Genomic DNA, 72,089 nt, shown 5'->3' on the forward strand with positions numbered 1-72,089 from the left:
ACTTATGGTCCTATAGCTTAGGGAAATTAAAATCAAAAAGACACAGCCACCCCAAAGTTTGGGACGCCTCTGTTTACAAGAACCTCGTTTACCGTACAAGTTCAGTATCACAGAAAGTGAAAAATGGATAAAGAACTTGTGGTACTTATGTACAATGCAGTATCACTCAGCAATGAAATCTATGTCATCAGGCCCGTAGCAGCATAATGAGTGGATTCAGGTACGATGATTCTAACTGAAATAAGTCACACAGAAAAAGAAACATCATAAGATATCAGTAATACACAGAATGTAAACTTGGCTACACAGGAACTGAATTCCAAAACAGAAGAGGGTCTCAAATTTAGAAAACCAACTTATGCTTGCTTAAGGGGAAAGGTGAGTTGGGGTGCTGCATAAAACCAGAGATTGAAATGAGCACAGATAAAGTTCCTTAAGCCAAATATGGAATAGACAAGAGCTACTCCTTGCTCAACGAAATGGACTCAACACCCCATATTAAACGCCTAAGAATGTACCTGACTAGTAAGTATCTTAAAACCTATGGATTGCTATGTCTCTGAAAGAGAATCAAGCATGTGTACAGGGGCATAAACGCAGCAGTGATAGGATTGGAGAGGTTCGGTGAGCAAATGAAGACCCTTTGAAGTCATATTGCATGGTACCCATTCCACGGGTTTCAACTCTCCAGGTTTAAGGTATTCTTCCTTCAGCTAAAACATGCATGTGGAACCTAGAGTATGATCAACCGTGTGATCGGGAGACATGTTCAAATATGTCTCAGTTTTCGTACGCTGATACTCGGGTGCAACATTCCAGACGCTTTACTAACACTCTCCCGACTTGGAGAGTCAGTCCCTTTAACCTCCTGTTTGGCCCAGTTTGCAATTTCTGCGGAAGATGAACAGGAATAGCGAGAACCAATGAGAGACTAGCTGGAGGTGTCTGGACGGGAAAATTTAACTCTCATTTCCCACCAGGAAGAGGAATTAACCAAAGGCTCAGCGTGCCGTGCCAGAACGAGATTAGGGCCGGAAGCCATCCTGCGGTGTTGCGGCCAGGTCACAAGAAAGCGAGTTGAAGAAAGGAGCTCAGGGGCACTGTAATTCACAAACCTGCAGAGTTATAAATGACAGCTATCGTCCAAAAATATACTGAAGTAAGGCTGCCAAGAGGACTTGAAAGCGGGGCAGAATTGCAGGAAACCGATTTCAGGAGGTAGACTGGAATTGCATTGAAAGCATAGGAAAAGAGGCAGAACGTCCACAATGATGCACTTGGCCAAAAAGGGCGTATGCGTTTTTTCCTGAATATATTCAGGAAAAAACGCATACGCCCTTTTTGGCCAACCAAGCAAGCTTGCAAAGGAAATCTGCACTACAATGAAGTCTCACTTCCCCCCGGTCAAAAGGGCCATCTGAAAAAAGTGTAAAATCCAGAAAGGCAGGACAGGCCATGGAGAACTGGGAGCCTTGTTATGCTGATGGGCGGGATGTAAATTGCCAACAGACACTCGGGAGAAGTGTATGGTGTTTCCTGAAACATCTAAAAAACAAAGCAACAGAGCCTAGGGCACTTCCACTTATGGTCCTATAGCTTACGGAAATTAAAATCAAAAAGACACAGCCACCCCAAAGTTTGGGACGCCTCTGTTTACAAGAACCTCCTTTACCGTACAAGTTCAACATCACAGAAAGTGAAAAATGGATAAAGAACTTGTGGTACTTACGTACAATGCAGTATCACTCAGCAATGAAATCTATGTCATCAGGCCCGTAGCAGCATAATGAGTGGATTCAGGTACGATGATTCTAACTGAAATAAGTCACACAGAAAAAGAAACATCATAAGATATCAGTAATACACGGAATGTAAACTTGGCTACACAGGAACTGAATTCCAAAACAGAACAGGGTCTCAAATTTAGAAAACCAACTTATGCTTGCTTAAGGGGAAAGGTGAGTTGGGGTGCTGCATAAAACCAGAGATTGAAATGAGCACAGATAAAGTTCCTTAAGCCAAATATGGAATAGACAAGAGCTACTCCTTTATCAAAGAAATGGACTCAACACCCCATATTAAAAGCCTAAGAATGTACCTGACTAGTAAGTATCTCAAAACCTATGGATTGCTATGTCTCCAAAAGAGAATCAAGCGTGTGTACAGGGGCATAAACGCAGCAGTGATAGGATTGGAGAGGTTCGGTGAGAAAATGAAGACCCTTTGAAGTCATATTGCATGGTACCCATTCCACGGGTCTCAACTCTCCAGGTTTAAGGTATTCTTCCTTCAGCTAAAACATGCATGTGGAACCCAGAGTATGATCAACCGTGTGAACGGGAGATGTGTTCAAATATGTCTCAGTTTTCCTCCCCTGGTACTCGGGTGCAACATTCCAGACGCTTTACTAACACTCTCCCCACTTGGAGAGTCAGAGCCTTTAACCTCCTGTTTGGCCCAGTTTGCAATTTCTGCGGAAGATGAACAGGAATAGGGAGAAACAATGAGAGACTAGCTGGAGGTGTCTGGACGGGCAAATTTAACTCTCATTTCCCACCAGGAAGAGGAAATAACCAAAGGCTCAGCGTGCCGTGCCGGAACCAGATTAGGGCCTGAAGCCATCCTGCGGTGTTGCGGCCAGCTCACAAGAAAGCGAGTTGAAGAAAGGAGCTCAGGGGCACTGTAATTCACAAACCTGCAGAGTTATAAATGACAGCTATCGTCCAAAAATATACTGGAGTAAGGCTGCCAAGAGGACTTGAAAGCGGGGCAGAATTGCAGGAAACCGATTTCAGGAGGTAGACTGGAATTGCATTGAAAGCATAGGAAAAGAGGCAGAACGTCCACAATGATGCACTTGGCCAAAAAGTGCGTATGCGTTTTTTCCTGAATATATTCAGGAAAAAACGCATACGCCCTTTTTGGCCAACCAAGCAAGCTTGCAAAGGAAATCTGCACTACAATGAAGTCTCACTTCCCCCCGGTCAAAAGGGCCATCTGAAAAAAGTGTAAAATCCAGAAAGGCAGGACAGGCCATGGAGAACTGGGAGCCTTGTTATGCTGATGGGCGGGATGTAAATTGCCAACAGACACTCGGGAGATGTGTATGGTGTTTCCTGAAACATCTAAAAAACAAAGCAACAGAGCCTAGGGCACTTCCACTTATGGTCCTATAGCTTACGGAAATTAAAAACAAAAAGACACAGCCACCCCAAAGTTTGGGACGCCTCTGTTTACAAGAACCTCGTTTACCGTACAAGTTCAGTATCACAGAAAGTGAAAAATGGATAAAGAACTTGTGGTACTTACGTACAATGCAGTATCACTCAGCAATGAAATCTATGTCATCAGGCTCGTAGCAGCATAATGAGTGGATTCAGGTACGATGATTCTAACTGAAATAAGTCACACAGAAAAAGAAACATCATAAGATATCACTAATACACGGAATGTAAACTTGGCTACACAGGAACTGAATTGCAAAACAAAACAGGGTCTCAAATTTAGAAAACCAACTTATGCTTGCTTAAGGGGAAAGGTGAGTTGGGGTGCTGCATAAAACCAGAGATTGAAATGAGCACAGATAAAGTTCCTTAAGCCAAATATGGAATAGACAAGAGCTACTCCTTGCTCAACGAAATGGACTCAACACCCCATATTAAATGCCTAAGAATGTACCTGACTAGTAAGTATCTTAAAACCTATGGATTGCTATGTCTCTGAAAGAGAATCAAGCATGTGTACAGGGGCATAAACGCAGCAGTGATAGGATTGGAGAGGTTCGGTGAGCAAATGAAGACCCTTTGAAGTCATATTGCATGGTACCCATTCCACGGGTTTCAACTCTCCAGGTTTAAGGTATTCTTCCTTCAGCTAAAACATGCATGTGGAACCTAGAGTATGATCAACCGTGTGATCGGGAGACGTGTTCAAATATGTCTCAGTTTTCGTACCCTGGTACTCGGGTGCAACATTCCAGACGCTTTACTAACACTCTCCCGACTTGGAGAGTCAGTCCCTTTAACCTCCTGTTTGGCCCAGTTTGCAATTTCTGCGGAAGATGAACAGGAATAGAGAGAACCAATGAGAGACTAGCTGGAGGTGTCTGGACGGGCAAATTTAACTCTCATTTCCCACCAGGAAGAGGAATTAACCAAAGGCTCAGCGTGCCGTGCCGGAACCAGATTAGGGCCTGAAGCCATCCTGCGGTGTTGCGGCCAGCTCACAAGAAAGCGAGTTGAAGAAAGGAGCTCAGGGGCACTGTAATTCACAAACCTGCAGAGTTATAAATGACAGCTATCGTCCAAAAATATACTGAAGTAAGGCTGCCAAGAGGACTTGAAAGCGGGGCAGAATTGCAGGAAACCGATTTCAGGAGGTAGACTGGAATTGCATTGAAAGCATAGGAAAAGAGGCAGAACGTCCACAATGATGCACTTGGCCAAAAAGGGCGTATGCGTTTTTTCCTGAATATATTCAGGAAAAAACGCATACGCCCTTTTTGGCCAACCAAGCAAGCTTGCAAAGGAAATCTGCACTACAATGAAGTCTCACTTCCCCCCGGTCAAAAGGGCCATCTGAAAAAAGTGTAAAATCCAGAAAGGCAGGACAGGCCATGGAGAACTGGGAGCCTTGTTATGCTGATGGGCGGGATGTAAATTGCCAACAGACACTCGGGAGAAGTGTATGGTGTTTCCTGAAACATCTAAAAAACAAAGCAACAGAGCCTAGGGCACTTCCACTTATGGTCCTATAGCTTAGGGAAATTAAAATCAAAAAGACACAGCAACCCCAAAATTTGGGATGCCTCTGTTTACAAGAACCTCGTTTACCATAGAAGTTCAGTATCACAGAAAGTGAAAAATGGATAAAGAAGTTGTGGTATTTACTTACAAAGCAATATCACTCAGCAATGAAATCTATGTCATCAGGCCCTTAGCAGCACAATGAGTGGATTCAGGTATGATGATTCTAACTGAAATAAGTCACACAGAAAAAGAAACATCATAAGATATCAGTAATACACGGAATGTAAACTTGGCTACACAGGAACTGAATTACAGAACAGAACAGGGTCTCAAATTTAGAAAACCAACTTATGCTTGCTTAAGGGTAAAGGTGAGTTGGGGTGCTGCATAAAACCAGAGATTGAAATGAGCACAGATAAAGTTCCTTAAGCCAAATATGGAATAGACAAGAGCTACTCCTTGCTCAACGAAATGGACTCAACACCGCATATTAAACGCCTAAGAATGTACCTGACTAGTAAGTATCTTAAAACCTATGGAATGCTATGTCTCCAAAAGAGAATCAAGCATGTGTACAGGGGCATAAACGCAGCAGTGATAGGATTGGAGAGGTTCGGTGAGCAAATGAAGACCCTTTGAAGTCATATTGCATGGTACCCATTCCACGGGTCTCAACTCTCCAGGTTTAAGGTATTCTTCCTTCAGCTAAAACATGCATGTGGAACCCAGAGTATGATCAACCGTGTGATCGGGAGACGTGTTCAAATATGTCTCAGTTTTTGTACCCTGGTACTCGGGTGCAACATTGCAGACGCTTTACTAACACTCTCCCGACTTGGAGAGTCAGTCCCTTTAACCTCCTGTTTGGCCCAGTTTGCAATTTCTGCGGAAGATGAACAGGAATAGTGAGAACCAATGAGAGACTAGCTGGAGGTGTCTGGACGGGAAAATTTAACTCTCATTTCCCACCAGGAAGAGGAAATAACCAAAGGCTCAGCGTGCCGTGCCGGAACCAGATTAGGGCCTGAAGCCATCCTGCGGTGTTGCGGCCAGCTCAAAAGAAAGCGAGTTGAAGAAAGGAGCTCAGGGGCACTGTAATTCACAAACCTGCAGAGTTATAAATGACAGCTATCGTCCAAAAATATACTGAAGTAAGGCTGCCAAGAGGACTTGAAAGCGGGGCAGAATTGCAGGAAACCGATTTCAGGAGGTAGACTGGAATTGCATTGAAAGCATAGGAAAAGAGGCAGAACGTCCACAATGATGCACTTGGCCAAAAAGGGCGTATGCGTTTTTTCCTGAATATATTCAGGAAAAAACGCATACGCCCTTTTTGGCCAACCAAGCAAGCTTGCAAACGAAATCTGCACTACAATGAAGTCTCACTTCCCCCCGGTCAAAAGGGCCATCTGAAAAAAGTGTAAAATCCAGAAAGGCAGAACAGGCCATGGAGAACTGGGAGCCTTGTTATGCTGATGGGCGGGATGTAAATTGCCAACAGACACTCAGGAGAAGTGTATGGTGTTTCCTGAAACATCTAAGAAACAAAGCAACAGAGCCTAGGGCACTTCCACTTATGGTCCTATAGCTTAGGGAAATTAAAATAAAAAAGACACAGCCACCCCAAAGTTTGGGACGCCTCTGTTTACAAGAACCTCCTTTACCGTACAAGTTCAGTATCACAGAAAGTGAAAAATGGATAAAGAACTTGTGGTACTTACGTACAATGCAGTATCACTCAGCAATGAAATCTATGTCATCAGGCTCGTAGCAGCATAATGAGTGGATTCAGGTACGATGATTCTAACTGAAATAAGTCACACAGAAAAAGAAACATCATAAGATATCACTAATACACGGAATGTAAACTTGGCTACACAGGAACTGAATTGCAAAACAAAACAGGGTCTCAAATTTAGAAAACCAACTTATGCTTGCTTAAGGGGAAAGGTGAGTTGGGGTGCTGCATAAAACCAGAGATTGAAATGAGCACAGATAAAGTTCCTTAAGCCAAATATGGAATAGACAAGAGCTACTCCTTGCTCAACGAAATGGACTCAACACCCCATATTAAACGCCTAAGAATGTACCTGACTAGTAAGTATCTTAAAACCTATGGATTGCTATGTCTCTGAAAGAGAATCAAGCATGTGTACAGGGGCATAAACGCAGCAGTGATAGGATTGGAGAGGTTCGGTGAGCAAATGAAGACCCTTTGAAGTCATATTGCATGGTACCCATTCCACGGGTTTCAACTCTCCAGGTTTAAGGTATTCTTCCTTCAGCTAAAACATGCATGTGGAACCTAGAGTATGATCAACCGTGTGATCGGGAGACATGTTCAAATATGTCTCAGTTTTCGTATGCTGATACTCGGGTGCAACATTCCAGACGCTTTACTAACACTCTCCCGACTTGGAGAGTCAGTCCCTTTAACCTCCTGTTTGGCCCAGTTTGCAATTTCTGCGGAAGATGAACAGGAATAGCGAGAACCAATGAGAGACTAGCTGGAGGTGTCTGGACGGGAAAATTTAACTCTCATTTCCCACCAGGAAGAGGAATTAACCAAAGGCTCAGCGTGCCGTGCCGGAACGAGATTAGGGCCGGAAGCCATCCTGCGGTGTTGCGGCCAGGTCACAAGAAAGCGAGTTGAAGAAAGGAGCTCAGGGGCACTGTAATTCACAAACCTGCAGAGTTATAAATGACAGCTATCGTCCAAAAATATACTGAAGTAAGGCTGCCAAGAGGACTTGAAAGCGGGGCAGAATTGCAGGAAACCGATTTCAGGAGGTAGACTGGAATTGCATTGAAAGCATAGGAAAAGAGGCAGAACGTCCACAATGATGCACTTGGCCAAAAAGGGCGTATGCGTTTTTTCCTGAATATATTCAGGAAAAAACGCATACGCCCTTTTTGGCCAACCAAGCAAGCTTGCAAAGGAAATCTGCACTACAATGAAGTCTCACTTCCCCCCGGTCAAAAGGGCCATCTGAAAAAAGTGTAAAATCCAGAAAGGCAGGACAGGCCATGGAGAACTGGGAGCCTTGTTATGCTGATGGGCGGGATGTAAATTGCCAACAGACACTCGGGAGAAGTGTATGGTGTTTCCTGAAACATCTAAAAAACAAAGCAACAGAGCCTAGGGCACTTCCACTTATGGTCCTATAGCTTACGGAAATTAAAATCAAAAAGACACAGCCACCCCAAAGTTTGGGACGCCTCTGTTTACAAGAACCTCCTTTACCGTACAAGTTCAACATCACAGAAAGTGAAAAATGGATAAAGAACTTGTGGTACTTACGTACAATGCAGTATCACTCAGCAATGAAATCTATGTCATCAGGCTCGTAGCAGCATAATGAGTGGATTCAGGTACGATGATTCTAACTGAAATAAGTCACACAGAAAAAGAAACATCATAAGATATCAGTAATACACGGAATGTAAACTTGGCTACACAGGAACTGAATTCCAAAACAGAACAGGGTCTCAAATTTAGAAAACCAACTTATGCTTGCTTAAGGGGAAAGGTGAGTTGGGGTGCTGCATAAAACCACAGATTGAAATGAGCACAGATAAAGTTCCTTAAGCCAAATATGGAATAGACAAGAGCTACTCCTTTATCAAAGAAATGGACTCAACACCCCATATTAAAAGCCTAAGAATGTACCTGACTAGTAAGTATCTCAAAACCTATGGATTGCTATGTCTCTGAAAGAGAATCAAGCATGTGTACAGGGGCATAAACGCAGCAGTGATAGGATTGGAGAGGTTCGGTGAGCAAATGAAGACCCTTTGAAGTCATATTGCATGGTACCCATTCCACGGGTTTCAACTACCCAGGTTTAAGGTATTCTTCCTTCAGCTAAAACATGCATGTGGAACCTAGAGTATGATCAACCGTGTGATCGGGAGACGTGTTCAAATATGTCTCAGTTTTCGTACCCTGGTACTCGGGTGCAACATTCCAGACGCTTTACTAACACTCTCCCGACTTGGAGAGTCAGTCCCTTTAACCTCCTGTTTGGCCCAGTTTGCAATTTCTGCGGAAGATGAACAGGAATAGAGAGAACCAATGAGAGACTAGCTGGAGGTGTCTGGACGGGCAAATTTAACTCTCATTTCCCACCAGGAAGAGGAATTAACCAAAGGCTCAGCGTGCCGTGCCGGAACGAGATTAGGGCCTGAAGCCATCCTGCGGTGTTGCGGCCAGCTCACAAGAAAGCGAGTTGAAGAAAGGAGCTCAGGGGCACTGTAATTCACAAACCTGCAGAGTTATAAATGACAGCTATCGTCCAAAAATATACTGAAGTAAGGCTGCCAAGAGGACTTGAAAGCGGGGCAGAATTGCAGGAAACCGATTTCAGGAGGTAGACTGGAATTGCATTGAAAGCATAGGAAAAGAGGCAGAACGTCCACAATGATGCACTTGGCCAAAAAGGGCGTATGCGTTTTTTCCTGAATATATTCAGGAAAAAACGCATACGCCCTTTTTGGCCAACCAAGCAAGCTTGCAAAGGAAATCTGCACTACAATGAAGTCTCACTTCCCCCCGGTCAAAAGGGCCATCTGAAAAAAGTGTAAAATCCAGAAAGGCAGGACAGGCCATGGAGAACTGGGAGCCTTGTTATGCTGATGGGCGGGATGTAAATTGCCAACAGACACTCGGGAGAAGTGTATGGTGTTTCCTGAAACATCTAAAAAACAAAGCAACAGAGCCTAGGGCACTTCCACTTATGGTCCTATAGCTTAGGGAAATTAAAATCAAAAAGACACAGCCACCCCAAAATTTGGGATGCCTCTGTTTACAAGAACCTCGTTTACCATAGAAGTTCAGTATCACAGAAAGTGAAAAATGGATAAAGAAGTTGTGGTATTTACTTACAAAGCAATATCACTCAGCAATGAAATCTATGTCATCAGGCCCTTAGCAGCACAATGAGTGGATTCAGGTATGATGATTCTAACTGAAATAAGTCACACAGAAAAAGAAACATCATAAGATATCAGTAATACACGGAATGTAAACTTGGCTACACAGGAACTGAATTACAGAACAGAACAGGGTCTCAAATTTAGAAAACCAACTTATGCTTGCTTAAGGGTAAAGGTGAGTTGGGGTGCTGCATAAAACCAGAGATTGAAATGAGCACAGATAAAGTTCCTTAAGCCAAATATGGAATAGACAAGAGCTACTCCTTGCTCAACGAAATGGACTCAACACCGCATATTAAACGCCTAAGAATGTACCTGACTAGTAAGTATCTTAAAACCTATGGAATGCTATGTCTCCAAAAGAGAATCAAGCATGTGTACGGGGCATAAACGCAGCAGTGATAGGATTGGAGAGGTTCGGTGAGCAAATGAAGACCCTTTGAAGTCATATTGCATGGTACCCATTCCACGGGTCTCAACTCTCCAGGTTTAAGGTATTCTTCCTTCAGCTAAAACATGCATGTGGAACCCAGAGTATGATCAACCGTGTGATCGGGAGACGTGTTCAAATATGTCTCAGTTTTTGTACCCTGGTACTCGGGTGCAACATTGCAGACGCTTTACTAACACTCTCCCGACTTGGAGAGTCAGTCCCTTTAACCTCCTGTTTGGCCCAGTTTGCAATTTCTGCGGAAGATGAACAGGAATAGTGAGAACCAATGAGAGACTAGCTGGAGGTGTCTGGACGGGCAAATTTAACTCTTATTTCCCACCAGGAAGAGGAAATAACCAAAGGCTCAGCGTGCCGTGCCGGAACCAGATTAGGGCCTGAAGCCATCCTGCGGTGTTGCGGCCAGCTCAAAAGAAAGCGAGTTGAAGAAAGGAGCTCAGGGGCACTGTAATTCACAAACCTGCAGAGTTATAAATGACAGCTATCGTCCAAAAATATACTGAAGTAAGGCTGCCAAGAGGACTTGAAAGCAGGGCAGAATTGCAGGAAACCGATTTCAGGAGGTAGACTGGAATTGCATTGAAAGCATAGGAAAAGAGGAAGAACGTCCACAATGATGCACTTGGCCATAAAGGGCGTATGCGATTTTTCCTGAATATATTCAGGAAAAAACGCATACGCCCTTTTTGGCCAACCAAGCAAGCTTGCAAACGAAATCTGCACTACAATGAAGTCTCACTTCCCCCCGGTCAAAAGGACCATCTGAAAAAAGTGTAAAATCCAGAAAGGCAGGACAGGCCATGGAGAACTGGGAGCATTGTTATGCTGATGGGAGGGATGTAAATTGCCAACAGACACTCCGGAGAAGTGTATGGTGTTTCCTGAAACATCTAAAAAACAAAGCAACAGAGCCTAGGGCACTTCTACTTATGGTCCTATAGCTTAGGGAAATTAAAATCAAAAAGACACAGCCACCCCAAAATTTGGGACGCCTCTGTTTACAAGAACCTCGTTTACCATAAAAGTTCAGTATCACAGAAAGTGAAAAATGGATAAAGAACTTGTGGTACTTACATACAATGCAGTATCACTCAGCAATGAAATCTATGTCATCAGGCCCGTAGCAGCATAATGAATGGATTCAGGTACGATGACTCTAACTGAAATAAGTCACACAGAAAAAGAAACATCATAAGATATCACTAATACACGGAATGTAAACTTGGCTACACAGGAACTGAATTACAGAACAGAACAGGGTCTCAAATTTAGAAAACCAACTTATTCTTGCTTAAGGGGAAAGGTGAGTTGGGGTGCTGCATAAAACCAGAGATTGAAATGAGCACAGATAAAGTTCCTTAAGCCAAATATGGAATAGACAAGAGCTACTCCTTGCTCAATGAAATGGACTCAACACACCATATTAAATGCCTAAGAATGTACCTGACTAGTAAGTATCTTAAAACCGATGGATTGCTATGTCTCCAAAAGAGAATCAAGCGTGTGTACAGGGGCATAAACGCAGCAGTGATAGGATTGGAGAGGTTCGGTGAGCAAATGAAGACCCTTTGAAGTCATATTGCATGATACCCATTCCACGGGTCTCAACTCTCCAGGTTTAAGGTATTCTTCCTTCAGCTAAAACATGCATGTGGAACCCAGAGTATGATCAACCGTGTGAACGGGAGACGTGTTCAAATATGTCTCAGTTTTCCTCCCCTGGTACTCGGGTGCAACATTCCAGACGCTTTACTAACACTCTCCCCACTTGGAGAGTCAGCGCCTTTAACCTCCTGTTTGGCCCAGTTTGCAATTTCTGCGGAAGATGAACAGGAATAGGGAGAACCAATCAGAGACTAGCTGGAGGTGTCTGGACGGGCAAATTTAACTCTCATTTCCCACCAGGAAGAGGAAATAACCAAAGGCTCAGCGTGCCGTGCCGGAACCAGATTAGGGCCTGAAGCCATCCTGCGGTATTGCGGCCAGGTCAAAAGAAAGCGAGTTGAAGAAAGGAGCTCAGGGGCACTGTAATTCACAAACCTGCAGAGTTATAAATGACAGCTATCGTCCAAAAATATACTGAAGTAAGGCTGCCAAGAGGACTTGAAAGCGGGGCAGAATTGCAGGAAACCGATTTCAGGAGGTAGACTGGAATTGCATTGAAAGCATAGGAAAAGAGGCAGAACGTCCACAATGATGCACTTGGCCTAAAAGGGCGTATGCGTTTTTTCCTGAATATATTCAGGAAAAAACGCATACGCCCTTTTTGGCCAACCAAGCAAGCTTGCAAAGGAAATCTGCACTACAATGAAGTCTCACTTCCCCCCGGTCAAAAGGGCCATCTGAAAAAAGTGTAAAATCCAGAAAGGCAGGACAGGCCATGGAGAACTGGGAGCCTTGTTATGCTGATGGGCGGGATGTAAATTGCCAACAGACACTCGGGAGAAGTGTATGGTGTTTCCTGAAACATCTAAAAAACAAAGCAACAGAGCCTAGGGCACTTCCACTTATGGTCCTATAGCTTAGGGAAATTAAAATCAAAAAGACACAGCCACCCCAAAATTTGGGATGCCTCTGTTTACAAGAACCTCGTTTACCATAGAAGTTCAGTATCACAGAAAGTGAAAAATGGATAAAGAAGTTGTGGTATTTACTTACAAAGCAATATCACTCAGCAATGAAATCTATGTCATCAGGCCCTTAGCAGCACAATGAGTGGATTCAGGTATGATGATTCTAACTGAAATAAGTCACACAGAAAAAGAAACATCATAAGATATCAGTAATACACGGAATGTAAACTTGGCTACACAGGAACTGAATTACAGAACAGAACAGGGTCTCAAATTTAGAAAACCAACTTATGCTTGCTTAAGGGTAAAGGTGAGTTGGGGTGCTGCATAAAACCAGAGATTGAAATGAGCACAGATAAAGTTCCTTAAGCCAAATATGGAATAGACAAGAGCTACTCCTTGCTCAACGAAATGGACTCAACACCGCATATTAAACGCCTAAGAATGTACCTGACTAGTAAGTATCTTAAAACCTATGGAATGCTATGTCTCCAAAAGAGAATCAAGCATGTGTACGGGGCATAAACGCAGCAGTGATAGGATTGGAGAGGTTCGGTGAGCAAATGAAGACCCTTTGAAGTCATATTGCATGGTACCCATTCCACGGGTCTCAACTCTCCAGGTTTAAGGTATTCTTCCTTCAGCTAAAACATGCATGTGGAACCCAGAGTATGATCAACCGTGTGATCGGGAGACGTGTTCAAATATGTCTCAGTTTTTGTACCCTGGTACTCGGGTGCAACATTGCAGACGCTTTACTAACACTCTCCCGACTTGGAGAGTCAGTCCCTTTAACCTCCTGTTTGGCCCAGTTTGCAATTTCTGCGGAAGATGAACAGGAATAGTGAGAACCAATGAGAGACTAGCTGGAGGTGTCTGGACGGGCAAATTTAACTCTTATTTCCCACCAGGAAGAGGAAATAACCAAAGGCTCAGCGTGCCGTGCCGGAACCAGATTAGGGCCTGAAGCCATCCTGCGGTGTTGCGGCCAGCTCAAAAGAAAGCGAGTTGAAGAAAGGAGCTCAGGGGCACTGTAATTCACAAACCTGCAGAGTTATAAATGACAGCTATCGTCCAAAAATATACTGAAGTAAGGCTGCCAAGAGGACTTGAAAGCGGGGCAGAATTGCAGGAAACCGATTTCAGGAGGTAGACTGGAATTGCATTGAAAGCATAGGAAAAGAGGAAGAACGTCCACAATGATGCACTTGGCCATAAAGGGCGTATGCGATTTTTCCTGAATATATTCAGGAAAAAACGCATACGCCCTTTTTGGCCAACCAAGCAAGCTTGCAAACGAAATCTGCACTACAATGAAGTCTCACTTCCCCCCGGTCAAAAGGACCATCTGAAAAAAGTGTAAAATCCAGAAAGGCAGGACAGGCCATGGAGAACTGGGAGCATTGTTATGCTGATGGGAGGGATGTAAATTGCCAACAGACACTCCGGAGAAGTGTATGGTGTTTCCTGAAACATCTAAAAAACAAAGCAACAGAGCCTAGGGCACTTCTACTTATGGTCCTATAGCTTAGGGAAATTAAAATCAAAAAGACACAGCCACCCCAAAATTTGGGACGCCTCTGTTTACAAGAACCTCGTTTACCATAAAAGTTCAGTATCACAGAAAGTGAAAAATGGATAAAGAACTTGTGGTACTTACATACAATGCAGTATCACTCAGCAATGAAATCTATGTCATCAGGCCCGTAGCAGCATAATGAATGGATTCAGGTACGATGACTCTAACTGAAATAAGTCACACAGAAAAAGAAACATCATAAGATATCACTAATACACGGAATGTAAACTTGGCTACACAGGAACTGAATTACAGAACAGAACAGGGTCTCAAATTTAGAAAACCAACTTATTCTTGCTTAAGGGGAAAGGTGAGTTGGGGTGCTGCATAAAACCAGAGATTGAAATGAGCACAGATAAAGTTCCTTAAGCCAAATATGGAATAGACAAGAGCTACTCCTTGCTCAATGAAATGGACTCAACACACCATATTAAATGCCTAAGAATGTACCTGACTAGTAAGTATCTTAAAACCGATGGATTGCTATGTCTCCAAAAGAGAATCAAGCGTGTGTACAGGGGCATAAACGCAGCAGTGATAGGATTGGAGAGGTTCGGTGAGCAAATGAAGACCCTTTGAAGTCATATTGCATGATACCCATTCCACGGGTCTCAACTCTCCAGGTTTAAGGTATTCTTCCTTCAGCTAAAACATGCATGTGGAACCCAGAGTATGATCAACCGTGTGAACGGGAGACGTGTTCAAATATGTCTCAGTTTTCCTCCCCTGGTACTCGGGTGCAACATTCCAGACGCTTTACTAACACTCTCCCCACTTGGAGAGTCAGCGCCTTTAACCTCCTGTTTGGCCCAGTTTGCAATTTCTGCGGAAGATGAACAGGAATAGGGAGAACCAATCAGAGACTAGCTGGAGGTGTCTGGACGGGCAAATTTAACTCTCATTTCCCACCAGGAAGAGGAAATAACCAAAGGCTCAGCGTGCCGTGCCGGAACCAGATTAGGGCCTGAAGCCATCCTGCGGTATTGCGGCCAGGTCAAAAGAAAGCGAGTTGAAGAAAGGAGCTCAGGGGCACTGTAATTCACAAACCTGCAGAGTTATAAATGACAGCTATCGTCCAAAAATATACTGAAGTAAGGCTGCCAAGAGGACTTGAAAGCGGGGCAGAATTGCAGGAAACCGATTTCAGGAGGTAGACTGGAATTGCATTGAAAGCATAGGAAAAGAGGCAGAACGTCCACAATGATGCACTTGGCCTAAAAGGGCGTATGCGTTTTTTCCTGAATATATTCAGGAAAAAACGCATACGCCCTTTTTGGCCAACCAAGCAAGCTTGCAAAGGAAATCTGCACTACAATGAAGTCTCACTTCCCCCCGGTCAAAAGGGCCATCTGAAAAAAGTGTAAAATCCAGAAAGGCAGGACAGGCCATGGAGAACTGGGAGCCTTGTTATGCTGATGGGCGGGATGTAAATTGCCAACAGACACTCGGGAGAAGTGTATGGTGTTTCCTGAAACATCTAAAAAACAAAGCAACAGAGCCTAGGGCACTTCCACTTATGGTCCTATAGCTTAGGGAAATTAAAATCAAAAAGACACAGCCACCCCAAAATTTGGGATGCCTCTGTTTACAAGAACCTCGTTTACCATAGAAGTTCAGTATCACAGAAAGTGAAAAATGGATAAAGAAGTTGTGGTATTTACTTACAAAGCAATATCACTCAGCAATGAAATCTATGTCATCAGGCCCTTAGCAGCACAATGAGTGGATTCAGGTATGATGATTCTAACTGAAATAAGTCACACAGAAAAAGAAACATCATAAGATATCAGTAATACACGGAATGTAAACTTGGCTACACAGGAACTGAATTACAGAACAGAACAGGGTCTCAAATTTAGAAAACCAACTTATGCTTGCTTAAGGGTAAAGGTGAGTTGGGGTGCTGCATAAAACCAGAGATTGAAATGAGCACAGATAAAGTTCCTTAAGCCAAATATGGAATAGACAAGAGCTACTCCTTGCTCAACGAAATGGACTCAACACCGCATATTAAACGCCTAAGAATGTACCTGACTAGTAAGTATCTTAAAACCTATGGAATGCTATGTCTCCAAAAGAGAATCAAGCATGTGTACAGGGGCATAAACGCAGCAGTGATAGGATTGGAGAGGTTCGGTGAGCAAATGAAGACCCTTTGAAGTCATTTTGCATGGTACCCATTCCACGGGTCTCAACTCTCCAGGTTTAAGGTATTCTTCCTTCAGCTAAAACATGCATGTGGAACCCAGAGTATGATCAACCGTGTGATCGGGAGACGTGTTCAAATATGTCTCAGTTTTTGTACCCTGGTACTCGGGTGCAACATTCCAGACGCTTTACTAACACTCTCCCGACTTGGAGAGTCAGTCCCTTTAACCTCCTGTTTGGCCCAGTTTGCAATTTCTGCGGAAGATGAACAGGAATAGTGAGAACCAATGAGAGACTAGCTGGAGGTGTCTGGACGGGCAAATTTAACTCTCATTTCCCACCAGGAAGAGGAATTAACCAAAGGATCAGCGTGCCGTGCCGGAACCAGATTAGGGCCTGAAGCCATCCTGCGGTGTTGCGGCCAGGTCAAAAGAAAGCGAGTTGAAGAAAGGAGCTCAGGGGCACTGTAATTCACAAACCTGCAGAGTTATAAATGACAGCTATCGTCCAAAAATATACTGAAGTAAGGCTGCCAAGAGGACTTGAAAGCGGGGCAGAATTGCAGGAAACCGATTTCAGGAGGTAGACTGGAATTGCATTGAAAGCATAGGAAAAGAGGAAGAACGTCCACAATGATGCACTTGGCCATAAAGGGCGTATGCGTTTTTTCCTGAATATATTCAGGAAAAAACGCATACGCCCTTTTTGGCCAACCAAGCAAGCTTGCAAACGAAATCTGCACTACAATGAAGTCTCACTTCCCCCCGGTCAAAAGGACCATCTGAAAAAAGTGTAAAATCCAGAAAGGCAGGACAGGCCATGGAGAACTGGGAGCATTGTTATGCTGATGGGAGGGATGTAAATTGCCAACAGACACTCCGGAGAAGTGTATGGTGTTTCCTGAAACATCTAAAAAACAAAGCAACAGAGCCTAGGGCACTTCTACTTATGGTCCTATAGCTTAGGGAAATTAAAATCAAAAAGACACAGCCACCCCAAAATTTGGGACGCCTCTGTTTACAAGAACCTCGTTTACCATACAAGTTCAGTATCACAGAAAGTGAAAAATGGATAAAGAACTTGTGGTACTTACATACAATGCAGTATCACTCAGCAATGAAATCTATGTCATCAGGCCCGTAGCAGCATAATGAATGGATTCAGGTACGATGACTCTAACTGAAATAAGTCACACAGAAAAAGAAACATCATAAGATATCAGTAATACACGGAATGTAAACTTGGCTACACAGGAACTGAATTACAGAACAGAACAGGGTCTCAAATTTAGAAAACCAACTTATTCTTGCTTAAGGGGAAAGGTGAGTTGGGGTGCTGCATAAAACCAGAGATTGAAATGAGCACAGATAAAGTTCCTTAAGCCAAATATGGAATAGACAAGAGCTACTCCTTGCTCAATGAAATGGACTCAACACACCATATTAAATGCCTAAGAATGTACCTGACTAGTAAGTATCTTAAAACCGATGGATTGCTATGTCTCCAAAAGAGAATCAAGCGTGTGTACAGGGGCATAAACGCAGCAGTGATAGGATTGGAGAGGTTCGGTGAGCAAATGAAGACCCTTTGAAGTCATATTGCATGATACCCATTCCACGGGTCTCAACTCTCCAGGTTTAAGGTATTCTTCCTTCAGCTAAAACATGCATGTGGAACCCAGAGTATGATCAACCGTGTGAACGGGAGACGTGTTCAAATATGTCTCAGTTTTCCTCCCCTGGTACTCGGGTGCAACATTCCAGACGCTTTACTAACACTCTCCCCACTTGGAGAGTCAGCGCCTTTAACCTCCTGTTTGGCCCAGTTTGCAATTTCTGCGGAAGATGAACAGGAATAAGGAGAACCAATCAGAGACTAGCTGGAGGTGTCTGGACGGGCAAATTTAACTCTCATTTCCCACCAGGAAGAGGAAATAACCAAAGGCTCAGCGTGCCGTGCCGGAACCAGATTAGGGCCTGAAGCCATCCTGCGGTGTTGCGGCCAGGTCAAAAGAAAGCGAGTTGAAGAAAGGAGCTCAGGGGCACTGTAATTCACAAACCTGCAGAGTTATAAATGACAGCTATCGTCCAAAAATATACTGAAGTAAGGCTGCCAAGAGGACTTGAAAGCGGGGCAGAATTGCAGGAAACCGATTTCAGGAGGTAGACTGGAATTGCATTGAAAGCATAGGAAAAGAGGCAGAACGTCCACAATGATGCACTTGGCCTAAAAGGGCGTATGCGTTTTTTCCTGAATATATTCAGGAAAAAACGCATACGCCCTTTTTGGCCAACCAAGCAAGCTTGCAAACGAAATCTGCACTACAATGAAGTCTCACTTCCCCCCGGTCAAAAGGGCCATCTGAAAAAAGTGTAAAATCCAGAAAGGCAGGACAGGCCATGGAGAACTGGGAGCATTGTTATGCTGATGGGCGGGATGTAAATTGCCAACAGACACTGGGGAGAAGTGTATGGTGTTTCCTGAAACATCTAAAAAACAAAGCAACAGAGCCTAGGGCACTTCCGCTTATGGTCCTATAGCTTAGGGAAATTAAAATCAAAAAGACACAGCCACCCCAAAGTTTGGGACGCCTCTGTTTACAAGAACCTCGTTTACAGTACAAGTTCAACATCGCAGAAAGTGAAAAATGGATAAAGAAGTTGTGGTATTTACTTACAAAGCAATATCACTCAGCAATGAAATCTATGTCATCAGGCCCTTAGCAGCATAATGAGTGGATTCAGGTATGATGATTCTAACTGAAATAAGTCACACAGAAAAAGAAACATCATAAGATATCAGTAATACACGGAATGTAAACTTGGCTACACAGGAACTGAATTCCAAAACAGAACAGGGTCTCAAATTTAGAAAACCAACTTATGCTTGCTTAAGGGGAAAGGTGAGTTGGGGTGCTGCATAAAACCAGAGATTGAAATGAGCACAGATAAAGTTCCTTAAGCCAAATATGGAATAGACAAGAGCTACTCCTTGCTCAACGAAATGGACTCAACACCGCATATTAAACGCCTAAGAATGTACCTGACTAGTAAGTATCTTAAAACCTATGCATTGCTATGTCTCCGGAAGAGAATCAAGCATGTGTACAGGGGCATAAACGCAGCAGTGATAGGATTGTAGAGGTTCGGTGAGCAAATGAAGACCCTTTCAAGTCATATTGCATGGTACCCATTACATGGGTCTCAACTCTCCAGGTTTAAGGTATTCATCCTTCAGCTAAAACATGCATGTGGAACCCAGAGTATGATCAACCGTGTGAACGGGAGACGTGTTCAAATATGTCTCAGTTTTCCTCCCCTGGTACTCGGGTGCAACATTCCAGACGCTTTACTAACACTCTCCCCACTTGGAGAGTCAGCGCCTTTAACCTCCTGTTTGGCCCAGTTTGCAATTTCTGCGGAAGATGAACAGGAATAGGGAGAACCAATGAGAGACTAGCTGGAGGTGTCTGGACGGGCAAATTTAACTCTCATTTCCCACCAGGAAGAGGAAATAACCAAAGGCTCAGCGTGCCGTGCCGGAACCAGATTAGGGCCTGAAGCCATCCTGCGGTGTTGCGGCCAGCTCAAAAGAAAGCGAGTTGAAGAAAGGAGCTCAGGGGCACTGTAATTCACAAACCTGCAGAGTTATAAATGACAGCTATCGTCCAAAAATATACTGAAGTAAGGCTGCCAAGAGGACTTGAAAGCGGGGCAGAATTGCAGGAAACCGAGTTCAGGAGGTAGACTGGAATTGCATTGAAAGCATAGGAAAAGAGGCAGAACGTCCACAATGATGCACTTGGCCAAAAAGGGCGTACACATTTTTTCCTGAATATATTCAGGAAAAAACGCATATGCCCTTTTTGGCCAACCAAGCAAACTTGCAAAGGAAATCTGCACTACAATGAAGTCTCACTTCCTCCCGGTCAAAAGGGCCATCTGAAAAAAGTGTAAAATCCAGAAAGGCAGGACAGGCCATGGAGAACTGGGAGCCTTGTTATGCTGATGGGCGGGATGTAAATTGCCAACAGACACTCGGGAGAAGTGTATGGTGTTTCCTGAAACATCTAAAAAACAAAGCAACAGAGCCTAGGGCACTTCCACTTATGGTCCTATAGCTTAGGGAAATTAAAATCAAAAAGACACAGCCACCCCAAAGTTTGGAATGGCTCTGTTTACAAGAACCTCGTTTACAGTACAAGTTCAACATCGCAAAATTTGAAAAATGGATAAAGAAGTTTTGGTATTTACTTACAAAGCAATATCACTCAGCAATGAAATCTATGTCATCAGGCCCTTAGCAGCACAATGAGTGGATTCAGGTATGATGATTCTAACGGAAATAAGTCACACAGAAAAAGAAACATCATAAGATATCACTAATACACGGAATGTAAACTTGGCTACACAGGAACTGAATTACAGAACAGAACAGGGTCTCAAATTTAGAAAACCAACTTATGCTTGCTTAAGGGTAAAGGTGAGTTGGAGTGCTGCATAAAACCAGAGATTGAAATGAGCACAGATACAGTTCCTTAAGCCAAATATGGAATAGACAAGAGCTACTCCTTGCTCAACGAAATGGACTCAACACCGCATATTAAACGCCTAAGAATGTACCTGACTAGTAAGTATCTTAAAACCTATGGATTACTATGTCTCCGAAAGAGAATCAAGCATGTGTACAGGGGCATAAACGCAGCAGTGATAGGATTGGAGAGGTTCGGTGAGCAAATGAAGACCCTTTGAATTCATATTGCATGGTACCCATTCCACGGGTTTCAACTACCCAGGTTTAAGGTATTCTTCCTGCAGCTAAAACATGCATGTGGAACCTAGAGTATGATCAACCATGTGATCGGGAGACGTGTTCAAATATGTCTCAGTTTTCGTACCCTGGTACTCGGGTGCAACATTCCAGACGCTTTACTAACACTCTCCCGACTTGGAGAGTCAGTCCCTTTAACCTCCTGTTTGGCCCAGTTTGCAATTTCTGCGGAAGATGAACAGGAATAGCGAGAACCAATGAGAGACTAGCTGGAGGTGTCTGGACGGGCAAATTTAACTCTCATTTCCCACCAGGAAGAGGAATTAACCAAAGGCTCAGCGTGCCGTGCCGGAACCAGATTAGGGCCTGAAGCCATCCTGCTGTGTTGCGGCCAGCTCAAAAGAAAGCGAGTTGAAGAAAGTAGCTCAGGGGCACTGTAATTCACAAACCTGCAGAGTTATAAATGACAGCTATCGTCCAAAAATATACTGAAGTAAGGCTGCCAAGAGGACTTGAAAGCGGGGCAGAATTGCAGGAAACCGAGTTCAGGAGGTAGACTGGAATTGCATTGAAAGCATAGGAAAAGAGGCAGAACGTCCACAATGATGCACTTGGCCAAAAAGGGCGTATGCGTTTTTTCCTGAATATATTCAGGAAAAAACGCATACGCCCTTTTTGGCCAACCAAGCAAGCTTGCAAAGGAAATCTGCACTACAATGAAGTCTCACTTCCCCCCGGTCAAAAGGGCCATCTGAAAAAAGTGTAAAATCCAGAAAGTCAGGACAGGCCATGGAGAACTGGGAGCCTTGTTATGCTGATGGGCGGGATGTAAATTGCCAACAGACACTCGGGAGAAGTGTATGGTGTTTCCTGAAACATCTAAAAAACAAAGCAACAGAGCCTAGGGCACTTCCACTTATGGTCCTATAGCTTAGGGAAATCAAAATCAAAAAGACACAGCCACCCCAAAGTTTGGGATGGCTCTGTTTACAAGAACATCGTTTACAGTACAAGTTCAACATCGCAGAAAGTGAAAAATGGATAAAGAAGTTGTGGTATTTACTTACAAAGCAATATCACTCAGCAATGAAATATATGTCATCAGGCCCTTAGCAGCATAATGAGTGGATTCAGGTATGATGATTCTAACTGAAATAAGTCACACAGAAAAAGAAACATCATAAGATATCAGTAATACACGGAATGTAAACTTGGCTACACAGGAACTGAATTACAGAACAGAACAGGGTCTCAAATTTAGAAAACCAACTTATGCTTGCTTAAGGGTAAAGGTGAGTTGGGGTGCTGCATAAAACCAGAGATTGAAATGAGCACAGATAAAGTTCCTTAAGCCAAATATGGAATAGACAAGAGCTACTCCTTGCTCAACGAAATGGACTCAACACAGCATATTAAACGCCTAAGAATGTACCTGACTAGTAAGTATCTTAAAACCTATGGAATGCTATGTCTCCAAAAGAGAATCAAGCATGTGTACAGGGGCATAAACGCAGCAGTGATAGGATTGGAGAGGTTCGGTGAGCAAATGAAGACCCTTTGAAGTCATATTGCATGGTACCCATTCCACGGGTCTCAACTCTCCAGGTTTATGGTATTCTTCCTTCAGCTAAAACATGCATGTGGAACCCAGAGTATGATCAACCGTGTGATCGGGAGACGTGTTCAAATATGTCTCAGTTTTTGTACCCTGGTACTCGGGTGCAACATTCCAGACGCTTTACTAACACTCTCCCGACTTGGAGAGTCAGTCCCTTTAACCTCCTGTTTGGCCCAGTTTGCAATTTCTGCGGAAGATGAACAGGAATAGCGAGAACCAATGAGAGACTAGCTGGAGGTGTCTGGACGGGCAAATTTAACTCTCATTTCCCACCAGGAAGAGGAAATAACCAAAGGCTCAGCGTGCCGTGCCGGAACCAGATTAGGGCCTGAAGCCATCCTGCGGTGTTGCGGCCTGCTCAAAAGAAAGCGAGTTGAAGAAAGGAGCTCAGGGGCACTGTAATTCACAAACCTGCAGAGTTATAAATGACAGCTATCGTCCAAAAATATACTGAAGTAAGGCTGCCAAGAGGACTTGAAAGCGGGGCAGAATTGCAGGAAACCGATTTCAGGAGGTAGACTGGAATTGCATTGAAAGCATAGGAAAAGAGGCAGAACGTCCACAATGATGCACTTGGCCATAAAGGGCGTATGCGTTTTTTCCTGAATATATTCAGGAAAAAACGCATACGCCCTTTTTGGCCAACCAAGCAAGCTTGCAAACGAAATCTGCACTACAATGAAGTCTCACTTCCCCCCGGTCAAAAGGACCATCTGAAAAAAGTGTAAAATCCAGAAAGGCAGGACAGGCCATGGAGAACTGGGAGCATTGTTATGCTGATGGGAGGGATGTAAATTGCCAACAGACACTCGGGAGAAGTGTATGGTGTTTCCTGAAACATCTAAAAAACAAAGCAACAGAGCCTAGGGCACTTCTACTTATGGTCCTATAGCTTAGGGAAATTAAAATCAAAAAGACACAGCCACCCCAAAATTTGGGACGCCTCTGTTTACAAGAACCTCGTTTACCATACAAGTTCAGTATCACAGAAAGTGAAAAATGGATAAAGAACTTGTGGTACTTACATACAATGCAGTATCACTCAGCAATGAAATCTATGTCATCAGGCCCGTAGCAGCATAATGAATGGATTCAGGTACGATGACTCTAACTGAAATAAGTCACACAGAAAAAGAAACATCATAAGATATCAGTAATACACGGAATGTAAACTTGGCTACACAGGAACTGAATTCCAAAACAGAACAGGGTCTCAAATTTAGAAAACCAACTTATGCTTGCTTAAGGGGAAAGGTGAGTTGGGGTGCTGCATAAAACCAGAGATTGAAATGAGCACAGATAAAGTTCCTTAAGCCAAATATGGAATAGACAAGAGCTACTCCTTGCTCAATGAAATGGACTCAACACACCATATTAAATGCCTAAGAATGTACCTGACTAGTAAGTATCTTAAAACCTATGGATTGCTATGTCTCCAAAAGAGAATCAAGCGTGTGTACAGGGGCATAAACGCAGCAGTGATAGGATTGGAGAGGTTCGGTGAGCAAATGAAGACCCTTTGAAGTCATATTGCATGATACCCATTCCACGGGTCTCAACTCTCCAGGTTTAAGGTATTCTTCCTTCAGCTAAAACATGCATGTGGAACCCAGAGTATGATCAACCGTGTGAACGGGAGACGTGTTCAAATATGTCTCAGTTTTCCTCCCCTGGTACTCGGGTGCAACATTCCAGACGCTTTACTAACACTCTCCCCACTTGGAGAGTCAGCGCCTTTAACCTCCTGTTTGGCCCAGTTTGCAATTTCTGCGGAAGATGAACAGGAATAGGGAGAACCAATCAGAGACTAGCTGGAGGTGTCTGGACGGGCAAATTTAACTCTCATTTCCCACCAGGAAGAGGAAATAACCAAAGGCTCAGCGTGCCGTGCCGGAACCAGATTAGGGCCTGAAGCCATCCTGCGGTGTTGCGGCCAGGTCAAAAGAAAGCGAGTTGAAGAAAGGAGCTCAGGGGCACTGTAATTCACAAACCTGCAGAGTTATAAATGACAGCTATCGTCCAAAAATATACTGAAGTAAGGCTGCCAAGAGGACTTGAAAGCGGGGCAGAATTGCAGGAAACCGATTTCAGGAGGTAGACTGGAATTGCATTGAAAGCATAGGAAAAGAGGCAGAACGTCCACAATGATGCACTTGGCCTAAAAGGGCGTATGCGTTTTTTCCTGAATATATTCAGGAAAAAACGCATACGCCCTTTTTGGCCAACCAAGCAAGCTTGCAAAGGAAATCTGCACTACAATGAAGTCTCACTTCCCCCCGGTCAAAAGGGCCATCTGAAAAAAGTGTAAAATCCAGAAAGGCAGGACAGGCCATGGAGAACTGGGAGCCTTGTTATGCTGATGGGCGGGATGTAAATTGCCAACAGACACTCGGGAGAAGTGTATGGTGTTTCCTGAAACATCTAAAAAACAAAGCAACAGAGCCTAGGGCACTTCCACTTATGGTCCTATAGCTTAGGGAAATTAAAATCAAAAAGACACAGCCACCCCAAAGTTTGGGACGCCTCTGTTTACAAGAACCTCGTTTACCGTACAAGTTCAACATCGCAGAAAGTGAAAAATGGATAAAGAAGTTGTGGTATTTACTTACAAAGCAATATCACTCAGCAATGAAATCTATGTCATCAGGCCCTTAGCAGCATAATGAGTGGATTCAGGTATGATGATTCTAACTGAAATAAGTCACACAGAAAAAGAAACATCATAAGATATCAGTAATACACGGAATGTAAACTTGGCTACACAGGAACTGAATTGCAAAACAAAACAGGGTCTCAAATTTAGAAAACCAACTTATGCTTGCTTAAGGGGAAAGGTGAGTTGGGGTGCTGCATAAAACCAGAGATTGAAATGAGCACAGATAAAGTTCCTTAAGCCAAATATGGAATAGACAAGAGCTACTCCTTGCTCAACGAAATGGACTCAACACCCCATATTAAACGCCTAAGAATGTACCTGACTAGTAAGTATCTTAAAACCTATGGATTGCTATGTCTCTGAAAGAGAATCAAGCATGTGTACAGGGGCATAAACGCAGCAGTGATAGGATTGGAGAGGTTCGGTGAGCAAATGAAGACCCTTTGAAGTCATATTGCATGGTACCCATTCCACGGGTTTCAACTCTCCAGGTTTAAGGTATTCTTCCTTCAGCTAAAACATGCATGTGGAACCTAGAGTATGATCAACCGTGTGATCGGGAGACATGTTCAAATATGTCTCAGTTTTCGTACGCTGATACTCGGGTGCAACATTCCAGACGCTTTACTAACACTCTCCCGACTTGGAGAGTCAGTCCCTTTAACCTCCTGTTTGGCCCAGTTTGCAATTTCTGCGGAAGATGAACAGGAATAGCGAGAACCAATTAGAGACTAGCTGGAGGTGTCTGGACGGGAAAATTTAACTCTCATTTCCCACCAGGAAGAGGAATTAACCAAAGGCTCAGCGTGCCGTGCCGGAACGACATTAGGGCCGGAAGCCATCCTGCGGTGTTGCGGCCAGGTCACAAGAAAGCGAGTTGAAGAAAGGAGCTCAGGGGCACTGTAATTCACAAACCTGCAGAGTTATAAATGACAGCTATCGTCCAAAAATATACTGAAGTAAGGCTGCCAAGAGGACTTGAAAGCGGGGCAGAATTGCAGGAAACCGATTTCAGGAGGTAGACTGGAATTGCATTGAAAGCATAGGAAAAGAGGCAGAACGTCCACAATGATGCACTTGGCCAAAAAGGGCGTATGCGTTTTTTCCTGAATATATTCAGGAAAAAACGCATACGCCCTTTTTGGCCAACCAAGCAAGCTTGCAAAGGAAATCTGCACTACAATGAAGTCTCACTTCCCCCCGGTCAAAAGGGCCATCTGAAAAAAGTGTAAAATCCAGAAAGGCAGGACAGGCCATGGAGAACTGGGAGCCTTGTTATGCTGATGGGCGGGATGTAAATTGCCAACAGACACTCGGGAGAAGTGTATGGTGTTTCCTGAAACATCTAAAAAACAAAGCAACAGAGCCTAGGGCACTTCCACTTATGGTCCTATAGCTTACGGAAATTAAAATCAAAAAGACACAGCCACCCCAAAGTTTGGGACGCCTCTGTTTACAAGAACCTCCTTTACCATACAAGTTCAACATCACAGAAAGTGAAAAATGGATAAAGAACTTGTGGTACTTACGTACAATGCAGTATCACTCAGCAATGAAATCTATGTCATCAGGCTCGTAGCAGCATAATGAGTGGATTCAGGTACGATGATTCTAACTGAAATAAGTCACACAGAAAAAGAAACATCATAAGATATCAGTAATACACGGAATGTAAACTTGGCTACACAGGAACTGAATTCCAAAACAGAACAGGGTCTCAAATTTAGAAAACCAACTTATGCTTGCTTAAGGGGAAAGGTGATTTGGGGTGCTGCATGAATCCAGAGATTGAAATGAGCACAGATAAAGTTCCTTAAGCCAAATATGGAATAGACAAGAGCTACTCCTTGCTCAACGAAATGGACTCAACACCGCATATTAAACGCCTAAGAATGTACCTGACTAGTAAGTATCTTAAAACCTATGGATTGCTATGTCTCCAAAAGAGAATCAAGCGTGTGTACAGGGGCATAAACGCAGCAGTGATAGGATTGGAGAGGTTCGGTGAGCAAATGAAGATCCTTTGAAGTCATATTGCATGGTACCCATTCCATGGATCTCAACTACCCAGGTTTAAGGTATTCTTCCTTCAGCTAAAACATGCATGTGGAACCCAGAGTATGATCAACCGTGTGAACGGGAGACGTGTTCAAATATGTCTCAGTTTTCCTCCCCTGGTACTCGGGTGCAACATTCCAGACGCTTTACTAACACTCTCCCCACTTGGAGAGTCAGCGCCTTTAACCTCCTGTTTGGCCCAGTTTGCAATTTCTGCGGAAGATGAACAGGAATAGGGAGAACCAATGAGAGACTAGCTGGAGGTGTCTGGACGGGCAAATTTAACTCTCATTTCCCACCAGGAAGAGGAATTAACCAAAGGCTCAGCATGCCATGCCGGAACCAGATTAGGGCCTGAAGCCATCCTGCGGTGTTGCGGCCAGCTCACAAGAAAGCGAGTTGAAGAAAGGAGCTCAGGGGCACTGTAATTCACAAACCTGCAGAGTTATAAATGACAGCTATAGTCAAAAGAAATATACTGAAGTAAGGCTGCCAAGAGGACTTGAAAGCGGGGCAGAATTGCAGGAAACCGATTTCAGGAGGTAGACTGGAATTGCATTGAAAGCATAGGAAAAGAGGCAGAACGTCCACAATGATGCACTTGGCCAAAAAGGGCGTATGCGTTTTTTCCTGAATATATTCAGGAAAAAACGCATACGCCCTTTTTGGCCAACCAAGCAAGCTTGCAAAGGAAATCTGCACTACAATGAAGTCTCACTTCTCCCCGGTCAAAAGGGCCATCTGAAAAAAGTGTAAAATCCAGAAAGGCAGGACAGGCCATGGAGAACTGGGAGCCTTGTTATGCTGATGGGCGGGATGTAAATTGCCAACAGACACTCGGGATAAGTGTATGGTGTTTCTTGAAACATCTAAAATACAAAGCAACAGAGCCTAGGGCACTTCCACTTATGGTCCTATAGCTTAGGGAAATTAAAATCAAAAAGAAACAGCCACCCCAAAGTTTGGGACGCCTCTGTTTACAAGAACCTCGTTTACCGTACAAGTTCAGTATCACAGAAAGTGAAAAATGGATAAAGAACTTGTGGTACTTATGTACAATGCAGTATCACTCAGCAATGAAATCTATGTCATCAGGCCCGTAGCAGCATAATGAGTGGATTCAGGTACGATGATTCTAACTGAAATAAGTCACACAGAAAAAGAAACATCATAAGATATCAGTAATACACAGAATGTAAACTTGGCTACACAGGAACTGAATTCCAAAACAGAACAGGGTCTCAAATTTAGAAAACCAACTTATGCTTGCTTAAGGGGAAAGGTGAGTTGGGGTGCTGCATAAAACCAGAGATTGAAATGAGCACAGATAAAGTTCCTTAAGCCAAATATGGAATAGACAAGAGCTACTCCTTGCTCAACGAAATGGACTCAACACCCCATATTAAACGCCTAAGAATGTACCTGACTAGTAAGTATCTTAAAACCTATGGATTGCTATGTCTCCAAAAGAGAATCAAGCGTGTGTACAGGGGCATAAACGCAGCAGTGATAGGATTGGAGAGGTTCGGTGAGCAAATGAAGATCCTTTGAAGTCATATTGCACGGTACCCATTCCACGGATCTCCACTACCCAGGTTTAAGGTATTCTTCCTTCAGCTAAAACATGCATGTGGAACCCAGAGTATGATCAACCGTGTGAACGGGAGACGTGTTCAAATATGTCTCAGTTTTCCTCCCCTGGTACTCGGGTGCAACATTCCAGACGCTTTACTAACACTCTCCCCACTTGGAGAGTCAGCGCCTTTAACCTCCTGTTTGGCCCAGTTTGCAATTTCTGCGGAAGATGAACAGGAATAGGGAGAACCAATGAGAGACTAGCTGGAGGTGTCTGGACGGGCAAATTTAACTCTCATTTCCCACCAGGAAGAGGAATTAACCAAAGGCTCAGCATGCCGTGCCGGAACCACATTAGGGCCTGAAGCCATCCTGCGGTGTTGCGGCCAGCTCACAAGAAAGCGAGTTGAAGAAAGGAGCTCAGGGGCACTGTAATTCACAAACCTGCAGAGTTATAAATGACAGCTATCGTCAAAAGAAATATACTGAAGTAAGGCTGCCAAGAGGACTTGAAAGCGGGGCAGAATTGCAGGAAACCGATTTCAGGAGGTAGACTGGAATTGCATTGAAAGCATAGGAAAAGAGGCAGAACGTCCACAATGATGCACTTGGCCAAAAAGGGCGTATGCGTTTTTTCCTGAATATATTCAGGAAAAAACGCATACGCCCTTTTTGGCCAACCAAGCAAGCTTGCAAAGGAAATCTACACTACAATGAAGTCTCACTTCCCCCCGGTCAAAAGGGCCATCTGAAAAAAGTGTAAAATCCAGAAAGGCAGGACAGGCCATGGAGAACTGGGAGCCTTGTTATGCTGATGGGCGGGATGTAAATTGCCAACAGACACTCGGGAGAAGTGTATGGTGTTTCCTGAAACATCTAAAAAACAAAGCAACAGAGCCTAGGGCACTTCCACTTATGGTCCTATAGCTTAGGGAAATTAAAATCAAAAAGACACAGCCACCTCAAAGTTTGGGACGCCTCTGTTTACAAGAACCTCGTTTACCGTACAAGTTCAGTATCACAGAAAGTGAAAAATGGATAAAGAACTTGTGGTACTTATGTACAATGCAGTATCACTCAGCAATGAAATCTATGTCATCAGGCCCGTAGCAGCATAATGAGTGGATTCAGGTACGATGATTCTAACTGAAATAAGTCACACAGAAAAAGAAACATCATAAGATATCAGTAATACACAGAATGTAAACTTGGCTACACAGGAAATGAATTCCAAAACAGAAGAGGGTCTCAAATTTAGAAAACCAACTTATGCTTGCTTAAGGGGAAAGGTGAGTTGGGGTGCTGCATAAAACCAGGGATTGAAATGAGCACAGATAAAATTCCTTAAGCCAAATATGGAATAGAAAAGAGCTACTCCTTGCTCAACGAAATGGACTCAACACCGCATATTAAACGCCTAAGAATGTACCTGACTAGTAAGTATCTTAAAACCTATGGATTGCTATGTCTCCAAAAGAGAATCAAGCGTGTGTACAGGGGCATAAACGCAGCAGTGATACGATTGGAGCGGTTCGCTGAGCAAATGAAGACCCTTTGAAGTCATATTGCATGGTACCCATTCCACGGGTCTCAACTCTCCAGGTTTAAGGTATTCTTCCTTCAGCAAAAACATGCATGTGGAACCCAGAGTATGATCAACCGTGTGAACGGGAGACGTGTTCAAATATGTCTCAGTTTTCCTCCCCTGGTACTCGGGTGCAACATTCCAGACGCTTTACTAACACTCTCCCCACTTGGAGAGTCAGCGCCTTTAACCTCCTGTTTGGCCCAGTTTGCAATTTCTGCGCAAGATGAACAGGAATAGGGAGAACCAATGAGAGACTAGCTGGAGGTGTCTGGACGGGCAAATTTAACTCTCATTTCCCACCAGGAAGAGGAAATAACCAAGGGCTCAGCGAGCCATGCCGGAACCAGATTAGGGCCGGAAGCCATCCTGCGGTGTTGCGGCCAGCTCACAAGAAAGCGAGTTGAAGAAAGGAGCTCAGGGGCACTGTAATTCACAAACCTGCAGAGTTATAAATGACAGCTATCGTCCAAAAATATACTGAAGTAAGGCTGCCAAGAGGACTTGAATGCGGGGCAGAATTGCAGGAAACCGATTTCAGGAGGTAGACTGGAATTGCATTGAAAGCATAGGAAAAGAGACAGAACGTCCACAATGATGCACTTGGCCAAAAAGGGCGTATGCATTTTTTCCTGAATATATTCAGGAAAAAACGCATACGCACTTTTTGGCAAACCAAGCAAACTTGCAAAGGAAATCTGCACTACAATGAAGTCTCACTTCCCCCCGGTCAAAAGGGCCATCTGAAAAAAGTGTAAAATCCAGAAAGGCAGGACAGGCCATGGAGAACTGGGAGCCTTGTTATGCTGATGGGCGGGATGTAAATTGCCAACAGACACTCGGGAGAAGTGTATGGTGTTTCCTGAAACATCTAAAAAACAAAGCTACAGAGCCTAGGGCACTTCTACTTATGGTCCTATAGCTTAGGGAAATTAAAATCAAAAAGACACAGCCACCCCAAAGTTTGGGACGCCTCTGTTTACAAGAACCTCGTTTACCGTACAAGTTCAGTATCACAGAAAGTGAAAAATGGATAAAGAACTTGTGGTACTTATGTACAATGCAGTATCACTCAGCAATGAAATCTATGTCATCAGGCCCGTAGCAGCATAATGAGTGGATTCAGGTACGATGATTCTAACTGAAATAAGTCACACAGAAAAAGAAACATCATAAGATATCAGTAATACACAGAATGTAAACTTGGCTACACAGGAACTGAATTCCAAAACAGAACAGGGTCTCAAATTTAGAAAACCAACTTATGCTTGCTTAAGGGGAAAGGTGAGTTGGGGTGCTGCATAAAACCAGAGATTGAAATGAGCACAGATAAAGTTCCTTAAGCCAAATATGGAATAGACAAGAGCTACTCCTTGCTCAACGAAATGGACTCAACACCCCATATTAAACGCCTAAGAATGTACCTGACTAGTAAGTATCTTAAAACCTATGGATTGCTATGTCTCCAAAAGAGAATCAAGCGTGTGTACAGGGGCATAAACGCAGCAGTGATAGGATTGGAGAGGTTCGGTGAGCAAATGAAGATCCTTTGAAGTCATATTGCATGGTACCCATTCCACGGATCTCAACTACCCAGGTTTAAGGTATTCTTCCTTCAGCTAAAACATGCATGTGGAACCCAGAGTATGATCAACCGTGTGAACGGGAGACGTGTTCAAATATGTCTCAGTTTTCCTCCCCTGGTACTCGGGTGCAACATTCCAGACGCTTTACTAACACTCTCCCCACTTGGAGAGTCAGCGCCTTTAACCTCCTGTTTGGCCCAGTTTGCAATTTCTGCGCAAGATGAACAGGAATAGGGAGAACCAATGAGAGACTAGCTGGAGGTGTCTGGACGGGCAAATTTAACTCTCATTTCCCACCAGGAAGAGGAATTAACCAAAGGCTCAGCATGCCGTGCCGGAACCACATTAGGGCCTGAAGCCATCCTGCGGTGTTGCAGCCAGCTCACAAGAAAGCGAGTTGAAGAAAGGAGCTCAGGGGCACTGTAATTCACAAACCTGCAGAGTTATAAATGACAGCTATCGTCCAAAAATATACTGAAGTAAGGCTGCCAAGAGGACTTGAAAGCGGGGCAGAATTGCAGGAAACCGATTTCAGGAGGTAGACTGGAATTGCATTGAAAGCATAGGAAAAGAGGCAGAACGTCCACAATGATGCACTTGGCCAAAAAGGGCGTATGCGTTTTTTCCTGAATATATTCAGGAAAAAACGCATACGCCCTTTTTGGCCAACCAAGCAAGCTTGCAAAGGAAATCTGCACTACAATGAAGTCTCACTTCCCCCTGGTCAAAAGGGCCATCTGAAAAAAGTGTAAAATCCAGAAAGGCAGGACAGGCCATGGAGAACTGGGAGCCTTGTTATGCTGATGGGCGGGATGTAAATTGCCAACAGACACTCGGGAGAAGTGTATGGTGTTTCCTGAAACATCTAAAAAACAAAGCAACAGAGCCTAGGGCACTTCCACTTATGGTCCTATAGCTTAGGGAAATTAAAATCAAAAAGACACAGCCACCCCAAAGTTTGGGACGCCTCTGTTTACAAGAAACTCATTTACCGTACAAGTTCAGTATCACAGAAAGTGAAAAATGGATAAAGAACTTGTGGTACTTATGTACAATGCAGTATCACTCAGCAATGAAATCTATGTCATCAGGCCCGTAGCAGCATAATGAGTGGATTCAGGTACGATGATTCTAAATGAAATAAGTCACACAGAAAAAGAAACATCATAAGATATCAGTAATACACGGAATGTAAACTTGGCTACACAGGAACTGAATTCCAAAACAGAACAGGGTCTCAAATTTAGAAAACCAACTTATGCTTGCTTAAGGGGAAAGGTGAGTTGGGGTGCTGCATAAAACCAGAGATTGAAATGAGCACAGATAAAGTTCCTTAAGCCAAATATGGAATAGACAAGAGCTACTCGTTGCTCAACGAAATGGACTCAACACCCCATATTAAACGCCTAAGAATGTACCTGACTAGTAAGTATCTTAAAACCTATGGATTGCTATGTCTCCAAAAGAGAATCAAGCATGTGTACAGGGGCATAAACGCAGCAGTGATAGGATTGGAGAGGTTCGGTGAGCAAATGAAGATCCTTTGAAGTCATATTGCTTGGTACCCATTCCACGGGTCTCAACTCTCCAGGTTTAAGGTATTCTTCCTTCAGCTAAAACATGCATGTGGAACCCAGAGTATGATCAACCGTGTGAACGGGAGACGTGTTCAAATATGTCTCAGTTTTCCTCCCCTGGTACTCGGGTGCAACATTCCAGACGCTTTACTAACACTCTCCCCACTTGGAGAGTCAGCGCCTTTAACCTCCTGTTTGGCCCAGTTTGCAATTTCTGCGCAAGATGAACAGGAATAGGGAGAACCAATGAGAGACTAGCTTGAGGTGTCTGGACGGGCAAATTTAACTCTCATTTCCCACCAGGAAGACGAAATAACCAAAGGCTCAGCGAGCCGTGCCGGAACCAGATTAGGGCCTGAAGCCATCCTGTGGTGTTGCGGCCAGCTCACAAGAAAGCGAGTTGAAGAAAGGAGCTCAGGGGCACTGTAATTCACAAACCTGCAGAGTTATAAATGACAGCTATCGTCCAAAAATATACTGAAGTAAGGCTGCCAAGAGGACTTGAAAGCGGGGCAGAATTGCAGGAAACCGATTTCAGGAGGTAGACTGGAATTGCATTGAAAGCATAGGAAAAGAGACAGAACGTCCACAATGATGCACTTGGCCAAAAAGGGCGTATGCGTTTTTTCCTGAATATATTCAGGAAAAAACGCATACGCCCTTTTTGGCCAACCAAGCAAGCTTGCAAAGGAAATCTGCACTACAATGAAGTCTCACTTCCCCTCAGTCAAAAGGGCCATCTGAAAAAAGTGTAAAATCCAGAAAGGCAGGACAGGCCATGGAGAACTGGGAGCCTTGTTATGCTGATGGGCGGGATGTAAATTGCCAACAGACACTCGGGAGAAGTGTATGGTGTTTCCTGAAACATCTAAAAAACAAAGCAACAGAGCCTAGGGCACTTCCACTTATGGTCCTATAGCTTAGGGAAATTAAAATCAAAAAGACACAGCCACCCCAAAGTTTGGGACGCCTCTGTTTACAAGAACCTCGTTTACCGTACAAGTTCAGTATCACAGAAAGTGAAAAATGGATAAAGAACTTGTAGTACTTATGTACAATGCAGTATCACTCAGCAATGAAATCTATGTCATCAGGCCCGTAGCAGCATAATGAGTGGATTCAGGTACGATGATTCTAACTGAAATAAGTCACACAGAAAAAGAAACATCATAAGATATCAGTAATACACAGAATGTAAACTTGGCTACACAGGAACTGAATTCCAAAACAGAAGAGGGTCTCAAATTTAGAAAACCAACTTATGCTTGCTTAAGGGGAAAGGTGAGTTGGGGTGCTGCATAAAACCAGAGATTGAAATGAGCACAGATAAAGTTCCTTAAGCCAAATATGGAATAGACAAGAGCTACTCCTTGCTCAACGAAATGGACTCAACACCGCATATTAAACGCCTAAGAATGTACCTGACTAGTAAGTATCTTAAAACCTATGGATTGCTATGTCTCTGAAAGAGAATCAAGCATGTGTACAGGGGCATAAACGCAGCAGTGATAGGATTGGAGAGGTTCGGTGAGCAAATGAAGACCCTTTGAAGTCATATTGCATGGTACCCATTCCACGGGTCTCAACTCTCCAGGTTTAAGGTATTCTTCCTTCAGCTAAAACATGCATGTGGAACCAAGAGTATGATCAACCGTGTGAACGGGAGACGTGTTCAAATATGTCTCAGTTTTCCTCCCCTGGTACTCGGGTGCAACATTCCAGACGCTTTACTAACACTCTCCCCACTTGGAGAGTCAGCGCCTTTAACCTCCTGTTTGGCCCAATTTGCAATTTCTGCGCAAGATGAACAGGAATAGGGAGAACCAATGAGAGACTAGCTGGAGGTGTCTGGACGGGCAAATTTAACTCTCATTTCCACCAGTAAGAGGAAATAACCAAAGGCTCAGCGTGCCGTGCCGGAATCAGATTAGGGCCTGAAGCCATCCTGCGGTGTTGCGGCCAGCTCACTAGAAAGCGAGTTGAAGAAAAGAGCTCAGGGGCACTGTAATTCACAAACCTGCAGAGTTATAAATGACAGCTATCGTCCAAAAATATACTGAAGTAAGGCTGCCAAGAGGACTTGAAAGCGGGGCAGAATTGCAGGAAACCGATTTCAGGAGGTAGACTGGAATTGCATTGAAAGCATAGGAAAAGAGACAGAACGTCCACAATGATGCACTTGGCCAAAAAGGGCGTATGCGTTTTTTCCTGAATATATTCAGGAAAAAACGCATACGCCCTTTTTGGCCAACCAAGCAAGCTTGCAAAGGAAATCTGCACTACAATGAAGTCTCACTTCCCCCCGGTCAAAAGGGCCATCTGAAAAAAGTGTAAAATCCAGAAAGGCAGGACAGGCCATGGAGAACTGGGAGCCTTGTTATGCTGATGGGCGGGATGTAAATTGCCAACAGACACTCGGGAGAAGTGTATGGTGTTTCCTGAAACATCTAAAAAACAAAGCAACAGAGCCTAGGGCACTTCCACTTATGGTCCTATAGCTTAGGGAAATTAAAATCAAAAAGACACAGCCACCCCAAAGTTTGGGACGCCTCTGTTTACAAGAACCTCGTTTACCGTACAAGTTCAGTATCACAGAAAGTGAAAAATGGATAAAGAACTTGTGGTACTTATGTACAATGCAGTATCACTCAGCAATGAAATCTATGTCATCAGGCCCGTAGCAGCATAATGAGTGGATTCAGGTACGATGATTCTAACTGAAATAAGTCACACAGAAAAAGAAACATCATAAGATATCAGTAATACACAGAATGTAAACTTGGCTACACAGGAACTGAATTCCAAAACAGAAGAGGGTCTCAAATTTAGAACACCAACTTATGCTTGCTTAAGGGTAAAGGTGAGTTGGGGTGCTGCATAAAACCAGAGATTGAAATGAGCACAGATAAAGTTCCTTAAGCCAAATATGGAATAGACAAGAGCTACTCCTTGCTCAACGAAATGGACTCAACACCCCATATTAAACGCCTAAGAATGTACCTGACTAGTAAGTATCTTAAAACCTATGGATTGCTATGTCTCCAAAAGAGAATCAAGCGTGTGTACAGGGACATAAACGCAGCAGTGATAGGATTGGAGAGGTTCGGTGAGCAAATGAAGATCCTTTGAAGTCATATTGCATGGTACCCATTCCACGGATCTCAACTACCCAGGTTTAAGGTATTCTTCCTTCAGCTAAAACATGCATGTGGAACCCAGAGTATGATTAACCGTGTGAACGGGAGACGTGTTCAAATATGTCTCAGTTTTCTTCCCCTGGTACTCGGGTGCAACATTCCAGACGCTTTACTAACACTCTCCCCACTTGGAGAGTCAGCGCCTTTAACCTCCTGTTTGGCCCAGTTTGCAATTTCTGCGGAAGATGAACAGGAATAGGGAGAACCAATGAGAGACTAGCTGGAGGTGTCTGGACGGGCAAATTTAACTCTCATTTCCCACCAGGAAGAGGAATTAACCAAAGGCTCAGCATGCCATGCCGGAACCAGATTAGGGCCTGAAGCCATCCTGCGGTGTTGCGGCCAGCTCACAAGAAAGCGAGTTGAAGAAAGGAGCTCAGGGGCACTGTAATTCACAAACCTGCAGAGTTATAAATGACAGCTATAGTCAAAAGAAATATACTGAAGTAAGGCTGCCAAGAGGACTTGAAAGCGGGGCAGAATTGCAGGAAACCGATTTCAGGAGGTAGACTGGAATTGCATTGAAAGCATAGGAAAAGAGGCAGAACGTCCACAATGATGCACTTGGCCAAAAAGGGCGTATGCGTTTTTTCCTGAATATATTCAGGAAAAAACGCATACGCCCTTTTTGGCCAACCAAGCAAGCTTGCAAAGGAAATCTGCACTACAATGAAGTCTCACTTCCCCCCGGTCAAAAGGGCCATCTGAAAAAAGTGTAAAATCCAGAAAGGCAGGACAGGCCATGGAGAACTGGGAGCCTTGTTATGCTGATGGGCGGGATGTAAATTGCCAACAGACACTCGGGAGAAGTGTATGGTGTTTCCTGAAACATCTAAAAAACAAAGCAACAGAGCCTAGGGCACTTCCACTTATGGTCCTATAGCTTAGGGAAATTAAAATCAAAAAGACACAGCCACCCCAAAGTTTGGGACGCCTCTGTTTACAAGAACCTCGTTTACCGTACAAGTTCAGTATCACAGAAAGTGAAAAATGGATAAAGAACTTGTGGTACTTATGTACAATGCAGTATCACTCAGCAATGAAATCTATGTCATCAGGCCCGTAGCAGCATAATGAGTGGATTCAGGTACGATGATTCTAACTGAAATAAGTCACACAGAAAAAGAAACATCATAAGATATCAGTAATACACAGAATGTAAACTTGGCTACACAGGAACTGAATTCCAAAACAGAAGAGGGTCTCAAATTTAGAAAACCAACTTATGCTTGCTTAAGGGGAAAGGTGAGTTGGGGTGCTGCATAAAACCAGAGATTGAAATGAGCACAGATAAAGTTCCTTAAGCCAAATATGGAATAGACAAGAGCTACTCCTTGCTCAACGAAATGGACTCAACACCCCATATTAAACGCCTAAGAATGTACCTGACTAGTAAGTATCTTAAAACCTATGGATTGCTATGTCTCCAAAAGAGAATCAAGCGTGTGTACAGGGGCATAAACGCAGCAGTGATAGGATTGGAGAGGTTCGGTGAGCAAATGAAGATCCTTTGAAGTCATATTGCATGGTACCCATTCCACGGGTTTCAACTACCCAGGTTTAAGGTATTCTTCCTTCAGCTAAAACATGCATGTGGAACCCAGAGTATGATTAACCGTGTGAACGGGAGACGTGTTCAAATATGTCTCAGTTTTCCTCCCCTGGTACTCGGGTGCAACATTCCAGACGCTTTACTAACACTCTCCCCACTTGGAGAGTCAGCGCCTTTAACCTCCTGTTTGGCCCAGTTTGCAATTTCTGCGGAAGATGAACAGGAATAGGGAGAACCAATGAGAGACTAGCTGGAGGTGTCTGGACGGGCAAATTTAACTCTCATTTCCCACCAGGAAGAGGAATTAACCAAAGGCTCAGCATGCCATGCCGGAACCAGATTAGGGCCTGAAGCCATCCTGCGGTGTTGCGGCCAGCTCACAAGAAAGCGAGTTGAAGAAAGGAGCTCAGGGGCACTGTAATTCACAAACCTGCAGAGTTATAAATGACAGCTATAGTCAAAAGAAATATACTGAAGTAAGGCTGCCAAGAGGACTTGAAAGCGGGGCAGAATTGCAGGAAACCGATTTCAAGAGGTAGACTGGAATTGCATTGAAAGCATAGGAAAAGAGGCAGAACGTCCACAATGATGCACTTGGCCAAAAAGGGCGTATGCGTTTTTTCCTGAATATATTCAGGAAAAAACGCATACGCCCTTTTTGGCCAACCAAGCAAACTTGCAAAGGAAATCTGCACTACAATGAAGTCTCACTTCCCCCCGGTCAAAAGGGCCATCTGAAAAAAGTGTAAAATCCAGAAAGGCAGGACAGGCCATGGAGAACTGGGAGCCTTGTTATGCTGATGGGTGGGATGTAAATTGCCAACAGACACTCGGGAGAAGTGTATGGTGTTTCCTGAAACATCTAAAAAACAAAGCAACAGAGCCTAGGGCACTTCCACTTATGGTCCTATAGCTTAGGGAAATTAAAATCAAAAAGACACAGCCACCCCAAAGTTTGGGACGCCTCTGTTTACAAGAACCTCGTTTACAGTACAAGTTCAACATCGCAGAAAGTGAAAAATGTATAAACAAGTTGTGGTATTTACTTACAAAGCAATATCACTCAACAATGAAATCTATGTCATCAGGCCCTTAGCAGCATAATGAGTGGATTCAGGTACGATGATTCTAACAGAAATAAGTCACACAGAAAAAGAAACATCATAAGATATCACTAATACACGGAATGTAAACTTGGCTACACAGGAACTGAATTCCAAAACAGAACAGGGTCTCAAATTTAGAAAACCAACTTATGCTTGCTTAAGGGGAAAGGTGAGTTGGGGTGCTGCATAAAACCAGAGATTGAAATGAGCACAGATAAAGTTCCTTAAGCCAAATATGGAATAGACAAGAGCTACTCCTTGCTCAACGAAATGGACTCAACACCCCATATTAAACGCCTAAGAATGTACCTGACTAGTAAGTATCTTAAAACCTATGGATTGCTATGTCTCCAAAAGAGAATCAAGCGTGTGTACAGGGGCATAAACACAGCTGTGACAGGATTGGAGAGGTTCAGTGAGCAAATGAAGACCCTTTGAAGTCATATTGCATGGTACCCAACCACGGGTCTCAACTCTCCAGGTTTAAGGTATTCCTCCTTCAGCTAAAATATGCATGTGGAACCCAAAGTATGATCCACCGTGTGATCGTGAGACGTGTTCAAATATGTCTCAGTTTTCGTCCCCTGGTACTCGGGTGCAACATTCCAGACGCTTTACTAACACTCTCCCGACTTGGAGAGTCAGTGCCTTTAACCTCCTGTTTGGCCCAGTTTGCAATTTCTGTGGAAGATGAACAGGAATAGGGAGAACCAATGAGAGACTAGCTTGAGGTGTCTGGACGGGCAAATTTAACTCTCATTTCCCACCAGGAAGAGGAATTAACCAAAGACTCAGTGTGCCGTGCCGGAACCAGATTAGGGCCTGAAGCAATCCTGTTGTGTTGGGGCCAGCTCACAAGAAAGCGAGTTGAAGAAAGGAGCTCAGGGGCACTGTAATTCACAAACCTGCAGAGTTATAAATGAAAGCTATCGTCCGAAAATATACAGAAGTAAGGCTGCCAAGAGGACTTGAAAGCGGGGCAGAATTGCAGGAAACCGATTTCAGGAGGTAGACTGGAATTGCATTGAAAGCATAGGAAAAGAGGCAGAACGTCCACAATTATGCACTTGGCCAAAATGGCGTATGCGTTTTTTCCTGAATATATTCAGGAAAAAACGCATACGCCCTTTTTCGCCAACCAAGCAAGCAGGCAAAGGAAATCTGCACTACAATGAAGTCTCACTTCCCCCCGGTCAAATGGCCCATCTGAAAAAAGTGTAAAATCCAGAAAGGCAGGACAGGCCATGGAGAACTGGGAGCCTTGTTATGCTGATGGGCGGGATGTAAATTGCCAACAGACACTCGGGAGAAGTGTATGGTGTTTCCTGAAACATCTAAAAAACAAAGCAACAGAGCCTAGGGCACTTCCACTTATGGTCCTATAGCTTAGGGAAATTAAAATCAAAAAGACACAGCCACCCCAAAGTTTGGGACGGCTCTGTTTACAAGAACCTCGTTTTCAGTACAAGTTTAACATCGCAGAAAGTGAAAAATGGATAAAGAAGTTGTGGTATTTACTTACAAAGCAATATCACTCAGCAATGAAATCTATGTCATCAGGCCCTTAGCAGCACAATGAGTGGATTCAGGTATGATGATTCTAACTGAAATAAGTCACACAGAAAAAGAAACATCATAAGGTATCAGTAACACACGGAATGGAAACTTGGCTACACAGGAACTGAATTACAGAACAGAACAGGGTCTCAAATTTAGAAAACCAACTTATGCTTGCTTAAGGGGAAAGGTGAGTTGGGGTGCTGCATAAAACCAGAGATTGAAATGAGCACAGATAAAGTTCCTTAAGCCAAATATGGAATAGACAAGAGCTACTCCTTGTTCAACGAAATGGACTCAACACCGTATATTAAACGCCTAAGAATGTACCTGACTAGTAAGTATCTTAAAACCTATGGATTGCTATGTCTCCGAAAGAGAATCAAGCATTTGTACAGGGGCATAAACGCAGCAGTGATAGGATTGGAGAGGTTCGGTGAGCAAATGAAGACCCTTTGAAGTCATATTGCATGGTACCCATTACACGGGTTTCAACTACCCAGGTTTAAGGTATTCTTCCTTCAGCTAAAACATGCATGTGGAACCCAGAGTATGATCAACCGTGTGATCGGGAGACGTGTTCAAATATGTCTCAGTTTTCGTACCCTGGTACTCGGGTGCAACATTCCAGACGCTTTACTAACACTCTCCCGACTTGGAGAGTCAGTCCATTTAACCTCCTGTTTGGCCCAGTTTGCCATTTCTGCGGAAGATGAACAGGAATAGGGAGAACCAATGAGAGACTAGCTGGAGGTGTCTGGACGGGAAAATTTAACTCTCATTTCCCACCAGGAAGAGGAATTAACCAAAGGCTCAGCATGCCGTGCCAGAACTAGATTAGGGCCTGAAGCCATCCTGCGGTGTTGAGGCCAGGTCACAAGAAAGTGAGTTGAAGAAAGGAGCTCAGGGGCACTGTAATGCACAAACCTGCAGAGTTATAAATGACAGCTATCGTCCAAAAATATACTGAAGTAAGGCTGCCAAGAGGACTTGAAAGCGGGGCAGAATTGCAGGAAACCGATTTCAGGAGGTAGACTGGAATTGCATTGAAAGCATAGGAAAAGAGGCAGAACGTCCACAATGATGCACTTGGCCAAAAAGGGCGTATGCGTTTTTTCCTGAATATATTCAGGAAAAAACGCATACGCCCTTTTTGGCCAACCAAGCAAACTTGCAAAGGAAATCTGCACTACAATGAAGTCTCACTTCCCCCCGGTCAAAAGGGCCATCTGAAAAAAGTGTAAAATCCAGAAAGGCAGGACAGGCCATGGAGAACTGGGAGCCTTGTTATGCTGATGGGCGGGATGTAAATTGCCAACAGACACTCGGGAGAAGTGTATGGTGTTTCCTGAAACATCTAAAAAACAAAGCAACAGAGCCTAGGGCACTTCCACTTATGGTCCTATAGCTTAGGGAAATTAAAATCAAAAAGACACAGCCACCCCAAAGTTTGGGACGCCTCTGTTTACAAGAACCTCGTTTACCGTACAAGTTCAATATCACAGAAAGTGAAAAATGGATAAAGAACTTGTGGTACTTACGTACAATGCAGTATCACTCAGCAATGAAATCTATGTCATCAGGCCCATAGCAGCATAATGAGTGGATTCAGGTACGATGATTCTAACAGAAATAAGTCACACAGAAAAAGAAACATCATAAGATATCACTAATACACGGAATGTAAACTTGGCTACACAGGAACTGAATTCCAAAACAGAACAGGGTCTCAAATTTAGAAAACCAACTTATGCTTGCTTAAGGGTAAAGGTGAGTTGGGGTGCTGCATAAAACCAGAGATTGAAATGAGCACAGAAAAAGTTCCTTAAGCCAAATATGGAATAGACAAGAGCTACTCCTTGCTCAACGAAATGGACTCAACACCCCATATTAAATGCCTAAGAATGGACCAGACTAGTAAGTATCTTAAAACCTATGGATTGCTATGTCTCCAAAAGAGAATCAAGCATGTGTACAGGGGCATAAACGCAGCAGTGATAGGATTGGAGAGGTTCGGTGAGCAAATGAAGACCCTTTGAAGTCATATTGCATGGTACCCAACCACGGGTCTCAACTCTCCAGGTTTAAGGTATTCTTCCTTCAGCTAAAATATGCATGTGGAACCCAGAGTATGATCAACCGTGTGATCGGGAGACGTGTTCAAATATGTCTCAGTTTTCGTCCCCTGGTACTCGGGTGCAACATTCCAGACGCTTTACTAACACTCTCCCGACTTGGAGAGTCAGTGCCTTTAAACTCCTGTTTGGCCCAGTTTGTAATTTCTGCGGAAGATGAATAGGAATAGGGAGAACCAATGACAGACTAGCTGGAGGTGTCTGGACGGGCAAATTTAACTCTCATTTCCCACCAGGAAGAGGAATTAACCAAAGGCTCAGCGTGCCATGCCGGAACCAGATTAGGGCCTGAAGCAATCCTGCGGTGTTGCGGCCAGCTCACAAGAAAGCGAGTTGAAGAAAGGAGCTCAGGGGCACTGTAATTCACAAACCTGCAGAGTTATAAATGACAGCTATCATCCAAAAATATACTGAAGTAAGGCTGCCAAGAGGACTTGAAAGGGGGCAGAATTGCAGGAAACTGATTTCAGTAGGTAGACAGGAATTGCATTGAAAGCATAGGAAAAGAGGCAGAACGTCCACAATGATGCACTTGGCCAAAAAGGGCATATGTGTTTTTTCCTGAATATATTCAGGAAAAAAGGCATATGCCCTTTTTGGCCAACCAAGCAAGCTTGCAAAGGAAATCTGCACTACAATGAAGTCTCACTTCCCCCCGGTCAAAAGGGCCATCTGAAAAAAGTGTAAAATCCAGAAAGGCAGAACAGGCCATGGAGAACTGGGAGCCTTGTTATGCTGATGGGCGGGATGTAAACTGCCAACAGACACTCGGGAGAAGTGTATGGTGTTTCCTGAAACATCTATAAAACAAAGCAACAGAGCCTAGGGCACTTCCACTTATGGTCCTATAGCTTACAGAAATTAAAATCAAAAAGACACAGCCACCCAAAAGTTTGGGACGGCTCTGTTTACCAGAAACTCATTTATGGTACAAGTTCAATATCGCAGAAAGTGAAAAAGGGATAAAGAAGTTGTGGTACTTACGTACAATGCAATATCACTCAGCAATGAAATCTATGTCATCAGGCCCGTAGCAGCATAATGAGTGGATTCAGGTATGATGATTCTAACTGAAATAAGTCACACAGAAAAAGAAACATCATAAGGTAACAGTAATACACGGAATGTAAACTTGGCTACACAGGAACTGAATTACAGAACAGAACAGGGTCTCAAATTTAAAAAACCAACTTATGCTTGCTTAAGGGGAAAGGTGAGTTGGGGTGCTGCATAAAACCAGAGATTGAAATGAGCACAGATAAAGTTCCTTAAGCCAAATATGGAATAGACAAGAGCTACTCCTTGCTCAACGAAATGAACTCAACACCCCATATTAAACGCCTAAGAATATACCTGACTAGTAAGAATCTTAAAACGTATGGATGGCTATGTCTGAAAGAGAATCAAGCGTGTGTACAGGGGCATAAACACAGCTGTGACAGGATTGGAGAGGTTCAGTGAGCAAATGAAGACCCTTTGAAGTCATATTGCATGGTACCCAACCACGGGTCTCAACTCTCCAGTTTTAAGGTATTCCTCCTTCAGCTAAAATATGCATGTGGAACCCAAAGTATGATCAACCGTGTGATCGTGAGACGTGTTCAAATATGTCTCAGTTTTCGTCCCCTGGTACTCGGGTGCAACATTCCAGACGCTTTACTAACACTCTCCCGACTTGGAGAGTCAGTGCCTTTAACCTCCTGTTTGGCCCAGTTTGCAATTTCTGTGGAAGATGAACAGGAATAGGGAGAACCAATGAGAGAATAGCTTGAGGTGTCTGGACGGGCAAATTTAACTCTCATTTCCCACCAGGAAGAGGAATTAACCAAAGACTCAGTGTGCCGTGCCGGAACCAGATTAGGGCCTGAAGCCATCCTGTTGTGTTGGGGCCAGCTCACAAGAAAGCGAGTTGAAGAAAGGAGCTCAGGGGCACTGTAATTCACAAACCTGCAGAGTTATAAATGAAAGCTATCGTCCGAAAATATACAGAAGTAAGGCTGCCAAGAGGACTTGAAAGCGGGGCAGAATTGCAGGAAACCGATTTCAGGAGGTAGACTGGAATTGCATTGAAAGCATAGGAAAAGAGGCAGAACGTCCACAATGATGCACTTGGCCAAAATGGCGTATGCGTTTTTTCCTGAATATATTCAGGAAAAAACACATACGCACTTTTTGGCCAACCAAGCAAGCTTGCAAAGGAAATCTGCACTACAATGAAGTCTCACTTCCCCCCGGTCAAATGGCCCATCTGAAAAAAGTGTAAAATCCAGAAAGGCAGGACAGGCCATGGAGAACTGGGAGCCTTGTTATGCTGATGGGCGGGATGTAAATTGCCAACAGACACTCGGGAGAAGTGTATGGTGTTTCCTGAAACATCTAAAAAACAAAGCAACAGAGCCTAGGGCACTTCCACTTATGGTCCTATAGCTTAGGGAAATTAAAATCAAAAAGACACAGCCACCCCAAAGTTTGGGACGGCTCTGTTTACAAGAACCTCGTTTTCAGTTCAAGTTTAACATTGCAGAAAGCGAAAAATGGATAAAGAAGTTGTGGTATTTACTTACAAAGCAATATCACTCAGCAATGAAATCTATGTCATCAGGCCCTTAGCAGCACAATGAGTGGATTCAGGTATGATGATTCTAACTGAAATAAGTCACACAGAAAAAGAAACATCATAAGGTATCAGTAATACACGGAATGTAAACTTGGCTACACAGGAACTGAATTACAGAACAGAACAGGGTCTCAAATTTAGAAAACCAACTTATGCTTGCTTAAGGGGAAAGGTGAGTTGGGGTGCTGCATAAAACCAGAGATTGAAATGAGCACAGATAAAGTTCCTTAAGCCAAATATGGAATAGACAAGAGCTACTCCTTGTTCAACGAAATGGACTCAACACCGTATATTAAACGCCTAAGAATGTACCTGACTAGTAAGTATCTTAAAACCTATGGATTGCTTGTCTCCGAAAGAGAATCAAGCTTTTGTACAGGGGCATAAACGCAGCAGTGATAGGATTGGAGAGGTTCAGTGAGCCAATGAAGACCCTTTGAAGTCATATTGCATGGTACCCATTCCACGGGTTTCAACTACCCAGGTTTAAGGTATTTTTCCTTCAGCTAAAACATGCATGTGGAACCCAGAGTATGATCAACAGTGTGATTGGGAGACGTGTTCAAATATGTCTCAGTTCTCGTCCCCTTGTACTCGGGTGCAACATTCAGATGCTTTACTGACACTCTCCCGACTTGGAGAGTCAGTGCCTTTAACCTCCTGTTTGGCCCAGTTTGCAATTTCTGTGGAAGATGAACAGGAATAGGGAGAACCAATGAGAGACTAGCTTGAGGTGTCTGGACGGGCAAATTTAACTCTCATTTCCCACCAGGAAGAGGAATTAACCAAAGACTCAGTGTGCCGTGCCGGAACCAGATTAGGGCCTGAAGCAATCCTGTTGTGTTGGGGCCAGCTCACAAGAAAGCGAGTTGAAGAAAGGAGCTCAGGGGCACTGTAATTCACAAACCTGCAGAGTTATAAATGAAAGCTATCGTCCGAAAATATACAGAAGTAAGGCTGCCAAGAGGACTTGAAAGCGGGGCAGAATTGCAGGAAACCGATTTCAGGAGGTAGACTGGAATTGCATTGAAAGCATAGGAAAAGAGGCAGAACGTCCACAATGATGCACTTGGCCAAAAAGGGCGTATGCGTTTTTTCCTGAATATATTCAGGAAAAAACGCATACGCCCTTTTTGGCCAACCAAGCAAACTTGCAAAGGAAATCTGCACTACAATGAAGTCTCACTTCCCCCCGGTCAAAAGGGCCATCTGAAAAAAGTGTAAAATCCAGAAAGGCAGGACAGGCCATGGAGAACTGGGAGCCTTGTTATGCTGATGGGCGGGATGTAAATTGCCAACAGACACTCGGGAGAAGTGTATGGTGTTTCCTGAAACATCTAAAAAACAAAGCAACAGAGCCTAGGGCACTTCCACTTATGGTCCTATAGCTTAGGGAAATTAAAATCAAAAAGACACAGCCACCCCAAAGTTTGGGACGCCTCTGTTTACAAGAACCTCGTTTACCGTACAAGTTCAATATCACAGAAAGTGAAAAATGGATAAAGAACTTGTGGTACTTACGTACAATGCAGTATCACTCAGCAATGAAATCTATGTCATCAGGCCCATAGCAGCATAATGAGTGGATTCAGGTACGATGATTCTAACAGAAATAAGTCACACAGAAAAAGAAACATCATAAGATATCACTAATACACGGAATGTAAACTTGGCTACACAGGAACTGAATTCCAAAACAGAACAGGGTCTCAAATTTAGAAAACCAACTTATGCTTGCTTAAGGGTAAAGGTGAGTTGGGGTGCTGCATAAAACCAGAGATTGAAATGAGCACAGAAAAAGTTCCTTAAGCCAAATATGGAATAGACAAGAGCTACTCCTTGCTCAACGAAATGGACTCAACACCCCATATTAAATGCCTAAGAATGTACCTGACTAGTAAGTATCTTAAAACCTATGGATTGCTATGTCTCCAAAAGAGAATCAAGCGTGTGTACAGGGGCATAAACGCAGCAGTGATAGGATTGGAGAGGTTCGGTGAGCAAATGAAGACCCTTTGAAGTCATATTGCATGGTACCCAACCACGGGTCTCAACTCTCCAGGTTTAAGGTATTCTTCCTTCAGCTAAAATATGCATGTGGAACCCAGAGTATGATCAACCGTGTGATCGGGAGACGTGTTCAAATATGTCTCAGTTTTCGTCCCCTGGTACTCGGGTGCAACATTCCAGACGCTTTACTAACACTCTCCCGACTTGGAGAGTCAGTGCCTTTAAACTCCTGTTTGGCCCAGTTTGTAATTTCTGCGGAAGATGAATAGGAATAGGGAGAACCAATGACAGACTAGCTGGAGGTGTCTGGACGGGCAAATTTAACTCTCATTTCCCACCAGGAAGAGGAATTAACCAAAGGCTCAGCGTGCCATGCCGGAACCAGATTAGGGCCTGAAGCAATCCTGCGGTGTTGCGGCCAGCTCACAAGAAAGCGAGTTGAAGAAAGGAGCTCAGGGGCACTGTAATTCACAAACCTGCAGAGTTATAAATGACAGCTATCATCCAAAAATATACTGAAGTAAGGCTGCCAAGAGGACTTGAAAGGGGGCAGAATTGCAGGAAACTGATTTCAGTAGGTAGACAGGAATTGCATTGAAAGCATAGGAAAAGAGGCAGAACGTCCACAATGATGCACTTGGCCAAAAAGGGCATATGTGTTTTTTCCTGAATATATTCAGGAAAAAAGGCATATGCCCTTTTTGGCCAACCAAGCAAGCTTGCAAAGGAAATCTGCACTACAATGAAGTCTCACTTCCCCCCGGTCAAAAGGGCCATCTGAAAAAAGTGTAAAATCCAGAAAGGCAGAACAGGCCATGGAGAACTGGGAGCCTTGTTATGCTGATGGGCGGGATGTAAATTGCCAACAGACACTCGGGAGAAGTGTATGGTGTTTCCTGAAACATCTAAAAAACAAAGCAACAGAGCCTAGGGCACTTCCACTTATGGTCCTATAGCTTAGGGAAATTAAAATCAAAAAGACACAGCCACCCCAAAGTTTGGGACGCCTCTGTTTACAAGAACCTCGTTTACAGTACAAGTTCAACATCGCAGAAAGTGAAAAATGTATAAACAAGTTGTGGTATTTACTTACAAAGCAATATCACTCAACAATGAAATCTATGTCATCAGGCCCTTAGCAGCATAATGAGTGGATTCAGGTACGATGATTCTAACAGAAATAAGTCACACAGAAAAAGAAACATCATAAGATATCACTAATACACGGAATGTAAACTTGGCTACACAGGAACTGAATTCCAAAACAGAACAGGGTCTCAAATTTAGAAAACCAACTTATGCTTGCTTAAGGGGAAAGGTGAGTTGGGGTGCTGCATAAAACCAGAGATTGAAATGAGCACAGATAAAGTTCCTTAAGCCAAATATGGAATAGACAAGAGCTACTCCTTGCTCAACGAAATGGACTCAACACCCCATATTAAACGCCTAAGAATGTACCTGACTAGTAAGTATCTTAAAACCTATGGATTGCTATGTCTCCAAAAGAGAATCAAGCGTGTGTACAGGGGCATAAACACAGCTGTGACAGGATTGGAGAGGTTCAGTGAGCAAATGAAGACCCTTTGAAGTCATATTGCATGGTACCCAACCACGGGTCTCAACTCTCCAGGTTTAAGGTATTCCTCCTTCAGCTAAAATATGCATGTGGAACCCAAAGTATGATCCACCGTGTGATCGTGAGACGTGTTCAAATATGTCTCAGTCTTCGTCCCCTGGTACTCGGGTGCAACATTCCAGACGCTTTACTAACACTCTCCCGACTTGGAGAGTCAGTGCCTTTAACCTCCTGTTTGGCCCAGTTTGCAATTTCTGTGGAAGATGAACAGGAATAGGGAGAACCAATGAGAGACTAGCTTGAGGTGTCTGGACGGGCAAATTTAACTCTCATTTCCCACCAGGAAGAGGAATTAACCAAAGACTCAGTGTGCCGTGCCGGAACCAGATTAGGGCCTGAAGCAATCCTGTTGTGTTGGGGCCAGCTCACAAGAAAGCGAGTTGAAGAAAGGAGCTCAGGGGCACTGTAATTCACAAACCTGCAGAGTTATAAATGAAAGCTATCGTCCGAAAATATACAGAAGTAAGGCTGCCAAGAGGACTTGAAAGCGGGGCAGAATTGCAGGAAACCGATTTCAGGAGGTAGACTGGAATTGCATTGAAAGCATAGGAAAAGAGGCAGAACGTCCACAATTATGCACTTGGCCAAAATGGCGTATGCGTTTTTTCCTGAATATATTCAGGAAAAAACGCATACGCCCTTTTTCGCCAACCAAGCAAGCAGGCAAAGGAAATCTGCACTACAATGAAGTCTCACTTCCCCCCGGTCAAATGGCCCATCTGAAAAAAGTGTAAAATCCAGAAAGGCAGGACAGGCCATGGAGAACTGGGAGCCTTGTTATGCTGATGGGCGGGATGTAAATTGCCAACAGACACTCGGGAGAAGTGTATGGTGTTTCCTGAAACATCTAAAAAACAAAGCAACAGAGCCTAGGGCACTTCCACTTATGGTCCTATAGCTTAGGGAAATTAAAATCAAAAAGACACAGCCACCCCAAAGTTTGGGACGGCTCTGTTTACAAGAACCTCGTTTTCAGTACAAGTTTAACATCGCAGAAAGTGAAAAATGGATAAAGAAGTTGTGGTATTTACTTACAAAGCAATATCACTCAGCAATGAAATCTATGTCATCAGGCCCTTAGCAGCACAATGAGTGGATTCAGGTATGATGATTCTAACTGAAATAAGTCACACAGAAAAAGAAACATCATAAGGTATCAGTAACACACGGAATGGAAACTTGGCTACACAGGAACTGAATTACAGAACAGAACAGGGTCTCAAATTTAGAAAACCAACTTATGCTTGCTTAAGGGGAAAGGTGAGTTGGGGTGCTGCATAAAACCAGAGATTGAAATGAGCACAGATAAAGTTCCTTAAGCCAAATATGGAATAGACAAGAGCTACTCCTTGTTCAACGAAATGGACTCAACACCCCATATTAAACGCCTAAGAATGTACCTGACTAGTAAGTATCTTAAAACCTATGGATTGCTATGTCTCCGAAAGAGAATCAAGCATTTGTACAGGGGCATAAACGCAGCAGTGATAGGATTGGAGAGGTTCGGTGAGCAAATGAAGACCCTTTGAAGTCATATTGCATGGTACCCATAACACGGGTTTCAACTACCCAGGTTTAAGGTATTCTTCCTTCAGCTAAAACATGCATGTGGAACCCAGAGTATGATCAACCGTGTGATCGGGAGACGTGTTCAAATATGTCTCAGTTTTCGTACCCTGGTACTCGGGTGCAACATTCCAGACGCTTTACTAACACTCTCCCGACTTGGAGAGTCAGTCCATTTAACCTCCTGTTTGGCCCAGTTTGCCATTTCTGCGGAAGATGAACAGGAATAGGGAGAACCAATGAGAGACTAGCTGGAGGTGTCTGGACGGGAAAATTTAACTCTCATTTCCCACCAGGAAGAGGAATTAACCAAAGGCTCAGCATGCCGTGCCAGAACTAGATTAGGGCCTGAAGCCATCCTGCGGTGTTGAGGCCAGGTCACAAGAAAGTGAGTTGAAGAAAGGAGCTCAGGGGCACTGTAATGCACAAACCTGCAGAGTTATAAATGACAGCTATCGTCCAAAAATATACTGAAGTAAGGCTGCCAAGAGGACTTGAAAGCGGGGCAGAATTGCAGGAAACCGATTTCAGGAGGTAGACTGGAATTGCATTGAAAGCATAGGAAAAGAGGCAGAACGTCCACAATGATGCACTTGGCCAAAAAGGGCGTATGCGTTTTTTCCTGAATATATTCAGGAAAAAACGCATACGCCCTTTTTGGCCAACCAAGCAAACTTGCAAAGGAAATCTGCACTACAATGAAGTCTCACTTCCCCCCGGTCAAAAGGGCCATCTGAAAAAAGTGTAAAATCCAGAAAGGCAGGACAGGCCATGGAGAACTGGGAGCCTTGTTATGCTGATGGGCGGGATGTAAATTGCCAACAGACACTCGGGAGAAGTGTATGGTGTTTCCTGAAACATCTAAAAAACAAAGCAACAGAGCCTAGGGCACTTCCACTTATGGTCCTATAGCTTAGGGAAATTAAAATCAAAAAGACACAGCCACCCCAAAGTTTGGGACGCCTCTGTTTACAAGAACCTCGTTTACCGTACAAGTTCAATATCACAGAAAGTGAAAAATGGATAAAGAACTTGTGGTACGTACGTACAATGCAGTATCACTCAGCAATGAAATCTATGTCATCAGGCCCATAGCAGCATAATGAGTGGATTCAGGTACGATGATTCTAACAGAAATAAGTCACACAGAAAAAGAAACATCATAAGATATCACTAATACACGGAATGTAAACTTGGCTACACAGGAACTGAATTCCAAAACAGAACAGGGTCTCAAATTTAGAAAACCAACTTATGCTTGCTTAAGGGTAAAGGTGAGTTGGGGTGCTGCATAAAACCAGAGATTGAAATGAGCACAGAAAAAGTTCCTTAAGCCAAATATGGAATAGACAAGAGCTACTCCTTGCTCAACGAAATGGACTCAACACCCCATATTAAATGCCTAAGAATGGACCAGACTAGTAAGTATCTTAAAACCTATGGATTGCTATGTCTCCAAAAGAGAATCAAGCATGTGTACAGGGGCATAAACGCAGCAGTGATAGGATTGGAGAGGTTCGGTGAGCAAATGAAGACCCTTTGAAGTCATATTGCATGGTACCCAACCACGGGTCTCAACTCTCCATGTTTAAGGTATTCTTCCTTCAGCTAAAATATGCATGTGGAACCCAGAGTATGATCAACCGTGTGATCGGGAGACGTGTTCAAATATGTCTCAGTTTTCGTCCCCTGGTACTCGGGTGCAACATTCCAGATGCTTTACTAACACTCTCCCGACTTGGAGAGTCAGTGCCTTTAAACTCCTGTTTGGCCCAGTTTGTAATTTCTGCGGAAGATGAATAGGAATAGGGAGAACCAATGACAGACTAGCTGGAGGTGTCTGGACGGGCAAATTTAACTCTCATTTCCCACCAGGAAGAGGAATTAACCAAAGGCTCAGCGTGCCATGCCGGAACCAGATTAGGGCCTGAAGCAATCCTGCGGTGTTGCGGCCAGCTCACAAGAAAGCGAGTTGAAGAAAGGAGCTCAGGGGCACTGTAATTCACAAACCTGCAGAGTTATAAATGACAGCTATCATCCAAAAATATACTGAAGTAAGGCTGCCAAGAGGACTTGAAAGGGGGCAGAATTGCAGGAAACTGATTTCAGTAGGTAGACAGGAATTGCATTGAAAGCATAGGAAAAGAGGCAGAACGTCCACAATGATGCACTTGGCCAAAAAGGGCATATGTGTTTTTTCCTGAATATATTCAGGAAAAAAGGCATATGCCCTTTTTGGCCAACCAAGCAAGCTTGCAAAGGAAATCTGCACTACAATGAAGTCTCACTTCCCCCCGGTCAAAAGGGCCATCTGAAAAAAGTGTAAAATCCAGAAAGGCAGAACAGGCCATGGAGAACTGGGAGCCTTGTTATGCTGATGGGCGGGATGTAAACTGCCAACAGACACTCGGGAGAAGTGTATGGTGTTTCCTGAAACATCTATAAAACAAAGCAACAGAGCCTAGGGCACTTCCACTTATGGTCCTATAGCTTACAGAAATTAAAATCAAAAAGACACAGCCACCCAAAAGTTTGGGACGGCTCTGTTTACCAGAAACTCATTTATGGTACAAGTTCAATATCGCAGAAAGTGAAAAAGGGATAAAGAAGTTGTGGTACTTACGTACAATGCAATATCACTCAGCAATGAAATCTATGTCATCAGGCCCGTAGCAGCATAATGAGTGGATTCAGGTATGATGATTCTAACTGAAATAAGTCACACAGAAAAAGAAACATCATAAGGTAACAGTAATACACGGAATGTAAACTTGGCTACACAGGAACTGAATTACAGAACAGAACAGGGTCTCAAATTTAAAAAACCAACTTATGCTTGCTTAAGGGGAAAGGTGAGTTGGGGTGCTGCATAAAACCAGAGATTGAAATGAGCACAGATAAAGTTCCTTAAGCCAAATATGGAATAGACAAGAGCTACTCCTTGCTCAACGAAATGAACTCAACACCCCATATTAAACGCCTAAGAATATACCTGACTAGTAAGAATCTTAAAACGTATGGATGGCTATGTCTGAAAGAGAATCAAGCGTGTGTACAGGGGCATAAACACAGCTGTGACAGGATTGGAGAGGTTCAGTGAGCAAATGAAGACCCTTTGAAGTCATATTGCATGGTACCCAACCACGGGTCTCAACTCTCCAGTTTTAAGGTATTCCTCCTTCAGCTAAAATATGCATGTGGAACCCAAAGTATGATCAACCGTGTGATCGTGAGACGTGTTCAAATATGTCTCAGTTTTCGTCCCCTGGTACTCGGGTGCAACATTCCAGACGCTTTACTAACACTCTCCCGACTTGGAGAGTCAGTGCCTTTAACCTCCTGTTTGGCCCAGTTTGCAATTTCTGTGGAAGATGAACAGGAATAGGGAGAACCAATGAGAGAATAGCTTGAGGTGTCTGGACGGGCAAATTTAACTCTCATTTCCCACCAGGAAGAGGAATTAACCAAAGACTCAGTGTGCCGTGCCGGAACCAGATTAGGGCCTGAAGCCATCCTGTTGTGTTGGGGCCAGCTCACAAGAAAGCGAGTTGAAGAAAGGAGCTCAGGGGCACTGTAATTCACAAACCTGCAGAGTTATAAATGAAAGCTATCGTCCGAAAATATACAGAAGTAAGGCTGCCAAGAGGACTTGAAAGCGGGGCAGAATTGCAGGAAACCGATTTCAGGAGGTAGACTGGAATTGCATTGAAAGCATAGGAAAAGAGGCAGAACGTCCACAATGATGCACTTGGCCAAAATGGCGTATGCGTTTTTTCCTGAATATATTCAGGAAAAAACACATACGCACTTTTTGGCCAACCAAGCAAGCTTGCAAAGGAAATCTGCACTACAATGAAGTCTCACTTCCCCCCGGTCAAATGGCCCATCTGAAAAAAGTGTAAAATCCAGAAAGGCAGGACAGGCCATGGAGAACTGGGAGCCTTGTTATGCTGATGGGCGGGATGTAAATTGCCAACAGACACTCGGGAGAAGTGTATGGTGTTTCCTGAAACATCTAAAAAACAAAGCAACAGAGCCTAGGGCACTTCCACTTATGGTCCTATAGCTTAGGGAAATTAAAATCAAAAAGACACAGCCACCCCAAAGTTTGGGACGGCTCTGTTTACAAGAACCTCGTTTTCAGTTCAAGTTTAACATTGCAGAAAGCGAAAAATGGATAAAGAAGTTGTGGTATTTACTTACAAAGCAATATCACTCAGCAATGAAATCTATGTCATCAGGCCCTTAGCAGCACAATGAGTGGATTCAGGTATGATGATTCTAACTGAAATAAGTCACACAGAAAAAGAAACATCATAAGGTATCAGTAATACACGGAATGTAAACTTGGCTACACAGGAACTGAATTACAGAACAGAACAGGGTCTCAAATTTAGAAAACCAACTTATGCTTGCTTAAGGGGAAAGGTGAGTTGGGGTGCTGCATAAAACCAGAGATTGAAATGAGCACAGATAAAGTTCCTTAAGCCAAATATGGAATAGACAAGAGCTACTCCTTGTTCAACGAAATGGACTCAACACCGTATATTAAACGCCTAAGAATGTACCTGACTAGTAAGTATCTTAAAACCTATGGATTGCTATGTCTCCGAAAGAGAATCAAGCTTTTGTACAGGGGCATAAACGCAGCAGTGATAGGATTGGAGAGGTTCAGTGAGCCAATGAAGACCCTTTGAAGTCATATTGCATGGTACCCATTCCACGGGTTTCAACTACCCAGGTTTAAGGTATTTTTCCTTCAGCTAAAACATGCATGTGGAACCCAGAGTATGATCAACAGTGTGATTGGGAGACGTGTTCAAATATGTCTCAGTTCTCGTCCCCTTGTACTCGGGTGCAACATTCAGATGCTTTACTGACACTCTCCCGACTTGGAGAGTCAGTGCCTTTAACCTCCTGTTTGGCCCAGTTTGCAATTTCTGTGGAAGATGAACAGGAATAGGGAGAACCAATGAGAGACTAGCTTGAGGTGTCTGGACGGGCAAATTTAACTCTCATTTCCCACCAGGAAGAGGAATTAACCAAAGACTCAGTGTGCCGTGCCGGAACCAGATTAGGGCCTGAAGCAATCCTGTTGTGTTGGGGCCAGCTCACAAGAAAGCGAGTTGAAGAAAGGAGCTCAGGGGCACTGTAATTCACAAACCTGCAGAGTTATAAATGAAAGCTATCGTCCGAAAATATACAGAAGTAAGGCTGCCAAGAGGACTTGAAAGCGGGGCAGAATTGCAGGAAACCGATTTCAGGAGGTAGACTGGAATTGCATTGAAAGCATAGGAAAAGAGGCAGAACGTCCACAATGATGCACTTGGCCAAAAAGGGCGTATGCGTTTTTTCCTGAATATATTCAGGAAAAAACGCATACGCCCTTTTTGGCCAACCAAGCAAACTTGCAAAGGAAATCTGCACTACAATGAAGTCTCACTTCCCCCCGGTCAAAAGGGCCATCTGAAAAAAGTGTAAAATCCAGAAAGGCAGGACAGGCCATGGAGAACTGGGAGCCTTGTTATGCTGATGGGCGGGATGTAAATTGCCAACAGACACTCGGGAGAAGTGTATGGTGTTTCCTGAAACATCTAAAAAACAAAGCAACAGAGCCTAGGGCACTTCCACTTATGGTCCTATAGCTTAGGGAAATTAAAATCAAAAAGACACAGCCACCCCAAAGTTTGGGACGCCTCTGTTTACAAGAACCTCGTTTACCGTACAAGTTCAATATCACAGAAAGTGAAAAATGGATAAAGAACTTGTGGTACTTACGTACAATGCAGTATCACTCAGCAATGAAATCTATGTCATCAGGCCCATAGCAGCATAATGAGTGGATTCAGGTACGATGATTCTAACAGAAATAAGTCACACAGAAAAAGAAACATCATAAGATATCACTAATACACGGAATGTAAACTTGGCTACACAGGAACTGAATTCCAAAACAGAACAGGGTCTCAAATTTAGAAAACCAACTTATGCTTGCTTAAGGGTAAAGGTGAGTTGGGGTGCTGCATAAAACCAGAGATTGAAATGAGCACAGAAAAAGTTCCTTAAGCCAAATATGGAATAGACAAGAGCTACTCCTTGCTCAACGAAATGGACTCAACACCCCATATTAAATGCCTAAGAATGTACCTGACTAGTAAGTATCTTAAAACCTATGGATTGCTATGTCTCCAAAAGAGAATCAAGCATGTGTACAGGGGCATAAACGCAGCAGTGATAGGATTGGAGAGGTTCGGTGAGCAAATGAAGACCCTTTGAAGTCATATTGCATGGTACCCAACCACGGGTCTCAACTCTCCAGGTTTAAGGTATTCTTCCTTCAGCTAAAATATGCATGTGGAACCCAGAGTATGATCAACCGTGTGATCGGGAGACGTGTTCAAATATGTCTCAGTTTTCGTCCCCTGGTACTCGGGTGCAACATTCCAGACGCTTTACTAACACTCTCCCGACTTGGAGAGTCAGTGCCTTTAAACTCCTGTTTGGCCCAGTTTGTAATTTCTGCGGAAGATGAATAGGAATAGGGAGAACCAATGACAGACTAGCTGGAGGTGTCTGGACGGGCAAATTTAACTCTCATTTCCCACCAGGAAGAGGAATTAACCAAAGGCTCAGCGTGCCATGCCGGAACCAGATTAGGGCCTGAAGCAATCCTGCGGTGTTGCGGCCAGCTCACAAGAAAGCGAGTTGAAGAAAGGAGCTCAGGGGCACTGTAATTCACAAACCTGCAGAGTTATAAATGACAGCTATCATCCAAAAATATACTGAAGTAAGGCTGCCAAGAGGACTTGAAAGGGGGCAGAATTGCAGGAAACTGATTTCAGTAGGTAGACAGGAATTGCATTGAAAGCATAGGAAAAGAGGCAGAACGTCCACAATGATGCACTTGGCCAAAAAGGGCATATGTGTTTTTTCCTGAATATATTCAGGAAAAAAGGCATATGCCCTTTTTGGCCAACCAAGCAAGCTTGCAAAGGAAATCTGCACTACAATGAAGTCTCACTTCCCCCCGGTCAAAAGGGCCATCTGAAAAAAGTGTAAAATCCAGAAAGGCAGAACAGGCCATGGAGAACTGGGAGCCTTGTTATGCTGATGGGCGGGATGTAAATTGCCAACAGACACTCGGGAGAAGTGTATGGTGTTTCCTGAAACATCTAAAAAACAAAGCAACAGAGCCTAGGGCACTTCCACTTATGGTCCTATAGCTTAGGGAAATTAAAATCAAAAAGACACAGCCACCCCAATGTTTGGGACGCCTCTGTTTACAAGAACCTCGTTTACCATACAAGTTCAGTATCACAGAAAGTGAAAAATGGATAAAGAACTTGTGGTACTTATGTACAATGCAGTATCACTCAGCAATGAAATCTATGTCATCAGGCCCATAGCAGCATAATGAGTGGATTCAGGTACGATGATTCTAACTGAAATAAGTCACACAGAAAAAGAAACATCATAAGATATCAGTAATACACAGAATGTAAACTTGGCTACACAGGAACTGAATTCCAAAACAGAAGAGGGTCTCAAATTTAGAAAACCAACTTATGCTTGCTTAAGGGTAAAGGTGAGTTGGGGTGCTGCATAAAACCAGAGATTGAAATGAGCACAGATAAAGTTCCTTAAGCCAAATATGGAATAGACAAGAGCTACTCCTTGCTCAACGAAATGGACTCAACACCCCATATTAAACGCCTAAGAATGTACCTGACTAGTAAGTATCTTAAAACCTATGGATTGCTATGTCTCCAAAAGAGAATCAAGCGTGTGTACAGGGGCATAAACGCAGCAGTGATAGGATTGGAGAGGTTCGGTGAGCAAATGAAGATCCTTTGAAGTCATATTGCATGGTACCCATTCCACGGATCTCAACTACCCAGGTTTAAGGTATTCTTCCTTCAGCTAAAACATGCATGTGGAACCCAGAGTATGATTAACCGTGTGAACGGGAGACGTGTTCAAATATGTCTCAGTTTTCTTCCCCTGGTACTCGGGTGCAACATTCCAGACGCTTTACTAACACTCTCCCCACTTGGAGAGTCAGCGCCTTTAACCTCCTGTTTGGCCCAGTTTGCAATTTCTGCGGAAGATGAACAGGAATAGGGAGAACCAATGAGAGACTAGCTGGAGGTGTCTGGACGGGCAAATTTAACTCTCATTTCCCACCAGGAAGAGGAATTAACCAAAGGCTCAGCATGCCATGCCGGAACCAGATTAGGGCCTGAAGCCATCCTGCGGTGTTGCGGCCAGCTCACAAGAAAGCGAGTTGAAGAAAGGAGCTCAGGGGCACTGTAATTCACAAACCTGCAGAGTTATAAATGACAGCTATAGTCAAAAGAAATATACTGAAGTAAGGCTGCCAAGAGGACTTGAAAGCGGGGCAGAATTGCAGGAAACCGATTTCAGGAGGTAGAGTGGAATTGCATTGAAAGCATAGGAAAAGAGGCAGAACGTCCACAATGATGCACTTGGCCAAAAAGGGCGTATGCGTTTTTTCCTGAATATATTCAGGAAAAAACGCATACGCCCTTTTTGGCCAACGAAGCAAGCTTGAAAAGGAAATCTGCACTACAATGAAGTCTCACTTCCCCCCGGTCAAAAGGGCCATCTGAAAAAAGTGTAAAATCCAGAAAGGCAGGACAGGCCATGGAGAACTGGGAGCCTTGTTATGCTGATGGGCGGGATGTAAATTGCCAACAGACACTCGGGAGAAGTGTATGGTGTTTCCTGAAACATCTAAAAAACAAAGCAACAGAGCCTAGGGCACTTCCACTTATGGTCCTATAGCTTAGGGAAATTAAAATCAAAAAGACACAGCCACCCCAAAGTTTGGGACGCCTCTGTTTACAAGAACCTCGTTTACCGTACAAGTTCAGTATCACAGAAAGTGAAAAATGGATAAAGAACTTGTGGTACTTATGTACAATGCAGTATCACTCAGCAATGAAATCTATGTCATTAGGCCCGTAGCAGCATAATGAGTGGATTCAGGTATGATGATTCTAACTGAAATAAGTCACACAGAAAAAGAAACATCATAAGATATCAGTAATACACAGAATGTAAACTTGGCTACACAGGAACTGAATTCCAAAACAGAAGAGGGTCTCAAATTTAGAAAACCAACTTATGCTTGCTTAAGGGTAAAGGTGAGTTGGGGTGCTGCATAAAACCAGAGATTGAAATGAGCACAGATAAAGTTCCTTAAGCCAAATATGGAATAGACAAGAGCTACTCCTTGCTCAACGAAATGGACTCAACACCCCATATTAAACGCCTAAGAATGTACCTGACTAGTAAGTATCTTAAAACCTATGGATTGCTATGTCTCCAAAAGAGAATCAAGCGTGTGTACAGGGGCATAAACGCAGCAGTGATAGGATTGGAGAGGTTCGGTGAGCAAATGAAGATCCTTTGAAGTCATATTGCATGGTACCCATTCCACGGATCTCAACTACCCAGGTTTAAGGTATTCTTCCTTCAGCTAAAACATGCATGTGGAACCCAGAGTATGATTAACCGTGTGAACGGGAGACGTGTTCAAATATGTCTCAGTTTTCTTCCCCTGGTACTCGGGTGCAACATTCCAGACGCTTTACTAACACTCTCCCCACTTGGAGAGTCAGCGCCTTTAACCTCCTGTTTGGCCCAGTTTGCAATTTCTGCGGAAGATGAACAGGAATAGGGAGAACCAATGAGAGACTAGCTGGAGGTGTCTGGACGGGCAAATTTAACTCTCATTTCCCACCAGGAAGAGGAATTAACCAAAGGCTCAGCATGCCATGCCGGAACCAGATTAGGGCCTGAAGCCATCCTGCGGTGTTGCGGCCAGCTCACAAGAAAGCGAGTTGAAGAAAGGAGCTCAGGGGCACTGTAATTCACAAACCTGCAGAGTTATAAATGACAGCTATAGTCAAAAGAAATATACTGAAGTAAGGCTGCCAAGAGGACTTGAAAGCGGGGCAGAATTGCAGGAAACCGATTTCAGGAGGTAGAGTGGAATTGCATTGAAAGCATAGGAAAAGAGGCAGAACGTCCACAATGATGCACTTGGCCAAAAAGGGCGTATGCGTTTTTTCCTGAATATATTCAGGAAAAAACGCATACGCCCTTTTTGGCCAACCAAGCAAGCTTGCAAAGGAAATCTGCACTACAATGAAGTCTCACTTCCCCCCGGTCAAAAGGGCCATCTGAAAAAAGTGTAAAATCCAGAAAGGCAGGACAGGCCATGGAGAACTGGGAGCCTTGTTATGCTGATGGGCGGGATGTAAATTGCCAACAGACACTCGGGAGAAGTGTATGGTGTTTCCTGAAACATCTAAAAAACAAAGCAACAGAGCCTAGGGCACTTCCACTTATGGTCCTATAGCTTAGGGAAATTAAAATCAAAAAGACACAGCCACCCCAAAGTTTGGGACGCCTCTGTTTACAAGAACCTCGTTTACCGTACAAGTTCAGTATCACAGAAAGTGAAAAATGGATAAAGAACTTGTGGTACTTATGTACAATGCAGTATCACTCAGCAATGAAATCTATGTCATCAGGCCCGTAGCAGCATAATGAGTGGATTCAGGTACGATGATTCTAACTGAAATAAGTCACACAGAAAAAGAAACATCATAAGATATCAGTAATACACAGAATGTAAACTTGGCTACACAGGAACTGAATTCCAAAACAGAAGAGGGTCTCAAATTTAGAAAACCAACTTATGCTTGCTTAAGGGGAAAGGTGAGTTGGGGTGCTGCATAAAACCAGAGATTGAAATGAGCACAGATAAAGTTCCTTAAGCCAAATATGGAATAGACAAGAGCTACTCCTTGCTCAACGAAATGGACTCAACACCCCATATTAAACGCCTAAGAATGTACCTGACTAGTAAGTATCTTAAAACCTATGGATTGCTATGTCTCCAAAAGAGAATCAAGCGTGTGTACAGGGGCATAAACGCAGCAGTGATAGGATTGGAGAGGTTCGGTGAGCAAATGAAGATCCTTTGAAGTCATATTGCATGGTACCCATTCCACGGATCTCAACTACCCAGGTTTAAGGTATTCTTCCTTCAGCTAAAACATGCATGTGGAACCCAGAGTATGATTAACCGTGTGAACGGGAGACGTGTTCAAATATGTCTCAGTTTTCCTCCCCTGGTACTCGGGTGCAACATTCCAGACGCTTTACTAACACTCTCCCCACTTGGAGAGTCAGCGCCTTTAACCTCCTGTTTGGCCCAGTTTGCAATTTCTGCGGAAGATGAACAGGAATAGGGAGAACCAATGAGAGACTAGCTGGAGGTGTCTGGACGGGCAAATTTAACTCTCATTTCCCACCAGGAAGAGGAATTAACCAAAGGCTCAGCATGCCATGCCGGAATCAGATTAGGGCCTGAAGCCATCCTGCGGTGTTGCGGCCAGCTCACAAGAAAGCGAGTTGAAGAAAGGAGCTCAGGGGCACTGTAATTCACAAACCTGCAGAGTTATAAATGACAGCTATAGTCAAAAGAAATATACTGAAGTAAGGCTGCCAAGAGGACTTGAAAGCGGGGCAGAATTGCAGGAAACCGATTTCAGGAGGTAGAGTGGAATTGCATTGAAAGCATAGGAAAAGAGGCAGAACGTCCACAATGATGCACTTGGCCAAAAAGGGCGTATGCGTTTTTTCCTGAATATATTCAGGAAAAAACGCATACGCCCTTTTTGGCCAACCAAGCAAGCTTGCAAAGGAAATCTGCACTACAATGAAGTCTCACTTCCCCCCGGTCAAAAGGGCCATCTGAAAAAAGTGTAAAATCCAGAAAGGCAGGACAGGCCATGGAGAACTGGGAGCCTTGTTATGCTGATGGGTGGGATGTAAATTGCCAACAGACACTCGGGAGAAGTGTATGGTGTTTCCTGAAACATCTAAAAAACAAAGCAACAGAGCCTAGGGCACTTCCACTTATGGTCCTATAGCTTAGGGAAATTAAAATCAAAAAGACACAGCCACCCCAAAGTTTGGGACGCCTCTGTTTACAAGAACCTCGTTTACAGTACAAGTTCAACATCGCAGAAAGTGAAAAATGTATAAAGAAGTTGTGGTATTTACTTACAAAGCAATATCACTCAACAATGAAATCTATGTCATCAGGCCCTTAGCAGCATAATGAGTGGATTCAGGTACGATGATTCTAACAGAAATAAGTCACACAGAAAAAGAAACATCATAAGATATCAGTAATACACGGAATGTAAACTTGGTTACACAGGAACTGAATTACAGAACAGAACAGGGTCTCAAATTTAGAAAACCAACTTATGCTTGCTTAAGGGGAAAGGTGAGTTGGGTGCTGCATAAAACCAGAGATTGAAATGAGCACAGATAAAGTTCCTTAAGCCAAATATGGAATAGACAAGAGCTACTCCTTGCTCAACGAAATGGACTCAACACCGTATATTAAACGCCTAAGAATGTACCTGACTAGTAAGTATCTTAAAACCTATGGATTGCTATGTCTCCGGAAGAGAATCAAGCATGTGTACAGGGGCATAAACGCAGCAGTGATAGGATTGGAGAGGTTCGGTGAGCAAATGAAGACCCTTTGAAGTCATATTGCATGGTACCCATTACACGGGTTTCAACTACCCAGGTTTAAGGTATTCTTCCTTCAGCTAAAACATGCATGTGGAACCCAGAGTATGATCAACCATGTGAACGGGAGACGTGTTCAAATATGTCTCAGTTTTCCTCCCCTGGTACTCGGGTGCAACATTCCAGACGCTTTACTAACACTCTCCCCACTTGGAGAGTCAGCGCCTTTAACCTCCTGTTTGGCCCAGTTTGCAATTTCTGCAGAAGATGAACAGGAATAGGGAGAACCAATGAGAGACTAGCTGGAGGTGTCTGGACGGGCAAATTTAACTCTCATTTCCCACCAGGAAGAGGAAATAACCAAAGGCTCAGCGTGCCGTGCCGGAACCAGATTAGGGCCTGAAGCCATCCTGCTGTGTTGTGGCCAGCTCAAAAGAAAGCGAGTTGAAGAAAGGAGCTCAGGGGCACTGTAATTCACAAACCTGCAGAGTTATAAATGACAGCTATCGTCCAAAAATATACTGAAGTAAGGCTGCCAAGAGGACTTGAAAGCGGGGCAGAATTGCAGGAAACCGATTTCAGGAGGTAGACTGGAATTGCATTGAAAGCATAGGGAAAGAGGCAGAACGTCCACAATGATGCACTTGGCCAAAAAGGGCGTATGCGTTTTTTCCTGAATATATTCAGGAAAAAACGCATACGCCCTTTTTGGCCAACCAAGCAAGCTTGCAAAGGAAATCTGCACTACAATGAAGTCTCACTTCCCCCCAGTCAAAAGGGCCATCTGAAAAAAGTGTAAAATCCAGAAAGTCAGGACAGGCCATGGAGAACTGGGAGCCTTGTTATGCTGATGGGCGGGATGTAAATTGCCAACAGACACTCGGGAGAAGTGTATGGTGTTTCCTGAAACATCTAAAAAACAAAGCAACAGAGCCTAGGGCACTTCCACTTATGGTCCTATAGCTTAGGGAAATTAAAATCAAAAAGACACAGCCACCCCAAAGTTTGCAACAGCTCTGTTTACAAGAACCTCGTTTACAGTACAAGTTCAACATCGCAGAAAGTGAAAAATGGATAAAGAAGTTGTGGTATTTACTTACAAAGCAATATCACTCAGCAATGAAATCTATGTCATCAGGCCCTTAGCAGCACAATGAGTGGATTCAGGTATGATGATTCTAACTGAAATAAGTCACACAGAAAAAGAAACATCATAAGATATCAGTAATACACGGAATGTAAACTTGGCTACACAGGAACTGAATTCCAAAACAGAACAGGGTCTCAAATTTAGAAAACCAACTTATGCTTGCTTAAGGGTAAAGGTGAGTTGGGGTGCTGCATAAAACCAGAGATTGAAATGAGCACAAATAAAGTTCCTTAAGCCAAATATGGAATAGACAAGAGTTACTCCTTGCTCAACGAAATGGACTCAACACCCCATATTAAACGCCTAAGAATGTACCTGACTAGTAAGTATCTTAAAACCTATGGATTGCTATGTCTCCGGAAGAGAATCAAGCATGTGTACAGGGGCATAAACGCAGCAGTGATAGGATTGGAGAGGTTCGGTGAGCAAATGAAGACCCTTTGAAGTCATATTGCATGGTACCCATTACATGGGTCTCAACTCTCCAGGTTTAAGGTATTCATCCTTCAGCTAAAACATGCATGTGGAACCAAGAGTATGATCAACCGTGTGAACGGGAGACATGTTCAAATATGTCTCAGTTTTCCTCCCCTGGTACTCGGGTGCAACATTCCAGACGCTTTACTAACACTCTCCCCACTTGGAGAGTCAGTCCGTTTAACCTCCTGTTTGGCCCAGTTTGCAATTTCTGCGGAAGATGAACAGGAATAGGGAGAACCAATGAGAGACTAGCTGGAGGTGTCTGGACGGGCAAATTTACCTCTCATTTCCCACCAGGAAGAGGAAATAACCAAAGGCTCAGCGTGCCGTGCCGGAACCAGATTAGGGCCTGAAGCCATCCTGCTGTGTTGCGGCCAGCTCAAAAGAAAGCGAGTTGAAGAAAGGAGCTCAGGGGCACTGTAATTCACAAACCTGCAGAGTTATAAATGACAGCTATCGTCCAAAAATATACTGAAGTAAGGCTGCCAAGAGGACTTGAAAGCGGGGCAGAATTGCAGGAAACCGAGTTCAGGAGGTAGACTGGAATTGCATTGAAAGCATAGGAAAAGAGGCAGAACGTCCACAATGATGCACTTGGCCAAAAAGGGCGTATGCGTTTTTTCCTGAATATATTCAGGAAAAAACGCATACACACTTTTTGGCCAACCAAGCAAGCTTGCAAAGGAAATCTGCACTACAATGAAGTCTCACTTCCTCCCGGTCAAAAGGGCCATCTGAAAAAAGTGTAAAATCCAGAAAGTCAGGACAGGCCATGGAGAACTGGGAGCCTTGTTATGCTGATGGGCGGGATGTAAATTGCCAACAGACACTCGGGAGAAGTGTATGGTGTTTCCTGAAACATCTAAAAAACAAAGCAACAGAGCCTAGGGCACTTCCACTTATGGTCCTATAGCTTAGGGAAATTAAAATCAAAACGACACAGCCACCCCAAAGTTTGGGACGGCTCTGTTTACAAGAACCTCGTTTACAGTACAAGTTCAACATCGCAGAAAGTGAAAAATGGATAAAGAAGTTGTGGTATTTACTTACAAAGCAATATCACTCAGCAATGAAATCTATGTCATCAGGCCCTTAGCAGCACAATGAGTGGATTCAGGTATGATGATTCTAACTGAAATAAGTCACACAGAAAAAGAAACATCATAAGATATCAGTAATACACGGAATGTAAACTTGGCTATACAGGAACTGAATTCCAAAACAGAACAGGGTCTCAAATTTAGAAAACCAACTTATGCTTGCTTAAGGGTAAAGGTGAGTTGGGGTGCTGCATAAAACCAGAGATTGAAATGAGCACAGATAAATTTCCTTAAGCCAAATATGGAATAGACAAGAGCTACTCCTTGCTCAACGAAATGGACTCAACACCATATATTAAACGCCTAAGAATGTACCTGACTAGTAAGTATCTGAAAACCTATGAATTGCTATGTCTCCGAAAGAGAATCAAGCATGTGTACAGGGGCATAAACGCAGCAGTGATAGGATTGGAGAGGTTCAGTGAGCAAATGAAGACCCTTTGAAGTCATATTGCATGGTACCCATTCCACGGGTTTCAACTACCCAGGTTTAAGGTATTCTTCCTGCAGCTAAAACATGCATGTGGAACCTAGAGTATGATCAACCATGTGATCGGGAGACGTGTTCAAATATGTCTCAGTTTTCGTCCCCTGGTACTCGGGTGCAACATTCCAGATGCTTTACTAACACTCTCCCGACTTGGAGAGTCAGTCCCTTTAACCTCCTGTTTGGCCCAGTTTGCAATTTCTGCGGAAGATGAACAGGAATAGCGAGAACCAATGAGAGACTAGCTGGAGGTGTCTGGACGGGCAAATTTAACTCTCATTTCCCACCAGGAAGAGGAATTAACCAAAGGCTCAGCGTGCCGTGCCGGAACCAGATTAGGGCCTGAAGCCATCCTGCGGTGTTGCGGCCAGCTCACAAGAAAGCGAGTTGAAGAAAGGAGCTCAGGGGTACTGTAATTCACACACCTGCAGAGTTATAAATGACAGCTATCGTCCAAAAATATACTGAAGTAAGGCTGCCAAGGGGACTTGAAAGCGGGGCAGAATTGCAGGAAACCGATTTCAGGAGGTAGACTGGAATTGCATTGAAAGCATAGGAAAAGAGGCAGAACGTCCACAATGATGCACTTGGCCAAAAAGGGCGTATGCGTTTTTTCCTGAATATATTCAGGAAAAAACGCATACGCCCTTTTTGGCCAACCAAGCAAGCTTGCAAAGGAAATCTGCACTACAATGAAGTCTCACTTCCCCCCGGTCAAAAGGGCCATCTGAAAAAAGTGTAAAATGCAGAAAGGCAGGACAGGCCATGGAGAACTGGGAGCCTTGTTATGCTGATGGGCGGGATGTAAATTGCCAACAGACACTCGGGAGAAGTGTATGGTGTTTCCTGAAACATCTAAAAAACAAAGCAACAGAGCCTAGGGCACTTCCACTTATGGTCCTATAGCTTAGGGAAATTAAAATCAAAAAGACACAGCCACCCCAAAGTTTGCAACAGCTCTGTTTACAAGAACCTCGTTTACAGTACAAGTTCAACATCGCAGAAAGTGAAAAATGGATAAAGAAGTTGTGGTATTTACTTACAAAGCAATATCACTCAGCAATGAAATCTATGTCATCAGGCCCTTAGCAGCACAATGAGTGGATTCAGGTATGATGATTCTAACTGAAATAAGTCACACAGAAAAAGAAACATCATAAGATATCAGTAATACACGGAATGTAAACTAGGCTACACAGGAACTGAATTCCAAAACAGAACAGGGTCTCAAATTTAGAAAACCAACTTATGCTTGCTTAAGGGTAAAGGTGAGTTGGGGTGCTGCATAAAACCAGAGATTGAAATGAGCACAGATAAATTTCCTTAAGCCAAATATGGAATAGACAAGAGCTACTCCTTGCTCAACGAAATGGACTCAACACCCCATATTAAACGCCTAAGAATGTACCTGACTAGTAAGTATCTTAAAACCTATGAATTGCTATGTCTCCGAAAGAGAATCAAGCATGTGTACAGGGGCATAAACGCAGCAGTGATAGGATTGGAGAGGTTCGGTGAGCAAATGAAGACCCTTTGAAGTCATATTGCATGGTACCCATTCCACGGGTTTCAACTACCCAGGTTTAAGGTATTCTTCCTGCAGCTAAAACATGCATGTGGAACCTAGAGTATGATCAACCATGTGATCGGGAGACGTGTTCAAATATGTCTCAGTTTTCGTACCCTGGTACTCGGGTGCAACATTCCAGACGCTTTACTAACACTCTCCCGACTTGGAGAGTCAGTCCCTTTAACCTCCTGTTTGGCCCAGTTTGCAATTTCTGCGGAAGATGAACAGGAATAGGGAGAACCAGTGAGAGACTAGCTGGAGGTGTCTGGACGGGCAAATTTAACTCTCATTTCCCACCAGGAAGAGGAAATAACCAAAGGCTCAGCGTGCCGTGCCGGAACCAGATTAGGGCCTGAAGCCATCCTGCTGTGTTGTGGCCAGCTCAAAAGAAAGCGAGTTGAAGAAAGGAGCTCAGGGGCACTGTAATTCACACACCTGCAGAGTTATAAATGACAGCTATCGTCCAAAAATATACTGAAGTAAGGCTGCCAAGAGGACTTGAAAGCGGGGCAGAATTGCAGGAAACCGATTTCAGGAGGTAGACTGGAATTGCATTGAAAGCATAGGAAAAGAGGCAGAACGTCCACAATGATGCACTTGGCCAAAAAGGGCGTATGCGTTTTTTCCTGAATATATTCATGAAAAAACGCATACGCCCTTTTTGGCCAACCAAGCAAGCTTGCAAAGGAAATCTGCACTACAATGAAGTCTCACTTCCCCCCAGTCAAAAGGGCCATCTGAAAAAAGTGTAAAATCCAGAAAGTCAGGACAGGCCATGGAGAACTGGGAGCCTTGTTATGCTGATGGGCGGGATGTAAATTGCCAACAGACACTCGGGAGAAGTGTATGGTGTTTCCTGAAACATCTAAAAAACAAAGCAACAGAGCCTACGGCACTTCCACTTATGGTCCTATAGCTTAGGGAAATTAAAATCAAAAAGACACAGCCACCCCAAAGTTTGGGACGCCTCTGTTTTATAGAACCTAATTTTAGGTACAACTTCAATATCGCAGAAAGTGAAAAATGGATAAAGAAGTTGTGGTACTTACGTACAATGCAATATCACTCAGCAAAGAAATCTATGTCTTCAGGGCCATAGCAGCATAATGAGTGGATTCAGGTATGAGGATTCTAACTGAAATAAGTCACACAGAAAAAGAAACATCATAAGATATCACTAACACACGGAATGTAAACTTGGCTACACAGGACCTGAATTACATAACAGAACAGGGTCTCAAATTTAGAAAAGCAACTTATGCTTGCTTAAGGGGAAAGGTGAGTTGGGGTGCTGCATAAAACCAGAGATTGAAATGAGCACAGATAAAGTTCCTTAAGCCAAATATGGAATAGACAAGAGCTACTCCTTGCTCAACGAAATGGACTCAACACCCCATATTAAACGCCTAAGAATGTACCTGACTAGTAAGTATCTTAAAACCTATGGATTGCTATGTCTCCGAAAGAGATTCAAGCGTGTGTGCAGGGGCATAAACGCAGCAGTGATAGGATTGGAGAGGTTTGGTGAGCAAACGAAGACCCTTTGAAGTCATATTGCATGGTACCCATTCCACGGGTCTCAACTCTCCATGTTAAAGGTATTCTTCCTTCAGCTAAAACATGCATGTGGAACCCAGAGTATGATCAACTGTGTGATCGGGAGACGTGTTCAAATATGTCTCAGTTTTGGTCCCCTGGTACTCGGGTGCAATATTCCAGACGCTTTACTAACACTCTCCCGACTTGGAGAGTAAGTGCCTTTAACCTCCTGTTTGGCCCAGTTTGCAATTTCTGCGGAAGATGAACAGGAATAGGGAGAACCAATGAGAGACTAGCTGGAGGTGTCTGGACGGGCAAATTTAACTCTCATTTCCCACCAGGAAGAGGAATTAACCAAAGACTCAGTGTGCTGTGCCGGAACCAGATTAGGGCCTGAAGCAATCCTGTTGTGTTGGGGCCAGCTCACAAGAAAGCGAGTTGAAGAAAGGAGCTCAGGGGCACTGTAATTCACAAACCTGCAGAGTTATAAATGACAGCTATCGTCCGAAAATATACAGAAGTAAGGCTGCCAAGAGGACTTGAAAGCGGGGCAGAATTGCAGGAAACCGATTTCAGGAGGTAGACTGGAATTGCATTGAAAGCATAGGAAAAGAGGCAGAACGTCCACAATGATGCACTTGGCCAAAATGGTGTATGCGTTTTTTCCTGAATATATTCAGGAAAAAACGCATACGCCCTTTTTGGCCAACCAAGCAAGCTTGCAAAGGAAATCTGCACTACAATGAAGTCTCACTTCCCCCTGGTAAAAAAGGCCATCTGAAAAAACTGTAAAATCCAGAAAGGCAGGACAGGCCATGGAGAACTGGGAGCCTTGTTATGCTGATGGGCGGGATGTAAATTGCCAACAGACACTCGGGAGAAGTGTATGGTGTTTCCTGAAACATCTAAAAAACAAAGCAACAGAGCGTAGGGCACTTCCACTTATGGTCCTATAGCTTAGGGAAATTAAAATAAAAAAGACACAGCCACCGCAAAGTTTGGGACGCCTCTGTTTACAAGAACCAAGTTTACCGTTCAAGTTCAATATCACAGAAAGTGAAAAATGGATAAAGAACTTGTGGTACTTACGTACAATGCAGTATCACTCAGCAATGAAATCTATGTCATCAGGCCCGTAGCAGCATAATGAGTGGATTCAGGTACGATGATTCTAACTGAAATAAGTCACACAGAAAAAGAAACATCATAAGGTATCAGTAATACAATGAATGTAAACTTGGCTACACAGGAACTGAATTACAGAACAGAACACGGTCTCAAATTTAGAAAACCAACTTATGCTTGCTTAAGGGGAAAGGTGAGTTGGGGTGCTGCATAAAACCAGAGATTGAAATGAGCACAGATAAAGTTCCTTAAGCCAAATGTGGAATAGACAAGAGCTACTCCTTGCTCAACGAAATGGACTCAACACCGCATATTAAACGCCTAAGAATGTACCTGACTAGTAAGTATCTTAAAACCTATGGATTGCTATGTCTCCGAAAGAGAATCAAGCATGTGTACAGGGGCATAAACGCAGCAGTGATAGGATTGGAGAGGTTTGGTGAGCAAATGAAGACCCTTTGAAGTCATATTGCATGGTACCCATTCCACGGGTTTCAGCTACTCAGGTTTAAGGTATGCTTCCTTCAGCTAAAACATGCATGTGGAACCTAGAGTATGATCAACCATGTAATCGGGAGACGTGTTCAAATATGTCTCAGTTTTCGTACCCTGGTACTAGGGTGCAGCATTCCAGACGCTTTATTAACACTCTCCCGACTTGGAGAGTCAGTCCCTTTAACTTCCTGTTTGGCGCAGTTTGCAATTTCTGCGGAAGATGAACAGGAATAGCGAGAACCAATGAGAGACTAGCTTGAGGTGTCTGGACGCGCAAATTTAACTCTCATTTCCCACCAGGAAGAGGAATTAACCAAAGGCTC

The sequence above is a fragment of the Pseudorca crassidens genome, chromosome 6 (genome assembly GCF_039906515.1).
Source record: "Pseudorca crassidens isolate mPseCra1 chromosome 6, mPseCra1.hap1, whole genome shotgun sequence".
NCBI classification, from domain to species: Eukaryota; Metazoa; Chordata; class Mammalia; order Artiodactyla; family Delphinidae; genus Pseudorca; species Pseudorca crassidens.